General features: G+C 45.1%; 1 protein-coding gene across 2 annotated transcripts; it reads left to right on the top strand.

Annotated features, from left to right (window-relative positions):
• Positions 1 to 35,002: 35,002 nt before the first annotated feature.
• OSTM1 (osteoclastogenesis associated transmembrane protein 1) lies at positions 35,003 to 60,086 on the top strand. Of its 2 annotated transcripts, none has more exons than XM_075340068.1 (7): positions 35,003 to 35,502; positions 35,535 to 36,028; positions 39,639 to 39,747; positions 44,273 to 44,370; positions 46,077 to 46,208; positions 49,865 to 50,030; positions 56,984 to 60,086. In XM_075340068.1, exons 2-7 carry the CDS (start codon positions 35,702 to 35,704, stop codon positions 57,037 to 57,039), a joined length of 888 nt encoding a protein of 295 aa, XP_075196183.1. In that variant the 5' UTR covers positions 35,003 to 35,502; positions 35,535 to 35,701; the 3' UTR covers positions 57,040 to 60,086. The 2 variants fall into 2 exon arrangements, with proteins under 2 accessions (XP_075196183.1, XP_075196184.1); XM_075340069.1 differs by having other exon boundaries at positions 35,003 to 35,174; positions 35,214 to 36,028.
• The last annotated feature ends 862 nt before the right edge of the window (positions 60,087 to 60,948 follow it).

The raw sequence follows: 60,948 nt of genomic DNA on the forward strand, positions 1-60,948 counted from the left end.
CCAAGAACCTCCAGGAGTTCCTGCAGGCCTTTCGCAGCACCTTTGACGAACCCGGACGCGCCTCCGCGTCTGCTTCATCTCTTCTCCGGTTACGTCAGGGGACTCTGACGGTGGGGCAATACGCCATCCGTTTCCGCACCTTGGCTTCAGAACTCGGGTGGAATAACGAGGCCCTAACCGCCGCCTTCTGGGAAGGACTCTCGGGTCGAATCAAAGATGAGCTGGCTGGACGTGACGTACCGTCCACCCTGGACGCCCTGATTACCCTAGCGACTCGAGTGGACATACGCTTTCAGGAGCGGTCCAAAGAGGTGTCCCGTGAGAGACGTCCGGTAAGGCATTCCTCTCCTCCACAGAAGCCCGCCGTACTCCAGTCAATGGCCTCTGGTGTCTCCGTCCATGAGCCCATGCAGATCGACCGTGTGCGACAGTCTGAACAACGCCGAGCAGAGCGGCTTGCCAAGGGTCTCTGCTTCTACTGCGGAGAGGGCACACACCTGCTACGCTCCTGTCCAGAGAGGCCGGGAAACTCCAAAGCCTAGGGTTGGTAGGAGAGGCCACCCTAGGTGCTGGGACTCTCTCAGACCCAGTTACATGGACTGTGCAAGTGACAACGGGAGAGACGCGGTTTACGGCGGAGGCGTACCTCGATTCTGGGGCAGCAGGCAATTTCATCCAGCAGGCCACGGTGGACAAATACCAGGTGCCTGTTACTCCACTCGCCAAACCTCTTGTGATTGCCTCTGTGGATGGGAGACCCCTCTCTGACACCATCTCCTGGATCACCAAGCCGCTTGAACTGCGTATCGGTGCTCTGCACACCGAGAACATCGCTCTCTACGTCCTCCCACATATGTCACATCAAATCCTGCTGGGCCTTCCTTGGTTGCGGACACACGAGCCTTCAGTCAGCTGGGGTACTGGCGATATCACTCGATGGGGGTCTTCTTGCCATGAGAACTGTCTGAAGACCATACAACCTATCCGGCGACCTCCGGTTCCCGAGTCCCTACCGGGACTGCCCTCAGCCTATTGGTCCTTCGTGGACGTCTTTGATAAGAAGGAGTCCGAAGTACTTCCGCCACATCGTCCTTACGATTGTGCCATTGACCTGCTCCCGGGAACTACACCACCTCGAGGACGGATATATCCACTGTCTCCAGCCGAAACAAGGGCCATGTCTACGTACATCACAGAGAGCCTGGCTAAGGGATTCATTCGGAGATCCTCCTCTCCTGCTGGAGCAGGCTTCTTCTTCGTAAAGAAGAAAGAGGGCGACCTACGCCCATGTATAGACTACCGGGGATTGAACCTAATCACCGTAAAAAACAAGTACCCCCTGCCGCTCATCCCCGAATTGTTTGATCGGCTCAGAGGAGCTCGTGTGTTCACCAAGTTGGATCTTCGGGGTGCCTACAACCTGGTCCGTATCCGCTCAGGGGATGAATGGAAGACCGCGTTCAACACTCGCGATGGGCACTATGAATACTGCGTGATGCCCTTCGGCCTGTGTAACGCACCAGCAGTCTTCCAAGAATTAGTGAACGATGTGTTCCGGGACCTTCTCTACGTTTGTGTGGTGGTATATCTGAATGACATCCTTGTCTTCTCTCCGGACCTCCAGACCCACCGAGAGAACGTGCAACTGGTTCTACAAAGACTGAGAGAGAATCGTCTGTACGCCAAGTACGAGAAGTGCGTCTTCGAACAGTCTTCTCTCCCCTTCCTGGGTTACCTCATCACCGATACCGGACTGCAGATGGATCCAAAGAAGGTCTCTTCCATTCTCAACTGGCCTCCTCCTTCTGGACTGAAGGCAATCCAACGCTTTCTGGGATTCGCCAACTATTACCACCAGTTTATTCCTCACTTCTCGGCTCTGACTGCTCCTCTTTCCGCCTTGACCAAGAAGGGGGCCAATCCAAAGGACTGGTCACCTGCGGCCGACGCCGCGTTTGGCTCTCTAAAGCGAGCCTTTGCCTCCTCTCCTGTACTCCACCGTCCAGAGCTAAACCGCCAGTTCACCTTGGAGGTGGATGCCTCCTCCTCGGGAGCCGGAGCAGTGCTCATGCAGAAATCCTCCTCCGGGAGGATGGTGACTTGCGGTTTCTTCTCCAAGAGCTTCTCAGCGCCTGAACGCAACTACACTATCGGTGACAGAGAGCTATTGGCAGTCAAGCTGGCTCTGGAGGAATGGCGCTATCTCCTGGAAGGAGCAGTGTACCCCGTCATTATTTACACGGACCACAAAAACCTGGAATACCTGCGGACGGCTCAGCGACTGAACCCACGGCAAGCCAGGTGGTCCTTGTTCTTTGCCCGGTTCGACTTCCAGCTCCATTTCCGACCCGCGAACAAGAATGTACGCGCTGATGCCTTGTCTAGGTCTTTCATGCCCATGGAGCAGGAGGAAGAGACATCCCAACCCATCATCTGTCCTAGTAAGATCATTCCGGTGGCTCCTGTCACCCTGGCCCAGATACCGCCTGGGAAGACCTATGTCTCTGAGACTGACAGGCAAAAAGTGTTACACTGGGGCCATGCCTCGAAAACAGCCGGTCATGCAGGTCAAAAGAGAACATGGAGTGCGATTGCACGTCATTACTGGTGGCCATCTCTTCGCACGGACGTCGCCTCTTTTGTCTCTGCCTGCTCCTCCTGTGCCAGGAACAAGACTCCCAAACACCTGCCATATGGTCGTCTTCTGCCTCTGCCTATACCCTCAGTTCCCTGGCAACACATAGCGATGGACTTTATTACGGACTTGCCATTGTCCTCCGGACACACAGTCATATGGGTCGTGGTGGATCGGTTCTCTAAAATGGCCCATTTCGTTCCTATGGCTGGACTGCCCTCTGCCCAGGAACTCGCGGACGCCTATATACATCACATCTTCCGCTTGCATGGCTTTCCATCACACATAGTGTCCGACAGAGGAACTCAGTTCACCTCCCGCTTCTGGAGGGCTCTCTGTAAACATCTGGGAGTGACTCTGGACTTTTCTTCGGCCTACCATCCTCAGTCGAACGGCCAAGTGGAACGGGTCAATCAGATATTGACCTCTTTCTTACGTCACTACGTCAACGCCCATCATTACGATTGGTCCACGCTTCTTCCTTGGGCTGAATTCTCCCATAACCACCACGTCAGTGAGTCCTCCTCCAGTTCTCCCTTCCATGTCGTCTACGGACTTCAGCCGTCTGTCCCATTGCCTGTATCCTCTTCCTCGGACATCCCTGCTGCTGATGCAGTACTCCGTGACTTTACAACCATTTGGGACTCAGTTAAGGCCTCCCTTGCACGTGCATCCCTGCGGATGAAGAGGCACGCGGACAAGAGACGTCTGGATCCTCCGTGTTTCTCTCCGGGAGATCTCGTCTGGCTTGCTTCCAAATACATCCGACTGAAGATACCATCCTACAAGCTGGGACCTCGCTACATCGGACCGTTTAAAGTCCTCGGCAAGATCAATGAGGTCTCCTACAAACTACAGCTCCCGGCCACGATGAGGATACCCAACTCCTTCCACGTGTCTCTGCTCAAGCCGGTTGTCCTTGGTCCCTTCTCTGCTGCCGCCAGTCCGGCTCCTCCTCCTATTGCTGAGGACGACATCTATGCGGTAAGGGATATCGTGGCCATGAAGACCGTACGAGGTCGACAGTTCTTCCTGGTGGACTGGGAAGGGTATGGTCCTGAGGATAGGTCCTGGGAGCCCAGAGAGAATGTGGGTACTCCTCTGATCCGTGCCTTTCTGTCCCGGTTGCGGGGAAGGGGCGTGGGAGGGGGTACTGTCACGCTCCCCGGGTCCTCTGCTCCGCTCCCCGGGTCCTCTGCTCCGCTCCCCGGCTCACCTGCCACGCTCCCCGCTCTCCAGCCTCCTGTGCCCACGCTTCCCAAGCCTCCGGGTTCCCGCTCCCGGCGCCCGTCGGCTTCCCAGTCCCTGGCCGGCTCTGCTGCGTCCTCCTCTCAGCTTCCTGCCCTGGCTTCTGGCACCCGGGCCGCGCGCATGCGCATTAGGGCGCGCGCACGGTCACTGACCCTTTCTTAAAGGGCCAGTGTCCACTGACAGGAAATGATGCATACAGGTACAGGGTATAAAGGGGGTTAATGTCCAAGGGAGCGGGGCCTGTTCTTCGTGTTTTCCCAAGCTAGGAGTCAGGTCTCCTTGTGTTCTGTGAGATACTTACCTCTCTGTCTTCTAGAGCCGATCCTGCAACGCCATCCGGTCCTGCTGTATCTCGAACCCCGAACGCTGCCCATCTGCCATCCTGACAGTCCGTACCATCTCGGTTCCCTGCGGTGACCCGTCATCTCGCTCCAATGGTTCCGGACCCCGCCAGACATCATCACGGCTTCCGAACCTGAGCTCCGTCACCCGGACCACCATCAGTGACCTCGTGGTCCCAGGGACTTCTCCATTGTGTTCCAGTGCACGGACTGTCCTGCTACCTAAAGTGCTCCGGCTACCGGACTCCTTTCCCTCATCGGGGAGTTCGGCCCAGTGGATCCACCTCCCGGGTCTGCCCGTCCATCTGGCCCTAACAAATGCACATGTGTTGTACCTTGCTTGGCAGCAAAGGAACAGTAACTTAGTATTCCAGACAATTTTAGGATGGCAGAAAAAGAGTCAGCTCTTTGGGCAAATTAAATAGCGTGGCAAAAGTGGGCTGGTGGGTACAGTGGCCATGTTCTGTGCGTACCAGGACAGTAAAGGAAGCCTCACTTTCTATCCCTCCTAATGATAAAATGCAGCAAGGAATTCCCTGAGTTTGCTGTAAAATTAGCATAGCAAAATGTGCATGAGGGTACAATGCAAAGGTGGTGGGACTTGCTTGGCACCTGTGGGACACAAATGGAGTATAGCAGCCACTTTTTGGATGCCACAAAGTTTCAGCAGTGTTTGCTATTATAATAGCTTAGTAAAAATGTGCAGGAGGGTAGAATGCTGAGGTGCTGAAAATTGCTTGGCACCAGTGGGACACTAATGGAGTACAGCAGCCACTTTTTGGATGCCACTAAGTTTCATCACTGGTTGCTATTATAATAGCTTAGTAAAAATGAGCAGGAGGGTGGAATGCTGAGGTGCTGAAAATTGCTTGGCACCAGTGGGACACTAATGGAGTACAGCAGCCACTTTTTGGATGCCACTAAGTTTCAGCACTGTTTGCTATTATAATAGCTTAGTAAAAATGTGCAGGAGGGTAGAATGCTGAGGTGCTGAAAATTGCTTGGCACCAGTGGGACACTAATGGAGTACAGCAGCCACTTTTTGGATGCCACTAAGTTTCAGCACTGTTTGCTATTAAAATAGCTTATTAAAAATGTGCAGGAGGGTGGAATGCAGAGGTGCTGGAAATTGCTTGGCACAAGTGGGACACTAATGGAGTACAGCAGCCACTTTTTGGATGCCACTAAGTTTCAGCAGTGTTTGCTATTATAATAGCTTAGTAAAAATGTGCAGGAGGGTAGAATGTTGAGGTGCTGAAAATTGCTTGGCACCAGTGGGACACTAATGGAGTACAGCAGCCACTTTTTGGATGCCACTAAGTTTCATCACTGCTTGCTATTATAATAGCTTAGTAAAAATGTGCAGGAGGGTAGAATGCTGAGGTGCTGAAAACTGCTTGGCACCAGTGGGACACTAATGGAGTACAGCAGCCACTTTTTGGATGCCACTAAGTTTCAGCACTGGTTGCTGTTATAATAGCTTAGTAAAAATGAGCAGGAGGGTTGATTGCTGAGGTGCTGAAAATTGCTTGGCACCAGTGGGACAATAATGGAGTACAGCAGCCACTTTTTGGATGCCACTAAGTTTCATCAGTGTTTGCTATTAAAATAGCTTAGTAAAAATGTGCAGGATGGTGGAATGTAGAGGTGCTGGAAATTGCTTGGCACCAGTGGGACACTAATGGAGTACAGCAGCCACTTTTTGGATGGCACTAACTGGCAGCACTTTTTGCAATTAAAATGGCTTTGCAAAAAAGGGAAGGAGGGTAGAATGCAGAGGTGGTGGGACTTGCTTGGCACAAGTGGCACACTAATGGAGTACAGCAGCCACTTTTTGGATGGCACTAACTGCCAGCACTCTGCAATTAAAATGGCTTTGCAAAAAAGGGCAGGAGGGTACAGTGGCCAGGTTGTGGGTCAGTGTAGTGGAAAGGAAGCCTCACTTTCTATCCCTCCTAATGGTGAAATGCAGCAAGGAAGTCCTTGACTTAAGGTACACAGAAGCTGTTATCTGAAGCTGTATACAGCGTTTCCACAGACCTGACTGTCACCTATGGCTCTGAGCCTGAGGAAATGAGCCCTCAAAAGGGCTGAAATAAACTTCTGTCCCTAATCTGTAGAGCGCTGTGTGTATAGCGTACACAGCAGGACCGGCGACAGGAGCTGCGTGAGCGGTGACTGTCACCCAGACGCAGAAGGCAGATAATAACGTCATGAGGGAAAATGGCCGTATTTATAATGCAAGGACATGTGACATTCACAGCCTATGACACATGCCCTTGCTTGTCTGGCAAAAAGTCCACTTAGCTGGGTGTGTGTCTGGGATTGGCTGACATGATGGCCCGCCCCACTACACGCGTGCTTAGAAAAAAAAAAAAATGGCGATCAGCATCTTCTCAGCACCACAGATCTAAAACCCGTCCCCCCCGCACACTATATGCTGAAATTTGATAATAGTGTGAATCACAGAGTGACTCACACTATTACAGTGAAAAGCCAGCTAGTAATTAGCTAGGCTTTTTGCTGATAGAACCGTTCTCGAACGTAACTCGAGCTGCCGAACTTTTAGCAAAAAGCTCGAGTTCTAGTTCTATCTAGAACACCCCCCAAATTCACTCGAACCTAGAACTGGCGAACCTCGAACCACAAACCGCGCTCAACTCTAATTGCTACCCCTCTATAAATCACTTGTAAGGCCACATCTAAAATATAAAACATTCAAAAGTTAGAGTCAGTTCAAAAGCGGATAACTAAACTACTACAAGGAATGGAAGGCCTAGAGTTACAGTTACAGTTAGACTGTGGAATGCCCTACCACAAGAGGTAGTAATGGCAAATACTATAAACAGCTTTTAAAGAAGGGCTTGGTGATTTCCTTAGTACACACAACATTGTTGGTTATAAATTACTTAATAACAAAATGTATAATTAGTGGAGAAAGGTTGAACTAGATGGACCTAGGTCTTTTTTCAACCTATGTAACTATGTAAACTACTAACATTGACCTGCAAAGCCATCCATCATTCGTCTTCTACATATGTTTCTGAACTAATCTCCCAATATCTTAATACATATAGTCTCCAGTACTCCCAAGACATTCTTCTCCCCTCCATACTCTTACGTTTCTTACGTAATCACCTCCAAGACTTCTCTCAAGTATCCCACATCCTGTGGAATTCTGTTCTCCAACATGTACAATTATCTACCACATTTGTAACCTTCAGATGGAAGTTGAAAACCAATCTCTTCATGAAAACTTAGAGCCTGCAATGAGCTTGTTGCCACTTCACCAACACCGGAGCTGCTGCAACTCTCTCAAATCTCCTCCATATTACCCAATAGACTGTAAGCCCATGAGGTCAGGGCCCTCACCACTCTTGTAGTTTGTCATTGTTAGTTTCCAAACCCCTTTTCACATATACAGCACCATGGAATCAATGGCGCTCTAAAAATAAATAATATTAATAATAGTCAATAAGGTCCTTCTGGTGCCAATTGCATTGGTTATGTAAAGGATCCATCCTCATAAATTCTATTTCTCTGTACTTGAAATTTAACAAAGAAATTTAACAAATCCTATAACTGGGTGGTAAATAATGACCAATAAGTATACTACTGCTTTATGTCAATCACTCTGTGACTATATTTGATGTGTACAGTCGTGATCAAAAGTTTTGAGACTGACTCAAATTTTGGTTTTCATAAACTTTGCTGCTTTAGTGTTTTAGAACTTTTAGGCAGATGTTTCTATGTTTACAACTATAAGCACTTCAGAAGTTTTTACACGTAATGAAAAATATATAAAGTTTTTATAAAGACTCAATATTTTTTTTTTAAATTCTTTATTTATTTAGAAACCATCATGACAATAAACTACAAATCATTGGAACTAACGGCCCATTTGAACAACACTGTTGTGCCCAAAACAAAGTGTACAACAAGACTTATAGAATACGAAAAACACCAATCAGTAATCCAACATACACCCCATTCTGAGCGCATGAATATTCAAGGTTCCAATAAGATTTTATTAATATTTTATAAATTTAAAAGTAATATACTGTAGAGCAAAGATAGGCGAAAGTTCAACATGAGAAGAATATAAGAAGGCAAGAAAGAAAAGGAAGAAGAAAACGCTTATAGAGGAAGAAGGAAGGGGAGGACAGAAGAAATGAAATGTGTATGTAGGGGGGGGTTGGGCAGGGGGGAGGGGAAGGGAGGGTAGGCGGGTAGCCATTCCGACCCACCATCACCAGGGGGATTACGGACCTGCCAAATCGCTAATTCCCAAGCGGTCACCCACCAGAGCTCTATATTCCTCAGATTGTTGGAAATCCATCCACTCCCGCCAGGTGGCCCAAAATTTAATGTAAGAGCCATGCATTGACGAGGTCAGGTCCTCCATATTCATAAGGTCATTGACCTTGGTGATCCACTGTACCATCGTGGGAGGCAACTGGTTCCTCCATCTCTCTGGGATACGTGATCTAGCTGCCATTATAAGGAATTTCCTTAGGGAGGTTTTGTACGTTTTTAATGGGGTCTCACAGTGATGCAACAGGAAGATGGCAGGTCCCATCTCCTCCGTGGTTCCAGTAACCAATCGGATAATATCAGACACTCTCTTCCAAAATGGTTGGATAACCTCGCATTCCCAAAACACGTTAAACATAGTACCTTCCTCTCTTCCACACCTCCAGCAGGTGGGATCCACTGATGGAAATCTAGCATGAACCTTAGACAGCACCCTGTACCATCTTTATAGTAATTTATAACTGGCCTCCTGGAACCTAGAGCTGATGGATGAGCTATGTGCAAGTGGAAAAACACGGTCCCATTGGTCTGGGGTGAGACTGATGCCCAGGTCTCTTTCCCAAGGTGTTGCGAATGGAGGAGGGGGTTGGTCTGAGGGGGAGGATAGAAGTGAGTACACCGCCGAAAGCGAGTGCCGTATCGGGCCTGTTCCCACTCAAGTATGTTCAAATTGTGTCTTGGGCCATTGGAAGTGGGTGTTACTTGGGAGTTCTCTGAAAAAGTGTGCCAATTGCAAGCTTCTCCACTGTCCAAGTGGGGCCGGGACTTGTCTCACGGCCAACATGTCGGCCAAGGGCCATGTTTCCTGATCTCCAAAGTCCTCCACCCGATCCACCCCATTGTGTACTCACAGTTGAAATATGGGATCCGGTGTTCCTGGTTCAAAAGAGGGATCACTCAGGATAGGCTGTTTTGCAGCATGTCACAGTTGGGCCAATCGTCAGATGCAATTTCAGCCTTGCCGGAGCCTCAGAGATCACCCAGGGCAATTTATTGAGGGGTATCGGAGAAAAGGACTGCTCTATTTGTACCCATGCTTTCTGTGTACCATTCCTGCACCAATCAATCATTCTGGTAAGGTGTCCTGCTAAATGATAACGCTTCATGTCCGGCAACCCAATCCCATCTCTGCGTTTGGCTCTAAATAGGATAGTTCTTTTTATGCGTAATGATTTGCCTGCCCATATAAAAGATGACTGAATCCGACTCAAGCGTCTTGAAAAAGGCAGATGGAATGTTAAAGGGAGAGCTTGTAGAAGATACAAGTTTCTGGGCAAAATGTTCATCTTATAGATCTGACATCTGCCAAACCATGAGAACAAATATTTCCCCCCACCGGTCACAGTCCTTCCTAATAGAGGCAAGCATAGCTGCAAAGTTATGTGAGTAAAGGAGACCCAGATCGCTAGTCAAACGTATCCCCAAATAACTAAGAGATTTGGACGCCCATCAAAAGCTAAAAGATGTTTTCATCTCTTCCCTGGGGGGAGAGGATAATGTTAAGAGCTTCAGATTTTGAGAAGTTAATTTTAAAATTTGATAAGTGAGAATATATCTGGAACTCTTTCATCAAGTTGGGGAGAGAAATTCTAGGAGAGGAGCTGAAACAAAAACAGGAGATCATCTGCATATGCAGCTACTTTATGCGTAGCCTGGCGCACCGCAATGCCCGCAATATCCTTATTAGCTCGTACATGTCTGAGGAAGGGTTCCAGCGTTAGGATGAATATAAGAGGAGATAGCGGGCATCCCTGATGGGTACCATTGGAAATATTAAATGGGTCCGAAAGGATCCCATTCACCCGGACCCTCTCCAAGGGTACTGAGTATAGAGACATTATCTATCCTATCATTCTGTTCCCCAATCCCAGACGTCTGAGCGTGGCTTCCATAAATGTCCAATCCTCTCTGTCGAATGCCTTTTCGGCGTCTGTCTATAGTAACATGGTCGGTATTCCCCTTATTTTAGCTTTGTTTATTAGATTGATGGCCTTAATTGTGCTGTCCCGTACCTCGCATCCCACCATAAACCCCGCCTGATCTGAATGGATAATCCGTGGAAGCAAAGGTGCCAGCCTATTTACAAAAATGTTTCAAATAGTTTAGTGTCCACATTCAATAGCAATATTGGGCGATAACTAGCGCACTGTGTTGGATCTTTCCCTGCTTTCGGTAATACTGTAATGTGTGCTCTCAGCGAGTCAACGTTAGGATTTGGATCTTTCTGGAACCTAGAATTAAAAGCAGACAGAAGGTGCATGGACAGCACATCTTTACGTTTTTTGTAATACACGAGGGGTATGCCATCAGGCCCTTGTGCCTTTCCAGTTTTAGATGATGCAATGGCATCCCCGAGCTCTTGGTTTGAAATAGGGAGTTCTACCACTGCGATCTCCAAATCCTCCAGGCACGGCACTTTAGCCTCTTTAATATATTCTAAAATTTAACGCTTTACTTTTTACTTAAGTTTGACTTTAGGGGATCATTTGTTTCTAAATTGTATAGGGTCGCATAGAATTTTTGAAGAGTCTCAGCAATTTCCGAAGAGGAATGTAGCATAGGGTGCCCCGAGGGTGTGTAGCGGCTATTTTAGAGATGAATGTTGACGCCTGTTGCTGTCTAAAGGGGGCTTTACACGCTGCGATATCGCTAATGATTTATCGTCAAGGTCACGTCGTTAGTGGCGCACATCCGGCGTCCTTAGCGACATCGCACCATGTGACACGTACAAGCGATCTTAAACGATCGCAAAACAGGCAAAAATCATTGGTTTTGGAGAGGTCGTCCTAAAACCAAATATCGTTGCCTGTTTATTAGCGATGTTGTTCCTCATTCCTGCAGCATCACACATCGCTATGTGTGACACCGCAGGAGCGACGAACATCTCCTTACCTCCGTCCACTGGCAATGAGAAAGGAAGGAGGTGGCCGGCCTATTACGGCCGCTCATCTCCGCCCCTCCTCTGCTATTGGACGGCTGCCGTGTGACGTCGCTGTGACACCGCATGACCTGCCCCCTTAGAAAGGAGGCGGATCGGCGGCAAGAGCGAAGTCGCTGACCAGGTATGTGCATGTGACGCTGCCGTAGCGATAGTGTTCACTACGGCAGCGATCACACAATATCGCACGTATGACGGGTGCGGGTGCTATCGCGCTTGACATCGCTAGCCGATGAAAGTGATGTTGCAGCGTGTAAAGCCCGCTTAAGAGCTCTTGCCAATGTCTTGCTGCATTTATTCCCATATTCATAAAAGTGTCTGCGACATCGAGTAAGGATCCCCTTTGCCTTATTGTTAAGCAATTTCCGGAATTTGTCGCGAACTTTGAAAAGGGCACCTCCCACTTCCGCTGACGGCATCTGTTTGTGTTGAGTCTCTAGATCTTTCAGCTGTGTTAAAAGCTTGGTGGTCTCGAGTTCCCATTCCCTCTTCCATCTCGCCCCCTGCTGAATAAGTACTCCCTAATGACAGCCTCTCAGATTGAGGTTGGTGAGGTGTCTCCAGTAGCATTCACTGTGAAGTATTCTGTCAAGGAGTTGTGCACTGTCAGCAGGACCTCAGGGTCTTCTAAGCGGGATACATTCAATCTCCACTGTCATTGATGTGGGACGGGGGATGCAATGACACATTATTTACCGTACAGAGTGCATGGTCAGAAAAGGTAATGTTCTCTATTTGGGCCTTTGAAACCCTATTGAGCTCCTTATGTTTTATAAAAAAAAAGTAGTCAAGTCTGGAGTATACCTCGTGTGCTGCCGAGTAAAATGAATAGTCCTTGTCGGACGGGTGCAGTAGCCACCAGGTGTCCACTAACTGATATTCGTGTAACATACATCTCAACCTGCGGAGGGCCGTCAGAGGGTGTGCAGAAGTGCCTGATGAAGTGTTCTGTACTGGGTTTAGCGCAATATTAAAATCTCCCCCTAGTATGAGTGTGCCCTCCATAAAATCCTCTATAGTTTCCAGGAAGCCAGCCAGTGCATCAATTTGTCCCACATTGGGGAGATATATTGAGACCAAGGTATATATATGCGAGGCGATCCTACCCTTTACCATCAGCAAGCATCACTGCGAGAATCCAGAAACTTCCATGGATGGGAACGGGATATGAGCATACTTGTTCCTCAGGACTTCGAGTCGGGTGAGAGACTGTGGTATACCTCAGGGAACCAACGAGTTGACAACTTGAATGGTTTGTGTTCGCACATATGCATTTCCTGCAAGAAAGTAATTTTAACATGAGCCCTTCTCAACATATTTGACAAAATAGATCTCTTGCCAGGACTATGTAGTCCTTTCACATTTATTGTACTGCACTTCACCTCAGAGTTCCCTGTTCCACGCATAGCGAACGATGGGCAAAAGCTGACCCCCTACTAGTGGGGAATGGAATGGGAGAGAACGTGGTGAGAAAAAGAGAGGAAAAAGGAAAAAAAAGGAAAAAAAAGAGGGGGGAGGGGCTCCTAGAGGCAGAGAAAGAGTGAGCAGGATGAAGAGGAAATAAGAAAGAGTGAAATAAAGGTTAGGCAAGCACAATAAGAAAGAAAATTAGGTAAGAAAAGACAGGCCAAGTAGCAGGCCAGTGAATAGAATTGTACAAATCTTTACAGTCTTCACTAAACTTTTTGAGACCTGATGCTCTCTAAGTGGGAGAATACCCCTTGGGGAACATGGAAAACCAGGGGTCAGAGCTATACAAACTCCATGCATTAATGACATAATATGCTGAGCTAAATCCAAATTGTGTCGCAATTATGTAAGGATATTGAACAGGGTATTTTATTTTGCCCTTCTAACATGTCTGAATCTGATAAACTAGCTCTTGAAACATTGACCAAAGATAAAGAGTTGATTCTAAAACCTGCCGATAAGAGAGGAGCCACAGTCATTATGGACAAACAGATGTATTTTGATGAAATTAGGGCTCAACTCTCTAATACTAAGGTATACACTGCCCTAACCAGTAACCGTACATCCACTATTAGATCAAAAATCAAAAATACTATAGAACCCTATCTCAAATCGGGTCTTATTGACAACAAGGTTTTTGAATTTCTACAGAAAATAGATCCACTGGTGCCCATCTTTTATGTATTACCCAAAATACATAAACGATTGGAGAACCCCCCGGGTAGGCCGATAGTGGCAGGAACAGATTCAATCCTGTCACCATTGGCTATTCTATTAGAGAAGATCTTGACTCCCTTGATAAAAAAAAGACTGAGTCCTTTCTATTAGACATGGGAGAATTTTTGGATATTATCCATAAGTTTGATAATACAGCATCTGATGCCATTTTGGTTACTTGGAATGTAGGCAGTTTGTATACCTCAATTACCCATGAGAAGGGTATTGAATCTGTATGTAAATTACTATCTGATCATAATTTTGACTCTGAGATGAAAAAATTTTGTATTGATTTGTTGAACATTGTTCTACGGGAAAAATTTTCTTTTTCAGGATAGTTTTTATTTACAGACACAAGGTACGGCCATGGGGTCCAATGTGGCCCCCCTTATGCAAATTGCTATATGTCATATTTCGAACAAACATTTATTTATTCACATGATCTCTATAAATCACATGCATTATGTTGGAAACGTTATATAGACGATATTTTTTGCATATGGGGGGCTCATTGGACTCACTTTTGACAGTTCATGATTATTTAAATAATATTTGGCCAGAATTACAATTTACCATACAATACGATTACAATAGATTGAATTTTTTGGATACCTTGGTTATTAAAGGGATTGGAGGCAAATTGGAGACAGACCTTTATATCAAGGCTACCGGTAAAAATAATTTACTGCAGTACTCCAGCTGCCATCCTAAGGCAGTTAAGAAATCAATTCCAAAATCTCAATTCCTTAGAGTCAAAAGAATTGTCAGCCAAGATGTTATTAGGACACAAAGACTAGACAAAATGAGCTCCAGATTTAAAGCAAGAGGGTACCCTGATAATGTGCTAAAGAACAGCTTGACTACATGTAGTAAGAGATCAGATATGGAAAACCGAATTCCTTTTGTACATAGTTTTCCCCCCTATACATACAAAATTCATAAACTTATTCGCCATAATTGGCATATCTTGAGTCGAGGATACCCGCAGATAGCCGAATTTCAAAAAACATTCCTTCCCTGCTTTCGCAGGGCCTCTAATTTGAGAAACAAATTAGTCAGAGCCGATTTAGGTTCTACTCTTCCTTCTCTTACACAGAGCTATCTCAGTACACCTTGTCAAGGCACATTTCCATGCCTTAATTGTCTACAGTGCAATAATATAATCAAAGGGGACAAGGTTTTCCATCCACAGACCGGTTGAGGCTTTCCTATTAAAGGATTCTACACGTGTGATAGTTCTTACGTTATATATGTGATCAAGTGCCCATGTGGCCTACTCTATGTTGGAGAGACCACTCAACCCATACGTGACAGAATCTCGCAACATAAGTCTACTATTCGCTGTGAACAACTCAATCTTCCACTTCCTTTTCATTTTCATAAATTGGGACATAGGGTATCTCAGCTCAGATATCAAGTATTGGAACAAATTCCCCATATGAGACGGGGTCAGGGTAGGGTGATGCAATTAAAAAGATGGGAAGCTTATTGGATTTTTATATTGCAAACTATGGAACCTAAAGGTCTTAACAGAGAATTCGATATAGGGGGTTATATGTGGGTTTTTCCTGACATCTTTGATCATAGATATATTTCTACATGCACGTTTGTTCGTGCATGTGATTTGTCTATGTGTCTGTTTGGTTACACATGTGTATGTGTATACATATATATGCATACATGTGGTATTATACGTCCTAATATATAACTATTTAGGTATATTTAGATTGGTGTCTTATTTTTCCTCTTTTTCCATTTTTAGTCAGTATTACAGGCCAATTAAATCTGATGAATACATCCATCAACCTCCGGTATTTAATTTCATATATGTTTACATATTTTTCAATTTTCTATATATTTTTTTATAAATGAATTTTTTCATAAATGAGTTTTTTAATTAATATTATTTATCTCTCTATGTATATTTATTATAGTATAGAACACTAATCTCCTATTCTAATCCTCATGTCATTTATTTATTACTCCACATGCCCCCCTATATACATATATGTAGTTCTCTTTAAATTAATCCATTATACCATATATTAGCAAACTCCCTTTTTAGTATTGCGATTTCCGATTATTTAATCGGATAATAATTTTTTTACATTCTTGGTGCGTTCATCCGGCTCCTGAATAACCCCCATATGTCACTTCTATTTAAACTATTAGATCTAATATTTTGTTAATCATTAGCCTTTTTTCTTATTAAAGCAATGTAAACTGCCGATCACGTGAGCGCATCACGTGACCACTGCTTTATATGATTCCTTTCCTTTTGATATGGTTACTTTGCCATTCATTGCCAACCACTGTCGTCACTTCCGCTTTTGCAAATCCGAAGATGACGCTTGATACCTACTCTGTGGATATATTGCCATCCAGTTGCCAACCATTATCGTTACTTCCGGTTTTGTAAAACCGGATGTGACGTCCGACGCCGGGACATTTAAAAACCCTCACCTTTCAACATATGTTAGCGCATTTCCCTGGCATTCATATTCACATGTATACACTAGCGCTCAGTGTTGCTTTTGTCCCTTGGTCATCCGTTGCTGGTAAGATGTCTTTTCTTTATATACATGTTTATTTATACTCTTTTGTTTTCCAGACCTGTATTCTGCAGCTGAGATTGCCCTATCAATTACTGCTCTTCTAATTTTTTTTTTTGCTATGTCTCTGATTCCTTTATATGCAATCTAATTTGAAATGAGATGAATGTAATATATGGATATTCCCATAGGAATATTATGAAAAAATAATTTCCTTGAATTCAAGTGGAGGATATTCTCCTGATGCACTAACCCGTCCTCTGTATATAATATGAACTAATGTGTATATGTTCTATTTGCATAAAACTGGATATTGTTGCAATTGTTATGTATATTATAGCATATCTTTTTTTCTTCTTCCTTTCTGTTTAGTGTGAATTTAATCTGATGAAGGTCTCATATGACCGAAACGTCAGTCATTTGTATTAATTTGAGAAATATCAATTCTTTTCACACAAATGAGCCATTGAATAAAGAATTTCTGTTTTGCAAGTATCAGTGAGTGCCGGATTCCTTTTTAATAGCTAAATCCAACATCGTGTCAGAAAAATACCCACTTCCTTCTAATGACTTATATTAAAATTTTTCTCTTTATTCATATACATTAAAAAGTTTTTAGGACCAGGACAAACAAAAACAGTTACACATATAGTGAATAATTAAAAAGGTGTCTAAACCACTTTACTTGAGACAGTTGAGAGGTAGAGGATGGAAGACAAACAGTACTTCCAGCCAATATGTACGTCAATATTTTTGGGGAACGGATGGAAAAATAACCATGTCCTTAATCTTCCCCTCACAAGAGATGTTCCTCGGCGGCTCACCCTTGTAAATCCCTTCTCTTTCCCTCTCAGGTAATAATCAAAAAAGTCTCTCTAGTTATAAGGACCACCTTTGTCTCTGGCACCCAATTATATAAAATGGGTATGCAAATTTACAGTATTTTTCAAAAAAGAGCTGTCCCTAAATGATCTCATTCCTGCCTGACAATGGAGTACACCCTTATTTTTACGGTGCCCCCATTCCTCGGCGGCTAGCCCTAAAGAGGCCCTATAATCCTGGTTATCAATTACCAGGCATCAATCAAATAATCTTATTTTTCAAAAATTATCCTGTTTTACAACGATAGGACTTTTCACTTATCTGTAAATCTGTATCATATGGTGCCTAGAGAACGTCCAGAATTTTTCTTGTCATAGATTCCTTATGATCTCATCTTATCTTTTTAGGATCTCATCTCAACGCGTTTCACTCCATATGAATGACCAACGGAGCTCATCAGGAGATTTTTCATTTTTCAAAAAGGCATAAAAGCCTCAGATGTTGTGGTCTCCAGGGCTCAGAGTGGTGTGACACCTAAATCCAACGTCACACATCTCTGCTTTGAGGCATCGAGGTGAGAGGCACATTACTTGAATTGCATTAACCAAATTAATAATAAAACATCAAGAAAGAGAACTTATGTAACGTTATGAATGTGGCATAGAATCCACCGACCTAGGGGAAGGAATAGGCATGTAAACTTAACATTTGTCCACATGTAGGGTACCCTCTTCAGGCCCTGAAGCCCAGAGAGTTTCGCATTCCCTAACCCCGTTTCCTGCCACTCCATCAGAAAGATTGGAAACCATTTCAAAAACAAGTCCGTCAATCCGGAACTCCTTGGGCAGGCTCCCTTGCAGACGTGGACTCCCGTGGACTTCTCTGAGATCTTATAGACATACTACTGCTTCCTCTCTTTCTTTGAGGCAGACCAGAAAGTCTGTCTAGCTGTAACCAGTTGGGGATCTCAACTGCAGGAGTATCCAAAAAATGGAAAAGGCCCTCCAACTCCTTCGGACATTTCAGGAGGAATTGTTCTTCATTATATCAAACAATAGGATGAAATGGGTGACCCCATCTATATGTTGCTCCTTTCTCTTTAATTTTTTGTAGCACTGGCAAAAGTTGACACCTCATGTATAGGGTCCGGGAAGATACATCAAGGAAGAGCTTTACTTCTGACCCCTCGTACGAGACAGTCCCATAGGCCCAAGCATTTCTCAGTATAGCCTCCTTGTCCGCATAGTAGTGTAGTCTGCATAGGACATCACATGGATAGGCAGCATCTACAGGGCCCTGACGATATACTCGGTGGACCCTGTAAATTACGTATGAATTGTCCTCTGTATCTCCCAAAACCTTGTTGAAAATTGAAGTGACTGTCTTGGGGAGGGCTGCTGTTGAAATATTCTCTGGGATGCTTTTCAGTCGAACATTGTTCCGCCTCCCCCTGTTCTCCTGGTCATCTAACAGGATGGCAACATTTTGCATATGCATTTTGGATCTGGAGAGATCTTGCTCGAACGTTTTAACCCTTTCAAACAGAGCAGACACATCTTTCTCTACCACAGCAGTGCAGGTGTTAATCAGGTCAATATTTGGGGTCTGCCAGGGGGACCATGCTCCCAGTGCCCCCAAAAAGGGCAACCCTTGGGCATGAATCCCCACTCACCGCTCCAGCGTGGCTCTCCAGGTCATGCTGTAACTGTGGGGACTGGAGCTCACCGCCGCCATCTTCCTGCTCAGCCCTCTCAGCAGCACCCGCTCCTGCTCTCCCAGGACTTGACGAAATCTGAGGCACCTGACAAGCCCGAAGTCCCGACGGTAAGGTGTCTGCTCCCCTCTGCTCCTCATCCGCCTGCACCGCCGCTACCGTCACTCCCGCGCTGCCACCATGTGTATTCACAGTCCCATGCAGGGGCCATACGGCCACCGGCACCATTGCTGGTGCAGGCGTAGACACCGGGGAGGGCTTCCCGCCTTTAAAAAGGTGATCCGCCGATGCACTGCTGCTCCGTAAAGCGGGGGGCACACTCTGGGACCCCATATTCTTTTTCCCGGGCATTTTCAATTACATTAGGTGGGGATTTAGCTGTGAGCTGCTGCCTGGGTCTGTGGAGCTCCTGTAGAACATGTCCTCACACCACCATGATCAAACCATGCCCCAAGACTCAATATTTACAGTATTGGCCCTTATTTTTCAACACTTCTGCAATTCACTCTGACATGATAATTTCGGCTTCTGGGACAAATCCTGACTGATGACAACTCATTCTTGCCTAATCAGTGCTTAGAGTTTATCACAATTTCTATTTTTTTGTTTGTCCATCTTCATTTTGAAGACTTATCACAGTCTCTCAATGGAATTGAGATTTATGCTATGTGCGAACATGGCCTAAAGGCTGCTTTACACGGTACGACCGATTGTGCAATTTCACAATCGATCGTACTCGCCCCCGTCCTTTTTGCGTCACGGGCAAATCGCTGCCCGTTTCGCACAAAGTCGGTAACCCCCCGTCAGACGTACTTACCTGTCGTGCGACCACGCTGTGGGCGGCGAACGTCCACTTCCTGGAGTGGGAGGGACGTTCGGCGTCACAGCGACGTCACACGGCCGCCGGCCAATGGAAGCGGAGGGACGGAGATGAGCGGGACGTAAACATCCCGCCCACCTCCTTCCTTCACATAGCCGGCGGCGGCTGCGTGACGCAGGTGAGCTGCTGTTCATCGTTCCTGTGGTGTCACACGGAGCGGCGTGTGCTACCACGGAAACGATGAACAACTAAATTAAACGATATTATGGAACCTAGCGACCAGTACACGACTCACGATTTGTCAGTGATACTGCATCGCTAGGAGGTGTCACACAGGCCGGCATCGCCAGCGATGCCGGATGTGCGTCACAAAAACCGTGACCCCGACAATCTATCGCACGATAGATTGTCTGGTGTAAAGCAGCCTTTAGTGTTACATTTTTATTCCAAAAAATATCAATTACTTCATTTTTTTATACTATTTACTGACTGCTGTAAATAATCTGATCACTGATGTATGGATTGTTACATATACAGGTGTAATGCCTGTGTCCCTGCTCTATCCTGCCTCTCCCCTGCAGCAGAGATGCTGACATACTCACTGCCATGGCCAGGCTGAAAGATCCTTCCCTCTTAAAGGGCCAGCTCGCAATTACTCAGAAGTGCCTCTCAGCCTATGGTTGAGAGCCACTAAGTACTTAAGTCCTCCTCCCCTTTGGGAACGTTCCTGCGCAACATGGTCAGTTAGTGTCATGCACCATCCTGTGCCGTCCCTAAGCGCTGTAACTCTGGTTCCCACTGGCCATGGAGACCTGGGCGTCTCCGCAGCACCACTAGGGGTGGAATGGCTTCTGTCCATTCTGTACTTACCGTTTCCAGCAAACTGACGCAGCCCACATTGCGCTCCCTTCTCTCTTGCACTCTTAGTGACTAGTGATGTGTCGGTCGCGAACGATCCGACACACAAAGATCCGGCTCCCTGCTGTGAACGACAGGAGCCGGATCCCCAGTGTGAGCCGCCAAAATATCTAAACGGCTCTTTTCGCCGTCAAAACCCCGCCCACCCACGGCTAAACTCCGCCTACTCAACAATCTAATTGGCCACTTGTAAGTGGGCGGGGCTTAGCCGCGGGTGGGCGGGGCTTTGGCGGCGTTACTATAATCTTAAATATGTGTTCACCTGGGGTGAACAAATATTTAATAAGGAGCCGAGAACGAGCTGAAAGATCCGGCTCTTTTTGGTGAACGGAGCCATAGGAACCGGATCACCAAAAAGAGCCGGACTGCCCATCACTATTAGTGACAGTGCAGAGTCCTGTATACACTAAGGATCATGTGATCTCTGACTCCTCCCCTCCTGACATCATCGCAGGTCCTGTTAGTACTGAGCTGTTCTGAGTGCAATTCCCTCCTAGCCTATTGCTGAGCAGCCCTGTACACATAAAGCACCCTCCCTTTATGGGAAGTGCTTGGGTAACATTTCCTATCCTTAGGTATGTTGTCAGTGTAGGGGTCGCAAATGCAATAAAAGGGGATGAAAATGTAGCATCTGCGCAATAATAATATCATTAAAAACGTCAGCTTGAGACGCAAAAAAATAAGCCATCACTGAGCCCCATATCCCGAAAATTGAGAACACTAGGGGACACGGAAAATGGCGCAAAAAGTGCGTGGCTTTTTTTGGACAAATTTCTGAATTTTTTTAATCCCTTAGATAACAGTAAATCTATACATATTTTGTGTCTGCTGACCTGAGGTTTCACACCAACACATTAGTTTTACCATATAGTGAACATGGTGAAAAAAACAATCGTGCAATCACACGTTTTTGCAATTTTTCCGCACTTGTAATTTTTTTGCCATTTGCCAGTATTTTATATGGTAAAACTGATGGTTTTACTTGAAAGTACAACTCGCCCCACACGAAATAAGCCCTCATATGGCAAGAATGACAGGAAAATAAAAAACTTACGGCTCTCCGAAGAAGGGGAGTAAAAAAGTGGAAAATCACCCGGGGGTGAAAGGGTTAATAGTGATGTGCGAGCGCAGACTGTAAAAGTCCAAATCTGCGTGGGTAACCCAGTACCCGTGTGCCGATCCTGGGCCTGTAGTTCTCAAGGAACTCCTAGTAACTATCCAGATCCGGCCATCCAGATAATTAAAAAAAATAAAAGGAAAAAGAAAGAAAATAGGGATAAGCAGGAGAGTTATAAAACACTGAAGATATGACATTTTGATGTTGAAAATAGTTTTTTATTTTACTAATTTTATCCCGAAAGAATAAATTAAATTGTGGACATGTTTAGATTTATTGGTAGATACTGGAGCATTTTCTAATTTATTAATAATTATAATAATTTGGTTTAAGGTATGTCGATGATTTATGGCATTCTGTTTTTATGATATTTAATGTCTTGAATCATCTGTTTTATTTTTATAGAAAGAAAGATTGTAATGCTGATTTCTGTGGTTCAAACAAAGGTTAAAAAGCCATTGAAATGGTTTTCCATTATTAAGTTATAGATAAAAACAATATTTATGGTGTTCCCGGTTATGTACAATCTAGACACAATGTGACTTTCTTATGCCCCAAATGTAGAACTCTGGGGCCACACACTTTTTGAATCTAATTATGTTTTGGATAATAAATTCAAAAAGGGGGGGAAAGATGATGTGGAAAGTCACACCTATTTTTAAGGTTTTAATTTGTTCACCAATTGAGTTTTTCTTTTAAGTTGTCTTTATATTTTTATCTGTAATGCAGGATACAGCAGACATACATATATCTCATGATTGCTCTTATATAACAAGAATTGTTCAGGTTTTGAACATGTCTCAGATGAGCCCATTGCTAATGCAGATTTTGAGTTTTTCCGTAGATGGATCCAGATATCAAGATGCTGGTTGATTCTACACTAGATATGCTGAGGTTACGCAACATGAGGTAATAAAAATCGAACCACTCACTCCTCTCCCATCGGAATAGGAGAACGAGATGAAGATTTGCGATCGTTGTGGTTCGTAGAGCGGAAAGGGGTAAGATAGTCAAATGTGGATATAGGCAGCAGATCTTTTGTACTATGACGTGATAAACCTATAAAAGGCCATAGAGAGCGTATGAGCCCACGTGGAGGCTTTCCTGTTCTCAAATGAGCCTGGCACAGTGGAAGATAGGGCTCACGTCTGAGCTGACTGATGGAGCCAGAGGAGATACTCGCACAGGTGCAGACAACAAAGAAGCAGTGAACGGGCCTAGAGTTGAGAATCTTTTACCAATGTAGACCAGTACCATACCTCGGTGGCACCTGTCCCTTCTGTGACATTGGTCACTACTTGTGTTCTTAAATCCCTACAGGAACAAGTGATTCAGCAAGGAACGGAGTGTGAGACGGAGGGAGCCAGCTGACTAAGGAAGGTCTGTGGATAGAGGGTGGTAAGCTTTCTCTGCCATGAGCTCTCTACTCAATAATGGCCAAGGTAACGCATGTGACAAAAGTGTTGGGATGGACAAGATATGGGTGGCACCAGTGTTCAGTACCCAAGTGGCCAAACTCACCCAGTCTTATAAGACCTGTGCTTAATACAAGGTAGAGAAACTGTAAAGACCTCGTAGCAACACCCCCCTCATCCGTTCTACTGCTCCAGTAATTGCAGATTAGTCATATAAACCTACACATGGTTTGTATGAGTTTGTGCGTGTTGTGGGAATTTCATTTCAAGCTTGCTCTGAAACATATCCAGTATGGAAAATGTTACTGCTGAAAAACTCATGATGCTGGTGGTATGTAAAAATGGAGTTCCTAAAAGTGATAAAAGTACATGTTCTATAGCAGAGGTCATTATAGAGATCTTGTACACCAATACAAATTGCGTAAAGTAGATATTTAGCCAAAACCAGAGTCTAACTACTTTAAAAATTATATAGAACTTTATTAATCAAAAATTACGTACAAACCACAAGTTAAAATGCAAGATTTGAGAAAGGAAGGAAGGAAGATACCACCCTGACTTTACCCTTCCTCAAAAACGGGGGTCGGCGTCCTAGTGTGAAGACGCCCCCGTTCCTCGACGGCTAACCCTAAGTAAGGCCCTCCCTAATGGGTTAGATGTGACCCCTCTCAGATAGAAACAACCCCTAAAGTAGTAACACCACAGTGAGGAAGAGGTGCTCAGTCCGCAGTGGCTAATTTGTCTGTATCACCACTTAGGTGAGTAGGGGTATGGGGCCTAGGGAAGTCGTCATTTATTCATGAGTCCATGTGCTCAGTAAAGATGATAGATAGATGAGTCACATTACTTATAACCACAATTCAAATTTTGTCCAATAGAGACATAGTCCACATTCCATATGTAAACTAATTCAAGAAATTCCCGACGCGTTTCGCCCTTGTCAATATCAATATTCAGGGGCTCATCAGGGGCTTTCCAACATATTCTTGAAAGAAGTATCCAGTTTTGAACAAATCAACAGTAGTGGATTTATTCACTTCAGAGGGGTATAGGAGGTTAGTATGCTGCCCACTCAGCTGGTCTATCATGGGGCTTGTCAGGATGAGTTTTTCACCTTTTCGAATAGAGGTTCCTGTCCTACTCAAAAGTTAATGATATTCACAAGCAGAACTGGACCCTGGAATATTTGTGCTTAATCCACCCTGGACTATATTTATATCGCTCAGAGCAATGGCTGTGGGGTGTGGCTATATACACCTAGCCCACAATAGGATCAATTTTACTTATGTGCATCAGACAAATATTTTCAAATGATCAGCTATTTATCAGTGGCCATATAATTGCTTATGCAGCCTCCAATGTTAGAGGAGAGGTGCATATACCCAAAAGTCCTAATTGCTGTCCCACAATGGGGCAAGGAGTAACCATAGGGAACCACAGCAACCAGTGTCTTACACAGGTCCGTATGGGAAATTCCAGGTCCGGCGTCCAGTGATCGCTGTCATTATAGAGGTCTTACAGTATCTGGGCATTAGCAGCTATTTTGAACAGGCTAGGAAACTGGCTACACTAACGGTCCTCACCTGAGGATGCCCCTGATGAACCCGTCTGCCATTGTGAAGAGGGGAGAAACGCATTGGGCTTCTTTCAAGCTAAGTGTTTGACAAATATGCGTTTATTTTTATTAGCCTGAGTGTCAGTTGGACAGTGGAGGGTCTGTGATTGGACAAGATCTCCTCATGACTTTACCTGGCCTTATTATATTTATACAGTAGGTACATGTTATACATGTGAAATATTCAATCTGTTTTAGGGTTTGGTCCTTGAATTTTCTATATCATATTGATTTAAGCTACCAAACAGCTATTTAAAATACAGAGTGTGATATTGCATATTGACGCCTCTTTATCCCCTGTATCTCCCTGTTTCTATATTCCCTCATTGACATTAGCAGCACGTATTAGCATTAGCAGTGTAGGGATAGGGAGGGTGAGCAGGGGCGCCAATTCGCCTTATAGGGTGCCGACCTCCGCTGCGAGGTAGGGAGAGTTTAGGGCTATTGCCCCAATCCCTGCCCCCTCCTTTATTGGAATATTTAATTGTTTCTATATTTACTCACATGGGTGTATGCTGTTTGGAATTTTAATGATTATAATAAAATTGAGTTTTAAGGGGTTTTTCATAATTGATACCCTTTTATATATATTTACCCTTATGGTTTCTGATGCAGCTTTACACCCTCCTCACTCTCCACAGAGCTAATGTGGAAAGGCTGAATGAACATCAGAATGTAACAATCCACAAGATAATGGTGGACGCTGGCAAATCATGTAACAAATGTTTGTTTTCTTTTTTCTTATTAAGTTGATCTTTATATAAGATACTTTTTGGTTTAGCACCTAGAACGTGATTATATTTCTCACAGATACAGTGTGATATCCTGACCAGTGATGTACGAGCAGGGCCGGCTCCAGGTTTTTGTGGGCCCCAGGCGGAAGAGTCCCAGTGGGCCCCATAAACACGCAGAGACAGACACAGATATGTACATATACATATTTAAAGACAAACTCACAAAATACATATAAACAGACAAATCTATACAGTCATATACACTGACATACATAGATACACATCATACATGCCTACAGACAGACACACACAGCTCTGCTGCATACAGACACACACACACTGCTCTGCTGCATACATAGAGACACACACACTGCTCTGCTGCATACATACGGACACACACACACTGCTGCTGCTGCATACATACATACAGAGACACACATACTGCTCTGCTGCATACATACATACATACAGACATAGCTCTGCTGCATATATAGACACACACACACAGCTCTGCTGCACACATACAGATACACACACAGCTCTGCGCATACATACAGACACACACTGCTCTGCTGCATACATACAGACACACACTGCTCCGGTGGTTTTTCCTCTTTTTAAAAAGCCGGCCACCCATTATTCAATCTCATATTTACTGCGTCCCTCGCTAACCGGCACCTATGATTGGTTGCAGTCAGACCCGCCAACTTTGATACCAGCCAAGGTAAAGCCACACGGCTGAAGGCTGGTATTCTCAGGATGGGGAGCCCCACGTTATGGGGAGCCCCCCAGCCTAAAAATATCAGCCAGCAGCTGCCCGGAATTGCCGCATCCACTAGATGCGACAGTCCCGAGACTCAACCCGGCTCATCCCGAATTGCCCTGGTGCGGTGGCAATCGAGGTAATAAGGAGTTAATGGCAGCAGCCCATAGCTGCCACTAAGTCCTAGGTTAATCATGGCAGGCGCCTTCCCAAGATACCCTCCATGATTAACCTGTAAGTGAAAGTAAATAAACACATACACCCGAAAAAATCCTTTATTTGGAATAAAAGACAAAAAAAAACACCTTTTTTCACCACTTTATTAAAATCCCCAAATACCCCTCCAGGTCCGGCGTAATCCACACTAGGTCCCGCATCCAGCTCTGCTACATGAAGCTGACAGGAGCGGCAATAGAACACCGCCGCTCCTGTGAGCTCCACGCAGCAACTGAAGTGAATCGCGCTGTTAGCGGGGACGTCACTGAGGTAATGCCGGTGTGTATGTGCGGTGATGATGGGTGCGGTAATGCCGGTGTGTGTGCGGTGAAGATGTGGGCGGTAATGTCGGGATGTGTGCCGTGAAGATGTGGGTGGTAATGTCGGGATGTGTGCGGTGAAGATGAGGGCGGTAATGTCGGGATGTGTGCGGTAATGTCGGGATGTGTGCGGTGATGTCGGGATGTGTGCGGTGATGTCGGGGTGTGTGCGGTAATGTCGGGATGTGTGCGGTAATGTCGGGATGTGTGCGGTGATGTCGGGATGTGTGCGGTAATGTCGGGATGTGTGCGGTGATGTCGGGATGTGTGCGGTAATGTCGGGATGTGTGCGGTGATGTCGGGATGTGTGCGGTAATGTTGGGATGTGTGCGGTGATGATGAGGGCTCTCTCGGCTAAAGAAAACTTAATGCAACGCGTTATTTCATTGGAGTCCGTGGCCTTTACTATCACACTTTTTGCAACGCAAGTGTGAAACTAGGCAGCCACAGTTTCCTGCCGAGGACTGCGGTTGCGGGAACTGGGGGGGCAGCTGAAGTGACAAGGCCGAGTGGGCCCCCCCAACTCTCCAGGGCCCCGGCATTTGCCCGGGTATGCCGGGTGCTGATGCCGGCCCTGTGTACGAGCCTAATACAACTGCCTATATAGTATGATAAACATGTGTATTCTCCAATTCCAGATCCTAAATCAGTGTCAGGAGCACGCGGTCTCAAGCCAGGAGACTAGGTGATCCTAAAAAAAGACAAATGAGAAAGAGCCATGAGTCAAAATCAGATGGGCTGATCCAGCTTTTCCTGACCACAGCAATATCCATGGAGCTTGAGGGAAAACCCATCTAGAGACGACAGCCGCTGTAAAGAGTCATCGTACCAGCAGAATTAGGGTCACAACACACGTAGTGCTGGATTATCTCACATAGAACCTTATGGAGAATTTCTAGATTGGGGAGAATATACGGGAAATAACCAAGATAAGGGAACAATGGGTACAGGAACATTACACAAATAAGAACTCATGGTGGGAAACACATCTGACCTGAACCAACCAATTAGTTTAAGGGTGTAAGGGACTTTTTAAACATAACACACACCTGTCGGTAACTGGTATTGTCTTATTTGTTGATATTTGAAGCCGTAAAAGTGCTACTCTGTGTTAAGGCCACTTCACACATAGCGAGATTGTGAACGAGATCGTTCCTACGTCACAATTTCTGTGACGCAACAACGACTTCACTAGCGATCTCGTCATGTTTGACACGTACCAACGATCCGCCCCCTGCTGTGAAATCGTTGGTTGATGCTGAACAGCCTGGGCCATTTTTGGCTCATTGGAGTCCTGCTGGGCAGGATGGATCTGTATGTTTGACACCTACCTACGATTTCGTTAACGACCTAGATTAGAACTTTAGTGTGGCACGTAGGCGTGTAGTTGCGTCCCCGTTTCCGCGCCCTCTTTGCACCGATTAGTTGGCACTGAGAATGATAGCGTGTAGTTGCGTCACCGTTTCTGCGCCCCCCTCTGTACCGATAGGTTAGCGCTGATAACAGTGCTACGTTCTGATTGGGTGTTGCTTTGTTCTCTTTTGAGTCTTGGGATAGAACCTGTGACGTGACTACACAAATTGTTTGTGCGCTCTTTTAAGTGCTAAAACGACCGTATGCATCATGGCGTGATTCCGTTCCTACAGCTCTGGTGACCGGCTTCACTGATATGTCACCATTGCTGAAGTTTACGTGCAGAACTGTAGTCAACCCCAGGGGGGGCTTGTTGTGACACTATACTGAGTTCTGATTGGGCGGCCGGCCGGACATCGCATTTTCCACACCCCTCCACTCGGATTGGTGGCCAATACTGCGTTCTGATTGGGCTGGCCTAAAAGGTAACTTTTGTATCGCGTCATCCTTTGTCACTTCTTTCGAGCTTTGCTTTGAGAATAGAACCTGCGACTCCACCCTGATTCATTCGTACTTTGTACCCGGTTGCTTGCTTGCTTTTCGGATCGAAGCTGCATCTGCAACCGGATTCATCCCTTCTTTGTTCCCGAGTGTTTCCGTTGAGATCGCATTTTCGATTCCACCAGGACTCTACACTGATAGACGGCTATCATCCTTGAAAACGGTAGGTCATTTTTTGGGGGGTCTCAAATTTGAATTATTTCGCAAGGCACTGTATATACAGTATTGACATTAGTCATTTCATCCTGATTGCATTTTATGCATGGTTGTACTTCCTGTGCTATCTGTATATTTAATGACACTTTCTATACACGTCTTTTTTTATCGGTGATATACTATTTTCTATGTATGCAAAGAATGTTTTTATACAGTATTTTTTGTATTTAACTATATACCCAGCACCTAGGCACTTTATAATTGATTCATGTATTGTCTATGCTGCTAATTATTATGTGGTTCACAGGATCCCTGTGTTTGTTCTCCATCCTTTGCCTTTTTTTGTCCTTATCACTATTTTTGACATTTAAAGAAATTATACCAATTGCACGTATTAGCTCCTTCTTGTTCCTTGTTAAATTGTATTTGGAGTGTACTGTCTCTTAGTCATTCTGAGTTGCCTACTTATGCCCTTTTTCCAGTATGACCTTTTTGAGACTTTAAGGCGAGACCATGTGGCTCTTTGTTCTGATATGTATCTATCTTTTGCTGATAATGACAGACTGCTACAAACCACAGATCTTCATCATTTTTGCAGTTTTGCACTAGGTCAACTGTAAGTCACAAGTTGATCACCTATCGTGAACATCCTCACCTTGCACCTCAAATATCACAGATTTAAAACTTTGTGATGCTGCAATTGGCAATTTTCCGTGTGGGCAATTTTCCATGGAGGCAATTTTCCTGTGGGCATTTTTCATGCGGGCAGTTTTCCATGGGGGAAATTTTCCTGTGGGCAATTTTCATGTGGGCCTTTTTTCTGTGGGCAATTTTCATGTGGGCATTTTTCCTGTGGGCAATTTTCCTGTGTGTATTTTTCACTGAACCGGGATGATATAGGGAATCCTGCTGTGAGGATTGGATTGAGGGGGTTAGACCAGATGACCCTGGAGACCCTTTCAATCTCTAAAATTCTAAGAATCTATGAATTATGTCTTCATTAAAATGGCATTGGAGTCCGTGCATGTGCGTACTGTGACCTTCGACGCCATTTTATTGAAGACACTGCGGAGAAGACTAAAAGTGACATCGGAACGTGTGCAGATTTTTTTTTACATGTGCGCACACACTCCTGCCGCTTAGTCTTCACCACAGTATGTTCAATAAAATGGTGCTGGAGATCGCGGTACGCACATGCACAGACCTCAGGCGCCCTTTTAATGAAGACACAATCACTGTGGAAATGCGCACACACTGCCAACACAGCAATGGCGGCGTGGCACGATATTTAAATAAAGAAAAGGAGGCATGCAATACAAGAAGCAAAATGAGGAATATACACCGAGGACCTGACCGACAAAGGCCTGTCCTCGGTGCACATGTTAGTCAAAGGCGCAGTGCATTTCTATAACTTTGATAAAAGATATTTCAGCAACCAAGTGTTCGATCTTTCAATAAAAGGTATGCCTGCATTCAGCATCCTAGTGCCAGTATGGCACTGCCTTTACTTCATAAAGCAAAATCCTGGTGGTTGTTTCTCTTTAAACCGCCTCTACTTGATTTGGCCTCGCCATTTGTGCAGAGGTACTCCAGCCTAATAAATTAGGCAGAACATCCTGTCACCTGCGTGCACCAGAGGAAAGTGCTTCATTTGGGTGTGTAGCAGGCACAGCTCAATCAAGTCCTATCCCTGCAGCATCTCCACCACCAGCAGCAGCACCAAAGCCATGTTCCCTATTTGATGCTCTCCTCATTCTTTGCACCCCAAAAAAATGTAGAGTACAGTGGAACCTCGGTTTACGAGTAACTTGGCGTGCGAGTATTTCGCTATACGAGCAAATCTTGCTGTAAATTTGTAACTCTGTTTATGAGCAATGCTTTGCTGTACAAGCAAATACTCACCGCACACACTTCCGGTTCCATACTTTCACCGCGCTCTGACCTGCTCTTGCAGTCCGCACAAACACGAACAACACACACACACACACACACATTATGCTCACCTTACCCTCCGTTCCCTCGGTGGCCTCCTGGTTCTTGTAGTCTGCAGGTACTGTATGTGTATCCGGTAACCATTGCGACGATGCAGGAGCTTCCGGTGTTAGCACTTCTCAAAGACAGCTCGCTGACCAATCAGAGGCAAGCGGCTCCTGCGTATGATGTCTGCTGTTGAAGCGCTGCCAGTGGAAGCTCCTGCATCTGTCGCGATGGTTACTGGATACACATACCAGCGGACTACAAGAACCAGGAGGCTGCCGAGGGAACGGAGGGTAAGGTGAGCATAATATGTGTGTGTATGTGTGTGTGTGTCTGTGTGTGTCTGTGTGTGTATTTGTGCGTGTGTGGGGGAATGGCACAATAGGGGACCAGGATGTGACATTGCACAAGTTGTGGAACCAATTGTCTGAGTTTCCATTTTTTCCTATGGGAAATTTTGATTTGCTAGACGAGTAACTTGGTTTACGAGCACACTCCCAGAACGGATTGTTCTCGTAAACCAAGGTTCCACTGTATTACATGGCCTCTATACAGAGACAGAGTGCCTAGCAGATTATCATTTTGTCTGTAAGTGGAGTGGCCACACAAATCTGTTTTTAAAAGTATCCCCATGGAGCCTTTTTAAGAGTACCCCCACAGAACTTTTTTTAAGAATACCCTCACAGAACCTTTATTAACCCTTAACGATCCATGACGTACTGGGTACTTCATGGATCGTGTCACCATAATCGCCGCGGCCTGCTGCACACATTTCAACAGCTGACATGTGTGCGTGCAAGTTACGAGTGGAAACGCGTTCCACCCACAACTTTTAACCCCTTAAGTCTTGCTGCCAAAATCTGGCAGCGAGATGTATATGTGCTTGGCCATTACTTTACTTACCGCCGCCCCCACCGGAAGTCACATGCGTGATCACGTGACTTCCGGTGGTTGCCATGGTAGGACAGGGTCATGTGATGATGCCTGTAGCTAACATGAGTCACTTTCTCTCAGTGCTGGCATAATGCCAACATTGAGAGTAAAGCATATCTGCAGTTCTCAGCTCTGTAGCTGTGATCTGAAGATATGGCAGAGCGATCGGATTGCTGATCCACGTAGTCCCCTAAGGGTACTAGTAAAATTAAAAAAAAAAAAAAACACCTAAAAGTTCAAATTACCCCTCTTTCGCCCCATTGAAAACTAAAGGGTTAAAAAAATATACACATATATGGTATCGCCGCATTCAGAAATGCCTGATCTATCAAAATAAACAGCGTAGCGGCAAAAAAATTCCAAACGCCAAAATTACGTTTTTTGGTTGCAAAATGCAATAATAGGCGATCAAAACGTAGTATCTGCGCATAAGTGGTACCATTAAAAACGTCAGCTCGAGAGGCAAATAAGCCATCACTGAGCTATAGATCCCGAAAAATGAGAACGCTATGGGTTTCGGAAAATGGCGCAAAACATGCGCCATTTTTTTTTTACAGGCGTGTGAATTTTTTTAACCCCTTTGATACAAGTAAACCTATACATGTTTGGTATCTACAAACTCGCACCAACCTCAAGCATCACACCCACACATCGGTTTTACTATATAGTGAACATGGTGAATAAAATATCCCAAAAACTATTGTGCGATTACACTTTTTTCAGTTTTGCGCACTTGGATTTTTTTTGCTGTTTTCCAGTACACTATTTGGTAAAACTTATGGTTACATTTAAAAGTACAACTTGTCCCACAAAAAACAAGCTCTCACATGGCAAGATTGACAGAAAAATAAAAAAGTTACGGCTCTCGGAAGAAGGGGAGCAAAAAAACGAAACGGGAAAACGCCCAGGGGCTGAAGGGGTTAAAAGTACCCCATCAGTTGAGGCTGGTGCAGAGTGGCCACACAGACCCTTTTTTATGAGTTCCCACACAGAGCCTTTATTGAAATTCACCTCACAGACCCTATATTAAGAGTACCCCCACAGAGCCTTTATTAAAAATTCCCCTCCACAGAGCCCTATGCAAAGTGGCCACACAGATTCTTTTTTATAAGAGTACCCACAGACAGTTTTTAAAAGTTCCCCCATAGTCAAGCCTGGTGCAGAGTACCCATGCAGACCCTTTTTTAAGAGTACCCTAATAGTCGAGCGTGGTGCAGAGTGGCCACACAGATTTTTTTTTCAGAGTACCCGCATACAGCCTTTTTCTTGGGTACCTCACAGAGCCTTTATTAAAATTCCCCCATGGACCCTTTTTAAAAGTCGCCTCCCCCACAGTGCCTTGTGCAGAGTGGCCACACAGACCATTTTTTTAGGCCTCTTTCACACGTCTGTGAAAACCATGCACGTTTTGCACGGACGTGTCAAAGGTGCATATTGCCCTCCGTGTGCCGTGTTTATGGCACACGTGTGTTCTCCGTGTGCTATCTGTGATAACACACGGAGAACGGGAACTTTCTGCTTACCTGTCCCTGGCGTTGCTGTCCGTGGTGCTGATCTACTGTCTCCGGCCCTGCCGACTCCCTACTGCTGCTACTTCCGGCCCGCAGTGGAGTGAATATTGGATGAGCATAACGAGCAGGGGTCGGAAGCAAGTGCCAGCAGCGGCTGGAGAGGGTGAGTATAGAAATTCTTTTTATTTCACAGACACGTGTGTTTTCTCCGATGCGTGTCACACGGATCCCATCCGTGCGGTCCATGTGCGGTCCATGTGACAAACATGACGCTGGAGAAAAACGGACATGTCTATGTGACGCCCCTGGATTATCAGGTCGTCACAGGGTACTGCACAAGCTGTCCTTCCGTGAAGTATTCCACCTCCCTCTTGGTTCTGGGTCCCTAACTAAATGGTGTTGCCTCCAACAGCAAATCAAATCCTAGATACCCCCTTGAACCACACCCACCAGACACACCAGTGGACGGCTTGAGTGGAATAGAGTCGCCCACCTGGGGGTCAGGGAGGGGAGGTGACGAGTGTAGTCAGCATGTGAGTGGAGAGAGAGTTGGGAAGTAGCCCTCGAGCTGTGAGGAGCTCAGAGGAAGTCAGGAGTGGTGACTCCTGAAGGCACTGTCTAGGTTGCAGACGGTGGTCTGGAGGGCCTAGAGGAGTCGGACCCCGGTCACAGGGGATTGTGGCGAGGTGCATGGACCTGTTGAGGAGGACAGCCGGCAGCCTAGCACTATCACCGGTCCGGGACCGAAGGCATGACGGGGTACACAGACCCTATGTCGGGGAGTAGCTTCAGGCAACCCGATAATTTACCTGAGAACAGAGCCTTTATGATCTGTTCCCACCCGCTCCAGAATCGGGGCATTAGCACAACGAGGGGGATAGGACTTTCCAAAGCCAAAACAGTCCAGAAAATCCCAAGCGTGAACCCTGAGAGCAAGCTCCCACACTTAGCCATAGTAGGGAGCGGGGCCCGGCTTCTTCCATGCTACCGGGCCATCAAGTTGAAGTAAAACTAAGTGCCAGGAGGCAGGTCACGGATCACCAGGCAGCACCATTGGGGACGGGAACCGGACAAGCTCCCCTCAGCGGCAGTGGTACCCAGAGACTTGGTTTACCCGGTTGTCAGTATCTTCTTATGGACTGAGTGAGAACGAGAGTGACCCCTACACCGAGTCCCGGGGCATTCCCCTACCCGTGGAGGGTTGCTACACCTTGCTGCCTCACTTCATCACCCCGGGTACTCCCAGCGCCAGCGGCAGTACTCCCCAACTTACCGCACACCACGGGTGGCATCACAAACTATATACCAACTCCCCTGTAAATATCCCCCTTTCATTTGAGTGGCCGCACGCCCCCCGGGTCCGGAGACCCTCGAGCCACAGTGAACCTGGAACCGAGCAGCTCGGCTGCTTCCACGGGGGCGGCACATCTACGTGTGGAGCACACGGGCACACATATGCTCCACACGGACACACAGTCCATGACAAAACACGCACGTGAGCGCTTATCCATTGATTTTAATGGGTCTACGTGTGCCTGTGTCTCCGACACGTGAGGAAACGGACCAAACACATACCGGAGACACAGACGTGTGAAGGAGGCCTTAAGAGTACCCACAGACATTTTATTAAGTGTAACCCCCCAGAACCTGGTGCAGAGTGGCCACATAGAGCCCTTTTAAGAGTATCCACACAGCCTCTCTCTATAGCTCTCTCTTGCTCTCTCCCCTGTGAGTTTTTTCATGGACTCCTGTTGCTGATTGTTTGTAACCACTGAGCCTGAGTAACGTCCAGTGCAGCAGTGATAGAGTTACCAGGCCAGAAGTCCCGCCCCCTCCCTCATGTACACGGAAGTGCTGATGTCTTCAGTCTCTGGTGCTCGCGTCTCCTTGCTTGTCTGTCGGAGGTTGTATATTGTGTGTATGTACCGGAGCGTGTTATCTACGGGGTTGTGTAGTGTGTATTACAGCGGTGTGTGATATAGGAGGCTGTGTAGTGTGTGTGATATAGGAGGCTGTGTAGTGTGTATTACAGCGGTGTGTGATATAGGAGGCTGTGTAGTGTGTGTGATATAGGAGGCTGTGTAGTGTGTATTACAGCGGTGTGTGATATAGGAGGCTGTGTAGTGTGTGTGATATAGGAGGCTGTGTAGTGTGTATTACAGCAGTGTGTTATATAGGAGGCTGTGTAGAGCAGCCGTGTGTGATTTAGGAGGCAGTGTAGAGCAGTAGTGTGTTATATTGGAGGCTTTGTGTGATATAGGAGGCTGTATAGTGTGTGTAGTGCAGTGTGTTATATAGGAGGCTGTATAGTGTGTGTAGTGCAGTGTGTTATATAGGAGGCTGTGTAGTGCAGCGGTGTGTGATATAGGAGGCTGTGTAGTGCAGTGTGTTATATAGGAGGCTGTGTAGTGCAGCGGTGTGTGATATAGGAGGCTGTCCTGCTCATTGACACACTCTGGAGTGGACACGCCTGTGTGTTGTGCCTATGGTGTGATTCTACAGTGCCCTAGTGTATACCGTATCCCTGATTTCGGCACCATGATGTATGTTGCCGCCTGCATGTTGATGGCTGGGGTGTGTATGGGCACAGATTGGACTTTTGATGCAGAGTCTGAATTGATACCCAGGGCCCAGTGGGCAGAGCAGCTTTCCCTGGCACTGTTGCCCGCTTACTCCTTGGCACCTGATCCTACACCAGACCTTTCTCAGTGTGTCCAGCTTCTAGAGGAATTTGCTAACAACAGTGCCACCCTCAGCAACTGCTTGGTGAGCATGGCAAGGCCTGTCCGGCTGTGCCAACACTGCTACAAGGAATATGCCCAACTGAAAGCAACCATGAGCAAGATTGGAAATCCCATCATACAGGTGTGTGGGGTGTCTCTACTGCAGAGTTGTGTGTCTGTGTGTATATGATAACACCCTCTGTGTGGAAAATATTGTAGTCATGTGACCAGGTAACCTGATAAAGTAAGTGAACCCACTCTTAGGGCATGGGTTGGATTACTTATGGAGTATTGGTGATTCCATAATGTACAGTACAGTGTTGGTGAATGACTGAACATTCACATGGGGAACTCGGGCTCTGTTCCTTATTTCGTTCAGATGCATGTGACTTAAAGGGGTATTCCCATCTTCTAGATCCTATCCCAATATGTATAGGTGTAATTATAATATTAGCAAACACCTCCAATAAGAAATGTAGTATAGTTCTCCTGATATAGCTATATCTCTTACCTCATGTGCAGGGCATTGCAGCTTAGGTTACAACCACTCATATAGTGACAGTTTGTTAGTTGCTCATGGTCGTAACCATGGATATTTAAGATGCAATACCTTGAGGTAAGAGACATGGCTATATCAAAAGAACTATACTACATTTCTAATTGGAGGCATTTGCTAATATTATTACTACACTTACTACATATTGGGATAGGATCTTGGAGTTGAGAATAGCCCTTTAAAGCAGCACTCCAGCATTTCTCATTGCACTGCTGGAGTGGTCCTTTAAATGTAAGTCCCCCTGTAATATACTCTGCCGCCATCTTCAGCTTTTTCTATCGTTGCTCTGGTCAGTCTTCTGTGATTTCTGACCTGCTGGTGTGCTCCATTGTTTCATAGAGCGCCGGAGGTCTCAAATCAATGCAACTCTATGAGAACCTTGTTCTGGCTCCTTGAGATGCATTGGGAGCTTGTGACATAACGTCAGTCAAAAATTACGGTCACAAAATGGCGCCACAAGACCGAAGCGACGCCGGAAACAGTAAAGCCTAAGGTGAGTAGAATACCGGGGGCAGGGATTTAAAGAGCCAATCCCGCTCTGAAGAAACAAATGAGGAGATTTTGTAAATTCCCACATTATTACACGTATAGGATTTTCTTGGTCCTTCTCATGGTTGGTAAGGGTCTCACTTGCCTTTATCCTCTTCTATATATCCAGCCTTGATTTTGCTTTTTGCATAAAGTGTCCGGTCTAAAGTTTAACTGGAGCCATAATGGGATTAGGAATACAAATATGCAGTGTGGTGGGTGAAGGACGGCACAACCTGGCTCCGCTCTTATCGCTCCTCCTGTGTTATGCAGTAATGCGGACTCCATGGTGAATGATTGCCGGCGCTGTGTGTACAAGCTGCTTATTAATTTTGAGTAGATAAAATCCTATTTAAAGGCCCCGATACACATAAAAGCAGAGTAAATTGAAGTTTTTAATTATGGTCGGAATTGTCACCTACCTAGTGTGTATGGAGACGTCCAAACTCTCACCCCACAGATGATGATGGGGGAAATAAATTCGACATAGCTGATTCTTTTATTGTCAGAGTAAATGAGCGGCTGCTAATGCTGTCTGGTAGCGGCATATTCAGGACATGTGCACGCTTGGCCAAGCTGATCATGCATGTGTGGGGGGGGAAGCTGGAAGGAATGCACATCATACGATTGCAGTATAAAGGGGTCATCATACTCGCCTCCTGGACTGGCACCCTCCAAGCAGTCTCATCACTGTGTCTACAGGCAGTCATGTGACATTGTCACATGAGCGCTGCAGCCAATCAATGGCTATTGATGGGCTGCACCCTTCACATTTCTGTCAGATGTAGATCTTTTTGCCGGAAGACTGCAGCTCATCCGCTGTGTTCATGACTAGAGTTGAGCGAGTACCTAACTATTCATGCTTGCTATACTCCTAACGAGTACTTTTTATTACTCGCGTATTCATTACGAATAGTGTGTTCAATGCAAGTCAATGGGGAAAACTCGCAATGTAACGAGTAACCCGAATGCCGTACTATTTGTGCGAGTAGCGAATAGTGCAGAATTTGGGTTACTTGCTACATTGCGAGTTTTCCCCATTGACTTGCATTCCACACACTATTCGGAATGCATACGCGAGTATTAGACAGTACTCGTTAGGAGTATAGCGAGCACAAATAGTTAGGTACTCGCTCAACTCTATTGATGAGACATGACCTCCTCTAGAAACGGTGCACACATTTCTGGAATGGTATTTGTCCTGGAGGTATTTGCTTTTTGACTTTATTCGGAGCACTGTAGCACTTAAGAAGGGGTTAACTAGTAATTGACAACCTTTTTAGGGCATAAAGCATTTCATAGGGAGCATAACCTGGTCCCTCCTATGGGCCATAGCAGAGATATCTGATTTCTCTCCGATGCATTACCTGGACAACCATTCATCTGACTCCGGCAGAGGTCACTCTAGGAGAAATATTTTGATGATGGCAATATACCCTGGCAAAATGAACTGTTTGGGCCTTGGGAGCTGGATCTGCCCCAATCAGCAGCCATGTCTCAAGAACACAACCCATGTCCTTATAGCGGGAAGCTTGCACTTGAGACCACCGTCCTTAAGCTGAAGGAAGGATCTGCCCTGAGACGTACATATAGCTTCTTTTGCAGTGGCTACTGTACAGGAAACGTCTTACTGATGTAGGCCTTCCCTGGCAAAGTCAGCCGTTTGCTCATGCGGCTCTTTCATGCCAAGCGTTGTCCTACAATTTTGCATCAGTCGTACTGTTTACTGGACAATTTTATTTTGCGTTGCAATAATTAGTGTTGAGTGAGCAGTTGATGTTCGGATGGGGACGACTCGTGTACTGAGTATAATGGAAGTCAATGGGGAACGTGAACATTTTTCAAGGAAATCTTCCAGAAAAATGCTCGAATCCCCCATTGACTTCCATTATACTCAGTACACGAGTCGCGCCCATCCCAGCATCCAACTGATCTTAACAAGTACTGAGCATGGTAGTACTCGCTCATCACTAATTATATTTTTAAAAGGGGTTATCCCCTAATTTTAGACTCATGACCTATCTTTAGGATAGATCATCCAGATACAAATGATGGGGGTCTGACAAGCAGCGGTTGTAAACTGTACGGAGCAGAACACAGCAGCTCTGTGCACTATTTAGTGGCCGTTGCAGGAGCTGTAGATCAGCATTTATTGCCAGCACCTGACAGCTGATAACTGTGTTCGGAGGTTTGGGGTTCTGTTCCTTACGCTAGTTACATCCTTCTCGCCTCCGGAGGTAATAATTGACCTGATGGAGGTTGTAGACCCACACTGAACTTCTATTATGACTTATCCCAAGGATGTAATTGACAATAAGGAGTGGACAATCCCTTTAATAACCATGTGACATAAATGTGTAAAGTGCAAGAATCACTGACGCCAAGATTTGTGGCTTCCTAGTTTGCACAATTTTACATGAAGCAGTTGTTTTTTTTTTTTTTCTTGGAACCGTTTTTTGTGTGAATAAACCGTAGTGAGGAAGATGAGTAATAGGAGCTATTTCAGTCCTGCACATCACATGCGCAGCGCTCCCTTCCTCTATAGCATGTGACAGACGCTCTGTACATTCCTTGTGTTATCTGAACGATCTCTAAACTCATCTTTCCTTGTATAACGTGTTCTTGTTTCCAAAGCTCATTGCTTCTTGTCATTTTCTCAAATCTGCAGAATAGCACAGTCACCTGTTCTACAATACTACTGCGGTCTGACCGAGTCCAGGTCATCGTGGAGCTTAATGATTTCTTTGATAAGTTGTGGAGTGATTCCAAGTGTGACAGTAAGTATGGCATTAGAAGTATTCATTCCAATCAGCCATAACAATAAAGGGTTATTCCTAGTTTCATATGTGAGAACCACAGGATATTTTATAACCTGCTGATCAGTTGTGGCCCCTCTGCTGGGATGCCCAAACGGTCCCAAGATTGGGGCTTGAAATCAATGGGACTTCTGGTAGTCCGTAATGAATATCGCGTTTCAGATCCCGGTTCAGAAAACCGGTGGGTGTCTAACCTTTACTGTGCGTAGATGATAATTTGAAAGTAGACAATAAGCCGTCAATGTTGTGCAAGGTTAACCAGAGTAGTCTGAGACAATAGTAAAATACTGTAGCACAAATTATTAAAAAAAAAAAAAAGCATGTAATTCTACTATTCTCTGTAGAAAGCCAGCATGATTTACTCCATGACAGAATTTTACATCATAGAGTGCGCCGCTATGGAGTGGGCTCAGGGGCTGCTCTGTAACCATTTCAGGGTCGCTGTCAATCACTGAAAGTATGATTTAAAGGGTCCGTACATAGTGACTGTTCAAACCAAGTACAGGCGCTTGTGCATCACGGCGTGGCCAGACATTTACGTGCAGCTTCTCACCTGTTTTCCTCTATCTCCACTCTTCTCCAGTTCTATGAAGCCAGAGCTGTCAATCAATGGACGGGTTGAGATAGAGGGGGAAAAACAAGTAGGTGGGGGACAAGCACTTAAATGATTAGCTCCGCCATGATGTACTGAGCGCCTGACACACTTTTTGAGGCTGGAGTCACACGTGTATGAGGATTGCTTATCATTGCATCGCCTGATCTCAGGACAGGAGCATGTCAGCTTCATGTATTTCTATGCAGCCTAGACATTCCTGACGGCCGGTCCGGTTGTGCCATGCGATCCTCATGCAAGTCTGACTCCAGCCTACTTTGAGTACCGTAATTGTTGGTGCACCCAGTTCCCATCCCCTCCCCCTTTTGCGACACAATCATAGGGAAACAGTGGGTTACCTGCTGAAGGCTTCGGCCCCTTTCACACATCACTTTTTTGCCGTCAGTCACAATCCATTTTTTTGACGGATCCGTTGCAGATTGTGGCAAAACTGATGCGACAGATCCGACTAGATAGGGGGCTAAATAATAATTGGAGCATGCTCAGTTTAAAAAAATCGGACTGTCTCCGGATTCCGTCATTTGACGGATGACGACGGATCCTGTGCACATAGGCTTCCATTCTACCAAACGACGGACGGCGACGGATCCATCGCTGTGTTTTTTTCGACGTAGACAAAAAACATTATTTGTCCTTTGTCTCCGTCCAACGACGGATGAAATGTGAGGCCATCCGTCGCCAATACAAGTCGATGATAAAAAAAAACGGATCCAGTGGCATTAGTTGCCGGATCCGTTTTTTTTTTCAAAATTCTACAGATTGTGACTGATGGCAAAACACTGATGTGTGAAAGGTGCTTTAATTGTAACGGCAGATTTTGGGGGATTTCAGTTGCTAAACTTCACCCAAAAAATGCAACCAAAAGTGATCAAATCTTCATATGTGCCACAAAGGGAAAAAATAAGTGACAAGTATCAGAAAATGTTGACACAAGCAATTTTTTTCCTTTATAATTGTACAAAATTCAGAATTTTTGTAAATGCTAATGTCCCTACAAATTGATATTGCTGTAATTGTCCTGACCTGAAGGATCATGTCACCAGGTCATTTTTACCATATTATGAATGTTGTTAAAACCAAAGCAGAGTTTTATTAATTTTATTTTTTCCCAGTTTTACCTGACTTTGAATTGTTTTTTCTATTTTCCATAATATATGGTAGCACAATGAATGGTGTCAATCACAACTAATACTCTTTGCAAAAAAAACAAACCCTCATATGGTATTGTTAACAGAAAAATAAAAATGTAATGTCTCTTGGAAGAAGAATAAAAAAATGAATGCTCCAGATTTGTACCTATATCTAAACTTAATTTTTGATGAAGGGTACACAAACACTTCTCAGGATTCTAGGCCATCCATGTGCAGTAACTATTACTGTTAAAAGCCCTTTACTGTAAACACTTTTTATACTTTCTGATTAACCCCTTCATGACAACTACCGTACATGTATTTCGCAAGACTGAAGCAGTGTATGGAGTGGGCTCATGACGTGAGCTAGTCCCATACTCAGCAGGTAATGGCTCTGTGTATCACCAGAACCTGCCTCTAGCAATTGTTAGCCAGTTAAATGCCACTGTCAAACTCTAACAGCGGCATTAACAGCACGCTGGCATGGGGGCGCTCCATTCTATGCTCCCATCAGCGCACCCCTGTTGTGATCACTGGTCACGATACGTTGAAAGCCAGAGGTGGTTGTGCTTGAAAGGAAACCGTGCTTTTCATTGTATTCAGCAGTACTATTTTATTGCTGTATACTGCACAAGTGATCAGACAATCACAGGTTATTGTCCCCCAAGGGTACTAACAAATGCACTGAAGAAGGAAAAAAAAATATTTTTTTATTTTTGCAGAAAAACAAAAAAAACAACTCCAAACCTAAGTTATAATAATAAGAATAATAAATACACATATGTGGTATAGTCACGTTCGGAAAAGTCCAATCTTTCAAAACATTAAAAAATTGACCCAAAAATTGCTGTAACAAGGGATCCAACTTCCGATCTATCCAATTTTTCGTCCGGCAGCTATCTGTTGAGTCATCCATACAGAAGTGTTTGCTCTGCCAATAGCTCCTGGATAGAGGTGAGCGGATTGGCGCATCAGTGGCAGGTTCACAAGGAAGTCCGAGATCCGATCCGGAATCCGGGCTAATGTATGGAGAGATATGAGAGAGAGAGAGAGAGATATGAGAGAGAGAGAGATATGAGAGAGAGAGAGATATGAGAGAGAGAGAGATATGAGAGAGAGAGAGATATGAGAGAGAGATATGAGAGAGAGATATGAGAGAGAGAGAGATATGAGAGAGAGAGAGATATGAGAGAGAGAGATATGAGAGAGAGAGATATGAGAGAGAGAGATATGAGAGAGAGAGATATGAGAGAGAGAGATATGAGAGAGAGAGATATGAGAGAGAGAGATATGAGAGAGAGAGATATGAGAGAGAGAGATATGAGAGAGAGAGATATGAGAGAGAGAGAGAGAGATATGAGAGAGAGAGAGAGAGATATGAGAGAGAGAGAGAGAGAGAGATGAGAGAGAGAGATATGAGAGAGAGAGAGAGAGATATGAGAGAGAGATATGAGAGAGAGATATGAGAGAGAGAGATGAGAGAGAGATGAGAGAGAGAGATGAGAGAGAGATGAGAGAGAGATAAAAAAAAAACCCCACAATAATTGCCGAATCCGTATCGTGTACCCGGAATCCCGCGTCCGGATCTACCGCTGAAACCGCGCTGATCAGGATTTTTCAAGTCTGGGTCCGCTCAACACTACTCCTGGATTTTCTATGTGAGACACTATCAGACTCCCCTGGGTGAAGAAACATTACAAAAATGCAAAATTAATCGACAAGGTGCAAGTTTGGGAAAAAATGCTGCAATTCTCAGTCAGGAGAAAAGAGCTGCATGTGCGTGAGATCTGAAATCTTATAGCTTTTTCTGGCAGTGTAAAATGAAGCTTCTTTTCTACAGAAAACAGCAAAAATGCCACGTGTGAACATGACTTAAACGGGTATCTTTTATTATATTACCTTGTATACAGCCTGCTGTTTTCTTGTTTTAGTAACTAAAGGTCTTGTCCCACAATCAAACCTTGTGTGAGGTTGCATACAGTTCACACACTGTATAACTCACTTTGCTGCGATGCAACATAGACTTAGGAACACTGTCTCTTTAAGAAGTCCAGCAGGTTTATTTAAAAAGCCACATAAATCGCTCCTGCAACATAAACCATGAGCCTCATCCAGGTAAAAGGAACATACACAAGGTATTACAGTTTAACTGTGGTATGACCTACGTAGAGTTGGATACAGTCCTTCACAGAATCGTCCCACTGACCTCGGTCAGTATTCACATATGGCTTCCAATTCCGTTACCTTCGCCACAGGTTTCCTTCGAGGACATTGCAGCCCTCCATTTTTTTTTTTCTCCAATTTTCTTACTAGCCACCAGGTTTAATACTAGACTCCTACTTCCTGTTCTGTAGAGATGTTTTCAGCAGCCTATTTATCATCAGGGACAGTGGATAACATCTGTATATGCACAGTTGATAATACAAGACTCATAATCTACAATAGGTGATGGTCAATGCTTACCTCCTCCCCTTCATTCACAGTGACCTTTGCCCTAATCATACCATGCATAGAAGGCTAACGCAAGTCTGTCCATATCACTTCCTGAACAAGACAGGAAGCATGAGTTTACTGTTGGGCTTAGTGGCCAATATAAAATATATATTTCATGTAATAGTATTAGTTCTTGGAAAACAAAATATGCTGTACCATCTACAAGTTGCAATGTAATAAGACAAACCTACTTTTTTTTTTTTTTTTGCTCCATACTGTATTAATACCAATATGATTTTACTTTTGACAGACTGCTTGGAGAAGAACGGCACTGGCGTATCACACAACACCTCTGAATTCATGAATTCCTTTGACTCCTTAATCCAGTGCTTTAACAATACAATGAAGGTCAGTCTGGGTTTAGATAGCCTTAAGCTGGTGTCACACATAACGACGACGACAACGACGTCGCTGCTACGTCACCATTTTCTGTGACGTTGCAGCGACGTCCCGTCGCTGTCGCTGTGTGTGACATCCAGCAACGACCTGGCCCCTGCTGTGAGGTCGCCGGTCGTTGCTGAATGTCCAGCTTCATTTTTTGGTCGTCACTCTCCCGCTGTGACACACACATCGCTGTGTGTGACAGCGAGAGAGCGACGAAATGAAGCGATCAGGAGCCGGCACTGGCAGCTGCGGTAAGCTGTAACCAGCGTAAACATCGGGTAACCAAGGGAAGACCTTTCCCTGGTTACCCGATGTTTACGCTGGTTACCAGCCTCCGCTCTTGCTGCCAGTGCCGGCTCCTGCACTGTGACATGTGGCTGCAGTATGCATCGGGTAATTAACCCGATGTATACTGTAGCAAGGAGAGCAAGGAGCCAGCGCTAAGCAGTGCGCGCGGCTCCCTGCTCTCTGCACTGTGACATGTAGCTGCAGCACACATCGGGTTAATTAACCCGATGTGTACTGTACCTAGGAGAGCAAGGAGCCAGCGCTAAGCGCGGCTCCCTGCTCTCTGCACATGTAGCAAAGCGACGTTATGATCGCTGCTTCTGCTGTGTTTGACAGCTAAGCAGCGATCATAACAGCGACTTACAAGGTCGCTGTTACGTCACCGAAAATGGTGACGTAACAGCGACGTCGCTGTCGCTTAGTGTGACACCAGCTTTAGTGTAGGCTGATTCCATGTAATACACTTGTTTTCTAGGTCATCAGTGTTGTATGTTCTGCTGTTATATTAGCTTTTTATCACCAACTAGCTGTAGTACCCGGCGTTGCCCGGGTTAGTAACTGACTCTGTCTCTCTCTGTCTCTGTATATGTGTGGCTGTCTGTCTCTTTCCTTGTCTGTCTGTGTCTGTCTCTGTCTGTGTCTATGGGGTGCTTTACATGCTGCGACATCACTAGCGATCTCGTTAGCGATGTAACACGCCAGATCGCATGTACGATTTGCCGAGATCGCACATGTGACCGGCGCTAAAAAAAAAGACCTATGTGCGATCTCGGCAAATCTTATCTGCGATCTGGCGTGTCACATCGCTAACGAGATTGCTAGCAATGTCGCAGCGTGTAAAGCACCCTTTTGTCTCTGTCTGTATTTGTATCAGTCTATCTGTCTTCATCTCTGTGTCTCTATGTATGTGTGTGTCTGTCTGTCTCTCTTTCACCACCTGTCTCTTTGCCCGGGCTGTCTCTCTGTCTGTCTCTTTCCAGATCTCTTTCCACGTCTGTCTGTCTGTGTCTCTGTCTATCTGTCTCTTTATGTGTCTCTCTATCCGTCTCCCCACCGACATCATACTACCTCAAACATAAGCTTCTTATACTAACAGTTTGTTTTGTTCCTATAGCAACCACTGACAGTTGCTATTAATAGCCTGTAGCTCCCACCTCCATTCAGTTTAATGGAGGCAGGATTTTGGAGAGTAACTGTAAAGTACATTGTAAATGCGACGGTGCTAATTCCTTTAGCGGACACACACACACACACACACACACACACACACACACACACACACACACACACACACACACACACACACACACACACACACACACACTGAGCTTTATATATTATATGTTGCTTCTTAAGAATGGTAATTTGCTGTTTCATTTCAGGAGCCTCCAATCTCATCAGAAGGCAATATTTCAAGAGTCTGCCAAATTTGTAATGAAACTTACCAGCGTCTGAATACTATGTATAATGGGTTGGAGAAAAAAACCGGCTTGTGTATTGACTTAGAAGATGCTGTAAGTTCATATACAAATACAAGTGTAATGCAAAGAAAAAAAGATTATACATTTGATCTGTATTTACTGTGAAAATTAATGTTACCTATTGGTTCTAGAAAGTGCCAGACTTTAGTTTCCCCAAGGAATAAGTTTAGGAAGTCCAGAAAAATTATTTGCCACCATAATCCACTTAAGGCCCTTATTCACCAATGAATTGGAGATCCACCTGCGCTTGTTAACCCTTTTAGATGACGCTGTCAAATACTGACATCACGATTTAAATGGCCGAGGCGGGGATTGCACTATTCCCCACCTCCGTCGGCGGCCCTGTGACGTGATCACAGGGCGCCTTGGTGTTGCCATGGTAGAACGGGGTCAGCTGATGACCCTCTGACGCTACCATGACTCACTTCCTGTGAGAGCTGACAAAGCTCCCACTCATACAGGAAAATAGCATTTCTCCTGATCAGAGCAATGCTCTTATTTAATCTGAGAGCAGCATAATGTAGGAGCTGAAAGCCTGGTTCCAGGGATGTGCCACTTATTAGGCTGTATTGTAGTTGCAATACAATCAGTATTTTATCAGCAGGAGATTATCATTACAGTACTATATATCATGCTAATCTGTGTAACTCTGCCCCCACCACTGATTTAGCAGTTTGCTGGCAATGCACAGTATGTACAAGAAGCTGTCAGTGAGGGATGTAGGTGGGCTTATACACAGCAGAGAAGTCTTTCGTCTGCTACATCTACATCAGGCAAAACATGAATTCTATCAAAACTACATCTAGTAAGCCTGACTCCAGCGAAGTATCTGACATATGCCTTAGGCCTGTTTCACACGTCAGTGATTCTGGTACGTATGATTTTTATTATATATATTTATGCATATGTATATGTGTGTGTGTGTATGTGTGTGTGTGTGTGTGTGTGTGTGTGTGTGTATATATATATATATATATATATATATATATATATATATATATATATATATATATATATATATATCTGACATACGCAGAACCATTATAATGAATGGGTCTGCTCACACATTACTGATTTTTCACTGACCATGTCTCCGTGCGGCGTACATGCGTGTCCGTGATTGCCGCACGGAGACAAGTCCGTTTTTTTTTCTGGCATCACTGATGTCCCACGGACTACACAGTGGTGTCATCCGTGTAACATGTACCAGAAAAAAATGTGCATTGAAAATAAAATACATTTTCAACTCACCCGGCTCCAGTGACGCTCTGTGCAGCCTGTGCTCTCTGCTTCTTCCTGGCCGGCTCATTATGGCATGCATATTCATGTATGCAGCAAGAGCCGAAGTAGCTGCAGAGGGGAGAGACAGCGGCAGCCGGATGCAGCAGAGCTGGAGACTTCAGCACCACGGACAGCAGGATCGGGGACAGGTGAGTATACGTCCATATGCAATCACAGATTGCACATGGACAACCTACGTCTTAGGCTATGTGCGCACTAGGCCGTTTTACCCACGGATTTGCTGCGGAAATTTCTTGAGAAATGTCTGCAATCTTTGTGCAGACATTTCCCAGCAAATCCTATGCGAAAAAAAAATAGCTGTGCGCACACTGCGGATTTTTCTCAAGAAATTTCCTTGAAGATTTTCTTGAGAAAATTTCTTGAGAAAATGAGCATGTCAATTCTTTTCCGCAGGTACCTGCGGATTTCTGCAGTACAGCCTGCAAAATCCGCAGGGAACAACCTACGGGAAATTCGCGGCAAATCCGCATGCGGATTTAGACTATGTGCGCACTTACCGGATTTTGCCGCGGATTTTCCGCGGATTTGCTGCATGTTTCGCTGCAGAAAATGTTCATAACATCTCTGCAGTGAATCACCAGCAAATCCTATGGAGAAAAAAAATACTGTGCGCACTAGGCGGAATTTGACAGCTGCATGTTTTGCTGCGGGAATCCCGCAGCAAAAACAAGTGCATGTCACTTCTTTTCCGCACATCGCTGCGGGATTTCACTCCATTGACTCCAATGTTGATCATGAAATCCCGCAGGGAATAACGCAGGCAGCAAATTCTGTGCGGTTCACTGCGTTTTCCTGCGTTATTCCCTGCGGTATTTCGCGGTTTACCTCCGGTAATGTACATCGCTTGTCTGCGGTTTGCAGGGAAGTGATGTCATTACAGGAAGAGGAAGCGGAGCAGAGTAAACACAAACACATCACAGACACATAGAACACAGACACATAGAACACACATAGAAAGAAAACGGAAATATAGAAAACAAAGAACGTGGGCTCCGCTGCATATTTACCTTCCAGCCGAGGTAAGCACACAGCGGCGGCCCGGTATTCTCAGGCTGGGGAGGGAGAGGGGCAGGGATAATGTCCCCTGCCTCACTCCCCCTCCCGCAGCCGAGAATATCAGCCGCAGCTGCCCCGGCACTGTCGCATGCATTATGCGGCAATACCGGCGTGTCCCCGGCTCTTCTTGCTGCCGTGTAGCAGTGGCAGCAAGGTAATACAAGGGGTTAATGATGGTGGGGGACCACCGCCATTAACTCCAGGCTTGATCATGGCAGCGTCTATGAGACAGCTGACATGATCAACCCGTAAGTGAATAAAACACAGACACCGAAAAATCCTTTATTTTAAATAAAACAAACAAGCCTCGTTCACCATTTTATTAACCCCTCCCGCACCAAAGCTCCGGCGTAATCCACTGCTCCGGCGTAATCCACAGGTCCTGCGCTGCTTACATCCAGCCGCGACTGTCACAGACACAGCGCTGAATGAAAGCAGCAGGCAGCAGAGGTAATTACCGGTCATTTCCCACGGCCGGTAATGTGAACTCACTGCCGACCGTGGGAAATGCAGCGATCTATCTATCTATCTATCTATCTATCTATCTATCTGTCTATCTATCCCTCTATCTATTCTTCTGTCTATCTACTATCTCAGGATTAAATGACTTTTTTTTTTTTTTCTTCTTCTTCAATGTGCTTTATTGCATTGAATGCAATAAAGCACATCCCAACCCGCACGCGTCGAAACCGCGGCAATACCGCGGTAAAACCGCGGCAAACCGCATGCGGTTTTCGGGTGCGGTTTCCCGCGGTTTTTTACTGCGGGTGCGGTAATCTTTGAGAGCATGCGGAATTTTCTCAAGAAAATTCCATTTCCCAGTGCGCACATAGCCTTACCGCGGATTTGGTGCGGATTTTTTCCGGAGGTTCGGAAATCTTCCACTCCCAGAAGTTTCTCAAGAAATTTTCTTGAGAAACTTCACATTTCTAGTGCACACAAAGCCTTAATCAGATTCCATAGCAAAAACCTGCTGACACCTTCCCCAGATGATGAAGGTCATTCACATGAAAACCCCTTTAATCTGCTCATTACTGCATCAATTAGGAAATTGGGAGTAAAATGTATATTCACATACGAAGTTCTTTTTATGTGCAGTTTCTAGTCTGGTGCACATGAGGATATTATTCTGTAACTGCCTATAAATTGACAATTTAGTATTGCAGTTCTAATTCTAGCAGCCTGGCATCAACATGATTGCATCAGTAGACACGAGGGGAAATATTTTACTATTGACTGCTGCAACCTAAATACCTAACCATAAGATGTAGTAGAATAAAGGCTATTGTTACTACACTGCTGAGCAGAATATCTACTTTTTTATATTTCAGATGAACAGTACTCGCAAACTATGGAGCAAAACCTTCAACTGCACATTACCTTGTACCGATACTGTTCCAGTGATTGCAGTGTCGGCATTTATCTTATTTTTACCGATAGTCTTTTATCTTAGCAGCTTCCTTCACTCGGAGCAAAAGAAGCGCAAACTCATACTGCGTAAGTATTTCCTACAGATGGTATGGAAGTGGCACAAATTCAGTCTGTCTTGTGAAATCCTTACTTCATTGCAGTTTTGCCTGATGTTTCTTGCAGAAATAGATGCCTAAAAGACTTTCAAGCTCCATCAAATGTTCTACAATCAGGTGTTAATGGTCTAAAATGACAAAAGTAGTAATACTTAGCTTTTTTGCAGCTCCTATGGTAACACTTCTGGTTTCTCACTTCAACGATGACCTGTCTACACATAAACGTTCAATGCAGCATTGACTTCATTGGTGTTGAAAGGCCATTGTTACAGCTATTGACTGGCCGCAGCAATCGCAAGTTGTGAGTTGCGTTAACAGAGACCAAAGTGGCACAGGCAAACCTTAGTACAGAAATAGCAATGGTTTGGTAAAATTAATATTACTCCTTTTACTTTATGTCAGCCAGCTATTTGAAGGGAAAAAAAAACATAGCTAATGAGGATGGAAACCCCTTTTAAAGAATTTTAGTGCAAAAACCTTAAACATTTTTGGGATGGCCTGAAACTAATATTGATTTTTAGACTAAGTGCCACTTTCTTCTAATAGCTTTTCTAATAGAAACAGTCATTGAATTCAAAGTAAAAAAAAAGCCTCTCCGTGTAGCACATAAACGATGACCTGGTGAATATCATGCGAGTCTCCATCCAAAAGCCAGGACCATAGGCTAGTAATATGAAAACCAAGTTGCAGGCGAATCTGAAATGGAATATCACAATTGGAGCTACTACTGAGTTTACGTCTGATAATTGACAGCCAACACATGTTCAGTATTGCAGGGACTAGCTCAGCCCCTGAAGCAGACTTCACTGATGATGCTTAGTTTCAGCGTGTGGAAGGCAGCCCCTTCTCCCTGATGACATCCCGTTTGAGCAAAATAAATGAAGCTGTTATAGTAGAGAGGGAGTGGTAGGGACTTTCTAATTTGAAGTATATTAGAAAAGAAAACCAAGTTGTAGGTGAATCACCATAAAATTATGTTTTTATTGTAACAAATATAAGGTCTTCTTCCAGTTTATTATATCTTTACATTCAGACAGCATTTATTCCTGTGCTGGGAATTGGGAAGAAAAAAAACTCCTGTTCACATGCACTTTCACCACAGTTTAACTAGTCTGTTCACAAATTGTTGCACATCAAATTAATTTTGGTACTATGGCTTTAAAGAACCTCATACATTAGGCTAAGATTGGCTGAACCCACCATCATCCGTAGGATCAGCCAACAGTCCAATGTATATAGTGGACTTAAGATGTTTGGACTGCTCTGACATGCTTGCTCCTAGGCAGGCACCTCTACAGGCACCCTACACCTTTCTCTTTACCCCTCCCTTAGTACTGCACTCAGTGATCTTCTTACATAAGTTCCACAGCAATTTGTGCATCTACGTTGTGGACAATTTACATGGAGAGGGGGCAGTTATGGTTGGAGGCTATGGAGTTGAAGGGCAACTGGTAGGGGTGCTTTACATGCTGCGAAATCGCTAGCGATGTTGAACGCGATAGCTCCCGCCTCCGTTGCTCGTGTGACATTTGGTGCTCGCTGCCGTAGCGAACATTATCGCTACGGCAGTGTCACATGAACATACCTAGTCAGCGACGTCGCTGTGACCGCCGAACAATCCCTTTCTCAAGGGGGAGGTATGTTCAGCGTCATAGCGACGCCACTGCGGCGTCACTATGCGGCCGGCCAATAGAAGCGGAGGGGCGGAGATGAGCAGGACGTAACATCCCGCCCACCTCCTTCCTTCCACATTGCCGGTGAACACAGGTAAGGAGATGTTCGTCACTCCCGCGGTGTCACACATAGCGATATGGGATGCTGCAAGAACGACGAACAACATCGTACCGGTGGCAGCAGCGATATTAAGGAAATGAACGACGTGTCAACGATCACCGTTTTGGAACGATTTTGCGATCGTTGATTGTCGCTTATTAGTGTTACACGCTGCGATGTCGCTACCGGTGCCGGATGTGCATCACTAACGACGTGACCCCGACGATATATCGGTAGCGATGTCGCACCGTGTAAAGTACCCCGTAGGCTTCTCCAGATTCAGAGCGTGTGATGATATATGAGCTGCTCCTCCCCTCTTAGTACACATCGAGATTCACTGGCCACGCTCCCTATGACATTTAGAGTTCAGTGCCCTCAGCTCCCAACCTACTTGGCTTAGCCTAAATGATATGCTATTTTTGTTCTGTTAAAAGCCAAGGCAGGAAATCTGTGTACTCCCCTTTGAGCGATGACAGTAGCAGGAAGTAAGGAACCACATGTAATATTACAAGAACAAGCAAGAATTCTGGAGAACCTGACAGCTGATACATGCTGCCCAATCCATAGGCAGCATGTATCGGGCACTGGCTGTATGATCCCAGCCAGGTATGTTTCACTCTGAAATAGTTCGGCTTTTCAGAGAAAGACATACTTTAAAAACCACCAGGAACCGACCCGCTGTATACACTAGTCAGACAGGCAGTCCTCACCTCCTTTTTGCCTGCCCCCTGCCCTTGATTGCCAGGTATTGAACTGTACGCGCATGTAGGCAGAGACCTGGCAACCCAAGCTCCGCTTTCCTTTGAAAGTCTGCAGAAAGTCACACTAACCTGGTGGAGGTCACACAGCCAATGCTTGATACATGCTGCTTGTGGATTGGGCAGCATGTGTCAGCTGTCAGGTTCTCTTTAACAGCAAATAATTTATACATTTACTGTCTCTTAGGGTTTACAGGGGGTTTAATCATTCATTATTGCAGCAGGAGTCATAAGTGGAAACAAATAGCTAGCCCTTGACCTATTCATAATAGTAAATCAAATGAGTTGGATATATGATTGGTCAAACATCTGTTTACAAAGCCCCGTTACCGATTTAGCCAGGGAAAAAGGCCAGGTATTCATATGTCAAGTAGCCACTCAGTTTCAAGTATCTGACAATTTGCTCCTGGTCCTGTGCTTGACATATGAAAGCTTTTCCTGTGTCTGCATGTGATGAGAGCTGTGTGTGAGGATGGTGTAGGGCCAGCTGAGTACTAACTCCGAGGACAACTGGTCTAATTAACCGATATAGCTAATTAAAGCCATGGAAACCCATGTAATGGGTAATATCTTAACAACTCCTCCATTCCTTATAGCTCCACCAGTGCTAGTACAGAAGATCAACTATATACATAGCTGGTGAAGAGGTTTAATGTACTTTACAATGCATCTCATAGACGGTGCTGTAGAGTTTAGGAGCAAGGTAGCCTATTCAAGGAGCCACACACAGACCTTCTGTAGAAGATAATCCAAAGAGTTATATAGTAGGAGCAAATATCAAAATGCAATGGCTACCTAGCTCCTGGAATATTACTCTGTTACACATAAAAACAAATCTTTATGTAGAATCCATTTGGGTTTTTTTTTACGAAAGGGGACACTTAACCCCTTAACGACCGCGGGCCGTAAAATTACGTCCTAAATGACATAATCTTACTGCCCGCGGTCCTCCGGCGGCAGCATGCCGCGATCGGCACACATCTCAGCTGATTTTCACAGCTGAGATGTGTGCCTGCTAGGCACGAGCAGAATCGTTATCTGCTCGTGCCGATTAACCCCTTATATGGCGCTGTCAATACATGACAGCGCCATTATAAGCGCAATCGCGGTAAAGTTTTACTTACCGCCGAAACCGGAAGTCACGTGACGCGATCACGTGACTCCCGATAGTTGTCATGGTAGCACAGGGTCATGTGATGACTCCTGTACTACACATGAATTGGTTTCACTTTCGCTGTGCCCGGGGCACAGCAAAAGAGAAAGACAGCGTATCTGCTGTTTACAGCCTTCCAGCTGTGATCAGCAGATACTGCAGAGCGATCGGAATGCTGATCGCAATAGCCCCCTAGGGGGACTAGTAAAATAAAAAAAAAAAGTAAAAAAATAAGTTTTAAAAAATTAAAAAAAAACAAAAAAACCTAAAAGTTCAAATCACCCCCCATTCGCCCCATTGAAAATTAAAGGGTTAAAAAAATAAAAAATATACACACATTTGGTATCGCCGCGTTCAGAAACGCCCGATCTATCAAAATATAAAATCAATTAATCTGATCAGTAAACGGCGTAGCGGCAAAAAAATTCCAAACGCCAAAACGACGTTTTTTTGTCGCCACAACTTTTGCGCAAAATGCAATAAGAGGCGATCAAAACGTAGCATCTGCGCAAAAATGGTACCGTTAAAAACGTCAGCTCGAGACGCAAAAAATAAGCCGTCATTGAGCCTAAGATCCCGAAAAATGAGAACGCTACGGGTCACGGAATATGGCGTAAAACGTGCGCCACTTTTTTCGGACAAACTTCCGATTTTTTTTTAACCCCTTATATAAAAGTAAACCTATACATGTTTGGTGTCTACGAACTCGCACTGACCTGAGGCATCACACCCACACATCAGTTTTACCATATAGTGAACACAGTGAATAAAATATCTCAAAAACCATAGTTCTATCGCACTTTTTTTGCAATTTTTCAGCATTTGGAATTTTTTTGCCATTTTCTAGTACACAATATGGTAAAACTGATGGTTTCATTTAAAAGTACAGCTCGTTCCGCAAAAAATGAGCCCTCACATGACCATATTGACTGAAAAATAAAAAAGTTACGTCTCTCAGAAAAAGAATGGCGAAAAAAAAAAACGGAAAGCGAAAAATCGGCCGGTCGTGAAAGGGTTAACACTTCCATCTACAGGAGCCTTTATGCCACGAAGTTCTCGTCACACATTTTTTGTGCTGCGGTTAAAGGCAATCTGTCAACAGGTTTTTGCTGAGGACAGCAGGGTGTAAGGGTTAAAAACACAAAAAGCAAGTAAGCCTCTCATCTGTGTGTGAAATATTGTTTACTTAAACTAATGCCTTTATTAACCTGTGAGTAACATTGCAGGACTAGAAATGCATTTGCAGAGGAGTCCGACACGCCCCCTGCTGATTATGCATTGGTTGAGAAGCTTCAATCTCTATAGAGAGCCTCTTGTGTTGGTGGCTCAGCTACAAGCTTAAAACTCAATTCTTCTATTATATGAGAACGGCTGCACCCAGTAATCTATTTGATACACCGTTGGATTCAGAATTTCCTTGCCTACATTATGTTGCTGTCAGTGAGAGAGTAAAAATCTGCTGACAGATTCCCTTTAATGCCCAAGGAGGTTTGTAGCTCAGAAGTTATTGAGCCAGAGTATTAGTGGCACATTTTCACGATATTCCTCAACAAAAGAACTCCTAAGTTTTCGTGTTTGGCCAAATTGATATAAAATATTTAGGCTGGCTGAAATTAACTGAACTGACTTCAGGACCTCACAAATACATTCAGCTTTTTAGAATGACCCAGTCTTTCGCAAATATTGGTAAAGGCTGATTGCATGGCTAGGGGTTGAATTTTATACCCCCGCAGTGGGACAGAATGAAAAACCCAAAATGTGTTAATCAAAAGGTACCATATTTTTCGGACTTTAAGACGCACTGGACTATAAGACGCACCCTGGTTTTAGAGGAGGAAATTAGGAAAATAAAATTTTAAGCAAAAAATGTGGTCATGACACACTGTTATGGGGTGAGGATCTGCTGCTGACACTATTATGGGGGTAATGTCCCCAAATTCTCTACTAAGGTATCTCATTCTGGTAATGATCCTCCTGCCTTGTATATGCAGTATATGTCCCTCATCCTGCTATATACCGTCATCCTGCCATATGGCCGCATCCTGCTATATACTGGCATATGGCCGCATCCTGCTATATAACCCATCATGGCATATGGCCCCATCCTGCTCATAATATGCCCCCATCCTGCTCATAATATGCCCCCATCCTGCTCATAATATGCCCCCATCCTGCTCATAATATGCCCCCATCCTGCTGATATGCCCCCATCCTGCTGATATGCCCCCATCCTGCTGATATGCCCCCATCCTGCTGATATGCCCCCATCCTGCTGATATGCCCCCATCCTGCTGATATGACCCCATCCTGCTCATAATATACCCCCATCCTTGTGTATGGCCGCATCCTGTGGCACATAAAAAAAATAAATGTTCATACTCACCTCACCTTACCTCACTCCCTGCAGCATCGCTCGTCCTCCCATCTGTGGCAGCGCTGCTGAGTGGAGCCGTCCCCGTTACCCTGCAGCATCGCGATAATCTCTTGTGTCTGTGCCGGCGGCTGCGTGTGGACACATGCGCACAGCGATGATGTCATCACTGTGCTCGGCGCTAGTCTCCACCCAGCCGCCGGCACAGACACAGGAGATGATCGCGGTGCAGCAGGGTAACTGGGACGGCTACACTCAGCGGCGCTGCCGCTGACACAGACAGGAGGACGAGCGATGCTGCAGGGGAACAGTGAGTGTACTGATTCACTGCCCCCTGCGCTGATGATGATGTGTGGGGAGCAGTGAATACAGCCGCACATGATCACTCCAGGCTGTAGTTGTCAGGGGTGATCATGCGGGCCGGCTGTCTATCCCCCGCCCATCTGTCAGTGCCTGCTTCAGCGCTGAGGGATGATGGGTGGGGGATGGGCGTGCATGTTAAATGAGCGGGTCCACGTGGTCATGGCAGGCTGCTACAGCCTGCTCGTGCCCCCGATGACCCGCTCCACCGCAGCACCCACATTCCCTGCAGCCACCATCAGACCATAAGACGCACCCCCCCACTTTCACCCAACATTTGGGGGGAAAAAAGTGCGTCTTATGGTCCGAAAAATACGGTATATCGCAATACTGTGTGTATTATATTTTTACAATACCATGGTAGAGTCTCACCATGGGAATAGTTATAATTGACACTTTGAACGATTTCTTTTTAAATTCTATATCATTTATGTCTGTTTGATAGAATGTGGTCTGATGCTTCTTGTCATGTTTACTGATCTACTAAAAAATGTATCCTTCTATTTCAGCCAAAAGATTTAAGTCCGCTGCCAGTGTAGCAAACATACAGGACAAGCGTAACTGAAATGAACTCAGTGGAAGAAGGAACATTTGCACTGGACAATACACTGATGTATTCTATGCAAGGCCGCAAGAAGATATTCTTTTTCCTTTTCTTTCCTTGTCACGGGTATCCAAAACTGAATAGGCCCTTTACTACTGAAGGAAGATAGTGACTTCATCCTTGCTTTTGGCAATTTCTTTTTTTTTTTTTTTTTTTTTTTCCTGGTCTCCAAACTCCTATATTACTTACTGGAGTTGTGAAGGAGTTAGATATCTAGTGGTCTTTATTAGGATTTCTTTTTGATTACAGTGAAACATACACAAGTTTGAAATGTTTGTTACATTCTCGATCTTCAGAAATACAAACAATATGATGTGGCGTGTGCACCCAGTTACATGGAATAGGCCAATGGCTAGTTATACACATTTTTGGTAGGTCCAGTTCATTTTGCTGGTAAATACCAATTAATGTGTGTTGGGTCAGCCTTTTCCTCCCATGTGTGCAGTTTGGTGAGATGAGGATCTATTATTTTACCCATTAAATCCTTCATTTTGCCAAGAGACCCTAAACCATTTGTTTGTTGTTTTTTTATCTTCTACCACTAATTGGAATATAAAGATTAAATGTTAACTTTTATTGCGCGAGTTGGGGGTAATAGCTGGCAGGTACTATTATTTTCGCAGATCTCCGAGCATTTAATGCGGTTTGTGCTTCGTGCAATTTTAAGTTACATTCACATGTAGCTGTTTTGTTTGTCTTTTTAACATCTTTATATGCAAATTAAAAGCTGCGTTTTACAGTATTAGCAAAAGTTCTGAGATTTCAGAAATGTCATGTTTGGGTTTTTGGGGGTTTTTGTTTGCTTGACTCAATTTGAAAATTGCAACATTTTTTAATTCTGCAGCATGTCCATTCTTTCAGCATTTTTTTCACCCATAGATAGCAATGATAATGTAATAGTCAAAAACTGCAACAAACGTTCTTTTTTGCTTATTTCCCCTCATTTTTAGTGAATAAAACTAACTTTATTAAACATGCACTGTAGACCGTGCACAAAAATCGTTGCAAAAAGGAAAGTTTTTGGCTCCAGAATAAAATGCTGCTTTGGTGTTCATTCTTCATGCAATACTTATTTGGTATATCATTCCAGAGTTAGGGTACCGTCACACTCCAGCGATCCCACCAGCGTTCTGACCTGGTCAGGATCGCTGGTGCATCGCTACATGGTCGCTGGTGAGCTGTCAGTCAGGCAGATCTCACCAGTGACCAGCCCCCAGCCAGCAGCGACGCGTGGAAGCGATGCTGCGCTTGGTAACTAAGGTAAATATCGGGTAACCAACCAAAGCACTTCGCTTGGTTACCCGATATTTACCTTGGTTACCAGCACACACCGCTTAGCGCTGGCTCCCTGCACTCCTAGCCAGATTACTCATCGGGTTAATAAGCAAACCGCTTTGCTTATTTACCCGATGTGTACTCCGGCTACGTGTGCAGGGAGCCAGCACTGGCAGCCTGAGAGCGCGGACGCTAGTAACCAAGATAAATATCGGGTAACCAAGCACAGCGCTTCGCTTGGTTACCCGATATTTACCTTGGTTACAGCTTACTGCAGGCTGCCAGAAGCCGCCTCCCTGCACATTCAGATCGTTGCTCGATGTGTGCTTAACAGCGGGAGAGCAACGTCCAAAAAATGATCCAGCACTGTGTGTGCCGAGCAGCGATTTCACAACAGGGGCCAGATCGCTGCTCAGTGTCACACACAGCGAGATTACTGATGAGGTCACTGCTGCGTCACAAAAACCGTGACTCAGCAGCGATCTCGCTATGTGAGAAGTACCCCTTACATTCCTGGACTGCTGTCATTATATCGGTAACTGTAATAGCATTTTATTTGTGCTTCGCTGAAAACTTCAGATAGTGGCAGTGAGATCATTGCGAGGGACGGAGTTATTGTGTTGATATCCACAGTGCTCTAATTTCAGCTCCCCTGGATTAGCTCGGCTGCTGCCCATGCAGACTCTGAAAGTATTACCTTGATTTGGTGAATCATATGATTGAGAGCTGTTCAAAGCAATCTTTCATTTATGCTAATAAAAGCTGGTTTACATCTGCCAAGTTACAGAATGACAGCTTTGATTCCGTAATCAGTGGCTTTTTGAGCACATTCATGCTAAGTAGGGCTGAAAGTCATTACTACAGGATAGGGCAGTTAAGAGCTTTAGTGGTGAAGCGGCTTTAATTTACTTTCCTGGCTTTGTAGCCAATTAAAATCATTCAAAAATGGCTTAGATTTTTGCAGGAGAAATTTCTCATTTTCCAGTATTTTGAAGAAATAGTTATTTCGCTAATCTATTATCTGTCTTTTTGTTGGGTTATTATATACACGTCTTTTTTTTTTGTGTGTGATTATTTTCATCTTTCTTTTGTTATCTGGACAAATATATATTTTTGACCAGTAAGCAAATTCTTCAGTCATTATTCCCGATTAGAGTTGATGTAATCGCATGCAGGATATGTCCCACGCAATAACAATGGAGTAATCAGGGGTTTATGTGACTGCTGGATCCATGGTAAGTAGTGTGTGCTAAATATCTGGCAATGGCATAGGTACTTTTTGTACTCCATTCCCACTCTGCACTGCATAAATGCAAATTAATGAGAGCTGTCTGCCCCTGGAGCAAGCGGCACTTTTCCATGTTTTTTTCTACTTGAGTTCTGAGTCCATATTAATATTTATAATGAAAGGGGGTTTCACAGCACTTTGATATTGATGAGGCTCTGACACTCCCAACAGTCAGCTGTTATCAATTCCGCTAGCAGTCCTGATGTGTACAGTGTGAAACGCCACAACTCCATACAGTGTACAGGCCGCTGCAGATCAATTGCTATTTTTTTTTTTCAATAGAAGCTCAATCTATGCAACTGATAGGTGGGGGTAATCTGGTGTTGGACCCCCACCGATGTTATACTAGTTAATGTATGGTTAATTTGTACAGTCAACATCCATTTTATTTGCAGCATGTTTTGTTTGCAAATGGCTATGAATTTTAATAAACCTTTTAAATCAATTGATTAATTTTATTTTTCTTCAGCGCTCTATTGGGAGACCCAGACGATTGGGGTATAGCTACTGCCCTCCGGAGGCCACACAAAGCACTACACTAAAAAGTGCAAGGCCCCTCCCCTTCTGGCTATACCCCCCCGTGGTATCACGGGTTCTCCAGTTTTCAAGCTTTGTGCGAAGGAGGTCAGACATCCACGCATGGCTCCACAGATTTTAGTCAGCAGTAGCTGCTGACTATTTCGGATGGAAGAAAAGAGGGCCCATATAGGGCCCCCAGCATGCTCCCTTCTCACCCGTGGATGGTGTTGTAAGGTTGAGGTACCTATTGCTGGTACAGGGGCTGGAGCCCCACATGCTGTTTTCCTTCCACATCCCCTTGTAGGGCTCTGTGGAAGTGGGATCCTGCCGGCCTCTAAGCTCTGACGCCGGGCTCCATCCACAGACCCATAGCACCTGATGGATACGGAGCAGGAGTACAATCAGGGACAAGGCCCTGCATCATACAGGTACTCTGTGTCCCCGGCAGGCACAGACACACTCCGGGCTGGCTGGGTGTTGTAGTGCGCCGGGGACCGTAACGATTGAGTTGGTGTTCCTGCAGTTTACTGGGGGACTTTTTGTGTTGTGGGAACGCAGCGCCGACCCCCACTGGACCGGCGGCGCTGCTGTGACTTGTAGTGCGCCGGGGACACGCCGACCGCGCTTTTACGGCGGCGGCGTTTATAAATCCAGTCCCCGGCTTTTGCGGCCTAGCTCCGCTTCGTTCCCGCCCCCACCCTGTCAATCAGGGTAGGGGAGAGACGCTGTTTCGCAGCAGCGACGAGGGCTGGAGCCTGATTTACATGCTCCAGCCCTCTCACTAGGCA

This window comes from Anomaloglossus baeobatrachus, chromosome 3 (assembly GCF_048569485.1).
Source record: "Anomaloglossus baeobatrachus isolate aAnoBae1 chromosome 3, aAnoBae1.hap1, whole genome shotgun sequence".
In the NCBI taxonomy this organism is placed as follows: domain Eukaryota; kingdom Metazoa; phylum Chordata; class Amphibia; order Anura; family Aromobatidae; genus Anomaloglossus; species Anomaloglossus baeobatrachus.

Excerpts from the sequence above, each read along its gene's own strand:
- OSTM1 (XM_075340068.1), top strand. The coding sequence starts at position 35,702 with ATGATGTATGTTGCCGCCTGCATGTTGATGGCTGGGGTGTGTATGGGC. Across the intron at positions 39,748-44,272 it reads GAGTGATTCCAAGTGTGACA|ACTGCTTGGAGAAGAACGGC; the intron begins GTAAGTATGGCA and ends TACTTTTGACAG. Across the intron at positions 46,209-49,864 it reads GTATTGACTTAGAAGATGCT|ATGAACAGTACTCGCAAACT; the intron begins GTAAGTTCATAT and ends TTTATATTTCAG.